Source organism: Gossypium arboreum, chromosome 5, assembly GCF_025698485.1.
Source record: "Gossypium arboreum isolate Shixiya-1 chromosome 5, ASM2569848v2, whole genome shotgun sequence".
Classification (NCBI taxonomy): domain Eukaryota; kingdom Viridiplantae; phylum Streptophyta; class Magnoliopsida; order Malvales; family Malvaceae; genus Gossypium; species Gossypium arboreum.
The window spans coordinates 92,078,418-92,140,955 of NC_069074.1; the positions used below are offsets into that span (position 1 = coordinate 92,078,418).

The following is a 62,538-nucleotide window of genomic DNA, read 5'->3' on the forward strand; positions in this document are numbered from 1 at the left end:
AAAAATTAAGGAAATATTCCGCATTTGGAGATTTGAGAAGTCGTGCCCTAACTTACGGGGTTCGACTTTCTCTTTGAACCTAGATAACCGAACATCCCTTTTAATACATGAGATTTAATTAAATAATCGAATAATGAGCAAGCTTATTTTTGAGGATTTGAGATGTCGTGTCCTAACTTACGGGATGTGACCTTTTTGTTTACCTCGAGATAAGAAGGCCTTTTACATCTGTTTTAATTTACTTAAGTGATTTTAATTAAAAATATCATTATGCAAAAAAGGGATCATGTTTTAAACTCTCTTCAAAATTTCAATTTTTGACACTAAGATATCAAGTAATAAACTAGGTATCAACTTTGGGTGTCATAAGAGTGCTAATTCTTCCTCGTGCGTAACTGACTCCCGAACCCATTTTATGAATTTTGTAGACAAAAAATCGTTGTTTTAGTAAATTAAACATTTTATTAAAATGATTAAATTACGAGGTGATCCGATTACACCTCATAAAAAGGATTGGTGGCGACTTCATTTTTGTTTTTTTTAAATAAAAAGTCAATTTAAAAAAAAAAGGTTTCGACACTCAACAATGGTGAATCCATGATTTTGAGTTGGAATCCAAGTTTTAATGGATGTCTAAGTTCAAAATATGTTTATTAAGAGGTTTTTAATAATAAAATAAGAGATCAAACTCATTTAATTGATCAATTATGATAAATTCATTTTTAATTAAGAAATAAAATTATCACCAGTTTTTTTGAATTTGACTCTACTCATTGCTATCTACAAACTTATATTTTGAGTAGGAATTTATTTTTGGCGATCTCGACAGCCATACATAGATCTTCCAGTGAGTGTTGAAGCATTTGGTTAATCATCTTTCTCACTCAACGCTTATGTTTTTTCATACACTTTTTAAACTCCATTCATATTTTATCTTTGAATTGAGCTACACTTGTTAGTTGATGCCTCTAAACGTTCAAATTCTTGTTGGAGATACCCAACTTCCATTTGCAACCATGTAAAAATCTCATCCCTTATTTCCCAAAATAAAGCTCTGATACCACAATGACATCACTTGAATTTGTGGATGATAATTCTAAAAAAATACGATAAATGTGAAAATAGGAGAATAATTAACAAAGCATTGATAGGGTAGAAAAGAAAGAGAAATTAGAGAGATAATTGTTGCAACCATCTCCTCACCGGAAAGAAAACATGTCATGTATATTACCAGACCATCACTTAGTACAACATCATACAGGTCTTATTTAATTTTAATATTTTTGTCTATGGAACTAATATTCTCATTGTGAAGGGCATCGTTCTTTTCATAACCATTCTAAGGCGCCTTTTTGTTGAATTGTTTAACTTATTAAAATAATCGAACTATCTACTTTGTTTATAAAACTATAACAGAAACCTTTGCCTGTTTATTTTTTGACTAATACAGTAATTAAAAATGATTTTTTTTAAATATTTTTTTCAAAAAACTAAGTCAACAAAGCAAAATAAACTAAATATTTTAGATAAATTGTGTTGAGAATGTATATTTTAGCATTCCTAATAGAGTTTAAACATAAAATATTTGTTTAAAAATATCTCAAAAGTAATCTACATAAAAAACTGGAAACATGATAGTTTGATAATAGCGAGAAAATGTGCAGGTGTCACCCTGGTATTCTAACTAAATCTAACATGTTTTTCACTTGGCCTAGATGATTGTTGAAATGCCGCCACTTTCTATAGCAGAAGTGAAAGGGCTATCCGGCAGATTAAGTCCTTCGCTGCAGATACATGAAGTTTTCATTTGGAATAGATCATTAAAACATCAAATATGAAAAGAAAAAACTTTTATACCTTTCTTGGTCATTGTTGTTCTTCTCTACATGTTTGATTTTTCCATCAGATGTGGTGTTGATGTTGAGAGCTTCCAACAAATAATTGAACTCTGCCGACGGGAAGTCGAGTTGATCTGCTTGGTGGAAAAGAAAGCGTTGTAAGGGTGGCCAAGGTAACGAATATACATAAAATGGGAAAGTTCAATACCTCCCGTGACCTTTAACTCATCCATGAAGTAACCAAAGGATTGATGAGTTAGAGGCTTTTGTGACAAATGCATCTCTGACGAGTTCCTTCTTTGAAATTTAAAGATTTGATTTTGATCTTCGGTAAATTGCTTACGGAACAACCTCGACGTCGCATATCCTTTTGGAACTGAGAAAATCATACATTAGATACTCGACAGTAAAAATTGCCTAATGCTTAAAACTATACAATATGAATTAACATCGTATTCAACAGAGCTAAATCGAGTAATAGCCCCAAAAATGGTGAGTGTTTATGTAGCTATGGACCATAATTTGGATAAGCGATGAAATGGAGGTGCTTACTTGAGTGAAGCTCAGGTTCCATATAATATGAAGAATAATACATGGGAGACTCGATTCTCTCGGGGTACTTCCTACACAAAAATCAAATGTAGCCTAATGATATAGAAACCAAAAAAATATTAAAAAAAAGAAAAGAGAAATGATTATCATACCATGCATTCAATTCATGAAATTGGTGTAAAAATGAGAAACACTTATATTTACTTGTAACACCCTAAAATTTTCGATGTAGTAGTTGGTACTATTCTAGAAATGCATATAGTAGATTTATGAAGAAAATGAGTTGAGATTTATTTGAATAAAGTATATGGGAGATGAATTAGATATTAGAAGAGAAAGAACGAATGGTGAAATTTTAGTAAGGATTAAATTGAGAATTCATAAAAGTATAAGGACCTAAAGTGCAAATACACCATAAGATGAAAATGGGTGGTGCAAATAAACATTTTTTTTAAATATGACGTCGAAAAATATATTGATATGTGGAGTTGGAAAATCGAGGTATATATTAAATTGAGTAAAGTGGAAAAGTTTAAAGACTAAAGTATAATTTTACTATTTTGTATCAGGGGACCAATTAGCAATTTTTACCATAATTGGTTGATATTTCAAGACATAATGATGAAAATTTGATGGGATGTGATAGGTTGGTGGAATAAGTGGATTAAAATGAAAGAAAAGAAAAATGTAGAGTTGTAATGCTTCGATTTTTGCTGAAGTCATAGAATTGATTTTAAGTCGATTTATTAAATCGACCCATCCAAAAAGTTAAATTGCTAGGTTTTCGAGAATAGGCTTGGAGACGAATCAGACGAATTCAAATTTATTTAGATGTGTCAATTTTTTAGAATTGAGAATTTAAAATTTAAGGCTTATGGACTAAATTGCAAGAATAATAAAATTGTTGGGGTCGAAAGCTAAGAAATATATTAGGGGATGTGAGAGAATTACAAAATAGGATTTTGCAGAGGTAAGGTCCTTAATTGGTAATTGTTCCAACCCCATTTTAGCAAATATTCCAGAATTGACCAAAAATATTCCAGGAGAGTTTTGATTTGAATTAATGTTTTAAAATTTTAAAATGAATTTATTTATTTGAGTAAAAATATTTGAAAATTTGAAAATTTGTGAGTAATTCTAACAATAGTTAAATTCTTTTTTAAAATTTTACTCGATAGTTTTTCAAAGTTGTTCATAATTTTATTTCATTTAATACAAGTAGTCCCACTATAAAAAAACTTAAATATCAAAATTAATTTTATTTAATTCAAATATAATTTAAAATTTTATTTTATTAACAATATTTATAATTTTTTTACAAATCTAATGATATTCATGTTGAATATTTTTATATTATTTATTTCTAATATATTTATTTTTCTTTTATAATTATTTTTGAATTTTTAAAATTCTATTAACCTAAATTTTCCTAAAACAATTATTTATCAAAAAAAATCTCTAAAATTTAAAAATTCTTCATCCGAATACACTCTTAAAAGATTTTAGATTGGTGAGTTTATTTATTTTTATTAAATCCTTTTATAAAACAAGATTTTGATTAAAATTAGATTAAAGTTTGGAGCTTATTCTTGTAAGATGCCATTGTTAAAGCTAGAGAGAGAAAGTGAGTTTAGCTAGATTCTTGAGTTTTAAGAGTTAGAAAAGTTGGTGATTAAGTTGGAAACCAGCAAAGGAAACTTTAGATCACAAGTTTTGATAGTTTAGAATAAGAATAAGATAAGTGATCTTAAGGTAGTGTAAGGAAGATAACTTGAGCATCTCATCATTAGATTTAGTAGGTTTTAATGTTTAACTATGTTTTCTTTCTAACCTTAGTTCATTTTTTCATTAGGGATTGTAGCAAAGGAAGTGGTCAAATCATCTAAGGCCAAAGGAAAGAAGAAGATCGAGGAGGTTTAACGGTTTTTGGTTTGTGCTTGTTTAATTCAGTTTCGTGGTGTAAACTTGATTGAGTAATTTAGCTTAAGAAATCTTGTTGATTTTATATTGTCGGTGATATGTTTTGGCAAAGACTTGATTTTTTCATATATGAAACCTATGCTTGATATGTTAATTGCGATGAAACAATGTAAATGAATATTACTGTCTCAAGTAAGATTTGTTGTGAAGAATGTGGAATTGATTCTTGAGATACATGATGATGTTTAGGGACCATGATTTTATATGTTTTTGACTTGTTTTGGCATTTCAAATATGTTTTCTATTGTTTGGTTGCATGTTGCTTATGTTTAGGGACCTTTAGAGACACAATTGTATGGCTTGTATTGCCTGTTTTATGCTTTTTGGGCATGCGCCTCAAGATCACAAGAACATTTTCATGTGATTTATGCCTTTTCAAGTGCAGGCCTTGATACATAGACAACTTTATATATGGTTGCATTACCTTGAGACATAAAACATTGAAGCTAAAATACAAAAAAATCAGTCCAAAGTCTTGAGACATTGTGCATTGTCTCAAGACAAAAAACTTCAAAGTTAAGATCTGAAAATAAGAGAAGTATGTCTCAAGACATAGAGTCTTGCATTTTTCTTGTTTGACTTACGATTCGTAACCTAGCTCCATGTTTAACTTTCTTTGGCCTTGGTTTATCGTATGTGGGTCTACTTGAGTATGTTTAACACTTTATATCTTCTTTTAATTGTTCATGCCATGCTTCAGTTGTTTTAGTTGAATTTTTTAGCTTCAATAATCGTTTTAATATTTTTTTTAGTTGCTTCGATAACGAATGTGATATATTGCATCTGATCGTCTTCTAAATCTTGTGTAGGGTGTTATATTAGTTGGTATTAGAATGGGTTTGGGTTTAGCTGGTTCTAGGCCCAAAATGCATAATTTTTCCTGATTTTGTCTAGGGTACATGCCATTAGGTGAACCAACCAAGTTTTATTGATAGTTAAGACTTGTATGTCGAATTTTTCTCTAGTTGTTATATGTTTGTATAAATTCAATATGTTTGTTGAATCTCATAATGCATTAGATGAGGAGGTCGAGTTAGTACCCCTCAAATTCTCCCCTTACCTTAAGCTACTCAAGCTGATGTGGGAGCCAAGAATTATCCTAAGGCACTTGATGTTGGTGCACAAACTATAGTTGGTGATCGAAATGCTAAAAATGATGATGCTCTATTGTGTACTATGGCAGATGCACTCCGTAGATTTTAGGGGGACAACACCACAAGTTTGAATTGTTATGAGAGTTTGTAGGGTTGCTACTAGGAAGCTAAAAAAATACGAAATAGTGGACTTCAAGGGGTTGAAAGGTGTTGATCCTTTCGCAGCAGAATCTGAGCCTGCAATGAATCAACTAGAGTGTGTTCAAGTTGAGTGAGTTCAGTGCATAATTCCCTTGTTAAAGGAAGAAGCTTATCAATGGTGGTTAACAATGAGTCAGTCTATTCCAATTGAAAGTATAAATTGGGTTTTTCCAAGCGAAGTTCAAAAAGACGTATGCCGGAAAGTTGTATTTGGAGGATTAGAAATAAGAGTTTATTATGCTAATAAGGCAACTTGTTTGTGGCGAACTAGAAGCAAGAGTTTCTCTGATTTAGTTGGTATGCTCCTAAGATGGTACCAATGAAAGTTGAGAGTTGCATCTAATTTCTTAGAGGATTGTGGGATGAGATATATGTACAACTAGTGGCCACCGAGTGAGAGTTTTCTGACAAAATTAAGAGAGCCAAGATGGTTGAGCAAGTTTTGGGGTTAGACAAGAAACCCGATGATAACCAAACTCAAGGGAAGAGAGTTGGTGGTTCTAGTTCGTAGCCTGTTCCGAAGTGAGCTAGAGATTTCAGAGGTTCTAAGTGATTTGTGCCTTCTAGGTTCCATTTTGAGGGAAGACGATCGCAGCAATATTTTGTTTCTATTGCTAGTTCAGGTGGATCTGTTTTGGTCTCTAGTACTTCGAAGTGTGACTACTATGGCCATAGACATGTGTGGGGAGTTTTGAAAGAAGATTGGTGCATGTGCCTTGTTGTTGTGGTACGACTACAGGGGGAGAGAGTGTTGTTTGGTGAGGTTAGAGGAGGACTATAGATATTACTGCTACTATTAGATTTGAGGCTAGAGCTTTGGCTTTGGCTTAAGTTGTTTGTGCTCGTTATGATGTGGACGCTATTGTTATGGTCTAAGGTATATATTTCTTTTTTTCCTATTCCAGTTGATGCATTGATTGATCCTTCTACACATTTTGATATATATAGTAGTGTGATCTGTGGGTGAAGTGTTCCTATGGAATTGCCAGATATAAGGATTTCAATGTCTAGTCTCTTAGGGTAGGGTGTGATTGTTGATAAGGTTTGCAATCATTTTCATTCGATGATTTAGGGAATTATGTTCTTAGCAGATTTAATGGTGATGTCATTTTTTGAGTTAGATGTGATTTTGGGAATGTACTGGCTATCAAGCATAATGTTATATTGGATTGTTAGAAGAGGTTTGTTATTCAATGTTTGGATGGTAGTGTGCTGGAAGTTGTTGGTATGAAGTTTGGATGCTTTGCTAAAGTGATTTCTGTGGTGAAGGTTTGGAAAATGTTGAATGAGGGTTATAAGGTTTATTTAGCGTATATATTAGACTTGACGGCTACATATCCTAAACTCGAGGAAACCCAAACTATTCAAGACTTTACGAATGTTTTTTTTTCCCCTAAAAGTTAACAAGTTTATCTCTACCTCGTGAATCGAGTTCGATATTGAACTGTTACATGAAGTATCATCAGTTTCCATTTCTCCCAATCGCATGACACCTACAGAGTTGAAAGAATTGAAGATACATTTACAAGAAATTTTGGATCAAGGTTTATATGACCTAGTATATATCACCTTTGGGAGAACCGATGTTGTTCATGAGAAAGACGACGGACAATACTTGGCAATTGTGTTCCAATTATCTTCAGTTGAACAAGTTTTAAGAAGTTTAGCTAGATTCTTGAGTATGAAAATTTTTAAAAGGTGGTGATTAAATTAGAAACAAATAAAGGAAACTTTAAATTACAAGTTTTGATCAGGGTTTATAATAAGAATGAGATAAACGAACTTAAGGCAGTGTAAGGAAGTTAAGTTGAACTCTTGCTATATCAATTTTCATGTCATCATTAATTTAGGAGGTTTTAATTCTTAATTATGTTTCCTAAGCCTATTTTATTATTTTGATTATGGTTTGTAGCAAAGGAAATGGTCGAATCATCTAAGGCTAAAGGAAAAGAGAAGATCGCAAAGGGGTAATGGTTTTTAGTTTGGGCTTGCTTAAATCAATTTCGTAGTATGAACTTGATTAAGTAATTTAGCTTAAGGAATCTTGTTGATGTTATATTTTTGAAACTTTGTGTTGGTGAATACTTGATCTTTACATATATGAAGCATATGCTTGATATGTAAATTGCAATGAAACTATGTAACTGAATATTTGATTTGTTATGAAAAATGTGGTATTGATTCTTGTGATACATGATGATAATTAATTTTGCTTGATTCTAAGACATATATATTGATACACACCCTATTAAATGATGTTGGAAATGATTCGAGTATAGTTGACATGCCATAAGATTTATTTGTGACAAAGAGAATATTTAGCACTTGTGTGCATTATTGGTATCTTAGGGGAAGTCAAAGTTTTCACACACATTGGTGCATTTTTCTCATGCATCCCTTGTGTGCAACTTTTGAGGTATGCTAAGGGTTTGATTCTTATATCCATTTATTGTTCCACAATTGGTTATTTTGGGCAAAACTTTAATTATAATTTAATATGGTAGTGATGGATATGAATTGAAAATGTTGTCGGTCGTGACACTTGGGAATATGATACGCAACGATTTGAGGCAAATGCTCAAGTATGGTTTGGATATATATCGAGCAACTTGAATTTTGTTATTGGAAATGTGTTGAACGAGGCTAATTCGATAACACATTGGATATATGAAACATGTATATTTGATACTCCCTTGATGTGTTAGCATGTTTTGATGCTTAATGGTTTTATATTATCAACTTGGTTGTGTTAGCACCATTGAGCTTCGAGAAGCTCAGCGTGTAGATTGTTAGTTCCAATTGCAAGTAGCAAAAATGCGTACAAGTTTTGATTTGGTTCTCCTAGCATCCAAGGCTTCAAATCTAAGCTCTAAGTTTTGAATTTTCATGTTTTATCAGTAGTTTTAAAACATTTGGAATATTTGGTATGTTTTGGTTCATTTTGAAACTTTTGAATACTTTTGGATTTAATTTGTGATGCAACTTTCTATGATTTATGCATGCATTATAAATGTTACAATTTAGTTACCTAATTAATTTTTTATCTATTGTGTTAATGATGATCATCTTATATGTTTTAGACTTGTTTTAGCATGTCAAAAATGTTTGCTATGGTTTGGTTTCATGTTGCCAGGGACATTTAGAGACACAATTGCATGACTTGGAATGCTTTTTTTTCTGGTTGCATTTCTAGGCATGTGTCTTGAGACATCAAGAACATGTCTCGAGACCAAAAGAACATTTTCATGTGATTTAAGCATTTCCAAGTGCGCATGTCTCGAGACATAACATACCTATCTCAAGACATAGACACCAAAGTCTCGAGATATGGTTGCATATATTGTCTTGAAATATAAAACATCAATGCCAAAATGCCAAAATGTCAAAAATTTAATCCAACGTCTCGAGATATGTTTCCATTTTAATGATAACTTAACATTTTTAACTTGGCTTCGTGTTTCTGTCTTTGACCTCGATTTATTTTATGTGATCCCAATTTAGTATGTTTAACACTTATATCATCTTTTAATTGTTCGTGCCACTCTTGATTCATTTGGCTCATTTTAGTTTAAATTTTTAGCTTTGGTTATCATTTTAATGTTCGTTTTGTGTTGCTTTAGCAACAGATGAGAAACTAAATTTGGTTTCAAGATAGTTTTTGAGATTGGCCATTTTATTCTTGATATCCATCATCTTTTTTATCGAGTTATTGAGTTGAAAAGGAGAAGGAGAAGAAGGTGACGAGAAAGCTTGTTTAGGTGTTGAGAAGTTAAAAGGAACAAGGTAAGGATTTCATGAAAGCATATTTGAATAAGTTGGAATCATGTGTCAGTTTTTTTTGAATATTTAATATTGATTATGTTTATTGTATGAATACATGAAGAGATAGAAGAAAAAGTGAAGCCAAAAAAGGACAGAGGAAAGCTTTGGGTTGAGGGAGAAAGTACACTACTCAAATGGTGAAGTTTGTAAGTGCTCTCTCGGATTCTATTATTTACCATGAAAAAAAAATAAAAAATAAACGTTTTTATGAAATAAGTTAATTAAATTAAGTATATTTGATATTTAAATCAGAAAAATAAAATAAAGAAGTTTTTAATATGAATATAAGATTAGTAAGTTGATTTATGAAAATATGAAAGTGAATTAATGGAAAAGTTAATGAGATATTAGTATGGCCGAATGAGTTTTAGTTCGATTGATGTTAGTATAGATGTTAGTGCACTGAAGTGCATTATCCTCCTATTAAAGAGTTGGGGATGGGCTATAAGTAGTTTTAGGCATTGTATAAAAAAGACAGATATGATAAGAACTTATAATGAAGTTAATGTTAAAAAAAAGTTATGAATACGAAATTTAAAATATTAGTGACTATGTAAAATTAAAATATATGGATTAATGGTGTAATTAATTAATGTTATAAAAGATAAGAAATAATTTGAAATGAATAAGTTTTAAATATGACATAATTTGAAATAAAGAATTTATGTACAAGTGTTGAAATATGTATGTGATATGAAGAATATATGTTTAGGATCTGAATGGTCATGTATATGATATGCTATGATTCAATAACTTGTTTTGTTTATGTTAATGAAAATATGATCAAGGTGAAGATATTATATGTTTAATGTTTTAAATGAAAAATGTTGATTGAGTTTTAGCTTGTTGGTATAATCATTGTTGTCAATGCATGAGAATATGGGTTCGAGTGCGCTGAAGCGCATTCTTATTTATGGGTTGGGAAGGGGTTAGTAGTAGTACTAAGCATTATGTAAAAAGAATAGATATGATTAAAACCTATATTTGAATTGGATTCTTAAAACTTAACCATTGATAGTAAAATGTAATTTCACAATTTTAATAGTGTATATCTTTATAATTTTTAAAAGATTAAATAAAAATTTATCATTTTAGAGGGTCAAAGTGTAATTTTACTATTACTAATTTAAAAAGTAAAATTTTTATTTTAGGAGGTTTGTCAAAATGGTTTAAGAATCAGTAGCTAAATTACTATAGTAAAAAGATAAGGTATCGATACATGAAATTCGAGTTTTTATGCCTTATTTTGGGCAGGACTTGAGCCATAACATGAGTTTTAAACATCGATTATGAGATTAGATAAGAGGTGTTCTAGTACCTGTCAACCAGCTTGGATTTTTCCCTATAAGGTTTGACGAGAACACGAGCCCCACAAACGTAATGCGGATTTCCTTTGGCCAAAATCATCTTCACAGTATCGGAACTAACAAAGGTTACGAACCCAAACATTCGTTTTTGTTGGCAAGGAATCCGTACATCTTCAACTTGTCCATAATTGCTACACAAGTAAGAGAACTCTTTTAAGACAATGAATATGCAAATAAGCCTATAAAATGGCTTTAAAACATCATGTAACCTGAAATAATTGGAGACATCATCTTCACTAAAACTACTCTCGGCCGGGAAGGTAAGGTATAACTGCCTCGATCCGTTAACGATCGGACCTGGATCGTTTCGATCATTTCGATTTTCCATATATTTGGGTACATCTTCAGCTAAAATGACTGCATGTTGTCCATGAGGCCTGTTATTCAATCCACATAAGATTTCATTTTCATTGGTTTTAAGTTCCAATCGAAAGGAAGAAACGTAAATGAACTAGATTCTTAATTTTCTGTACCTGTCGATCACTCGAATAGCATTTTTCAATCTTGCGAGAAGCTTAGTTAAACTATAGCCTGCTTTTCCATGTCTTTGGCTTTCAGTAAGATAACCATCTGCTTGTAGAACTTTGCCATACTTCTCGTAATATAACAACGGTAACGACGCGATCGAGACCGGATCGCCTCGTTTCGTCCTCAATAACTCGACTAATTCAACCTCTAATTTCTCTAGTGACATAACATGATCTTTATAACCAGTAGCACCATCCAAATGAACAAACATTTGAGGGAGATGATCCGAGACTTCACCATGAAAGTACCTACAATTACTCCCATGTTTGCAATACCCTTTGTTGAAATAATGACAAGTCTTAACCGGAAAATCGGGTACGTTGTTTTGATTCCGACGTAGTCCCGGTCTTACTCCGAAATTACAGTAACAATAATCATTGGAAAAACTATTATCACTTCTTAAGTTTAAAGATCCCATTTGATCATCTAAAGTGCTTGATGAGACTGGTGGTGTGAAAGAACTGAACTGTGAAGGTATTTCGGAATTGAGAGTCGTCACCGAGTTCATCGACGGTGATATCGGAGGTGACCCGGATTTAAGAGCGAGTTGTTGGAGCTCAAGTTTGATTTTATAGATTACTTCTAGAATGACCTTATCAGGGCACAGTGCTAATTGAGCAATTTCTTGCTCACCATGGTCTTGTAATAGAATGTATCCTATGATTTTCAATACATTTTCAGGCTCAAATTTCTTGATTTTGTTGAATAAAATTTGTGTATAGTCGGAAAATTCCATCAAGCATTTAGTTGATCAACTTAAATCTGCAAATGACAAAAATATTAGGTCATAAATACAAAAAAAAAACCCAGAATTTTTTTTAAAAAACAGGAACTTACCAAGGAGAAAATTTGTTGGAAATGTAAAAGCTGGTTGCTGGTAGCAGCAAGTAGAGTTGTTGTTCTATGAAGATATTAAATTCTCTTTTATGCTTCACTTTTCAACTTTTCATGTGATTTTTTATGGTTTTTTCTTCAACTATATGGATAAAAAAAAAGAATTTTTAAAGATTGGGTTTTAAAGTAAAAACAAAAACTTTGTTTACTTAGTGTTGGTAAATTTATACAGAAAAAATTCACCTTAAATAGTTTTTTAAAAAAAATTATAAATGAATAAATTTATAATTTTAGTGAGCTTAAAAAAGAAATTAAAGCTTTAAAGCTAGATATTTTATAAAAAAAGAGTTAGAGAGAATTAAGGCGATATAATTTCTTACTTTTTCTTATTACTATACTCAAAAATCCTCCCCAAAATGTTATTTATTTTTCCTATAGAAAATGAGTTATTAAAATATTATTTTTAAAAAATCCCAATGTGCTAAATTTAGATTTGATTATGAATGATAATTTAATAATTTTGTGGTTTATTTAATTTTCATTTTATAAAAAATAATAATGGGAAATTATCAAAATGATTAAATGTGAGGATAAAATGGTAATTAGAGGAAATTATTTATGAAAGTGAAGACCAATTCTACAGCTGGATAAGTGGGGTGATAGGTAAAAATAAGAATAAATTATTAGAAAAAATATATTATAATTTTGGAAAATAATAAATAAGTAATGTTAGATTAATTAAAAAGAAATAAATTTTGGAGAGCTAAAAGGGAAAAATTTTTGATTAGAGAGAATGGAGCTTTTCTGTTCTAATTATAGATATTATATGGATCTATTTCCTTATGGTTTTTGACTTTGTCATTTAGTTTTTTAAATAAAGGCTAATGTATATAAAAGAGCATTAAAATTAATTAATTTCTGTACTAAATTTGTATTTAATTTTAAGTTTTTTTCAATAATTAAAATAATTAATTAAGCTTCTTTGTTTACAATTTTCGTCATTGATCATTTATACTCTTAAAATAAATTAACACATCAATCAGACGATGTGGCAGTTTATTGTTTAATCAATATTTTTCTTACAAAAATTGTAACCCTTCCAACTCTTCCAATTCGGGAGATTAAATCAGTCATTGAGATGACCTAGTACGATCGAGGTTTATAAAACAATCAATTTCAAATATTTATTTATTTTGGAAGAACATTTAGTTTATTTTTAGAAAAGCTGACGAGTTATAAATAAACATTTTAGTTTAACTTTCCTAAGCAACGTGACTTCTTTAAAAAAAACTTAAGTTAATTTTCCATTTTTTTATTATTCACATTTTCAATTTTAATCTTGTAACACCCCCTACCCGTATTCCGAACCTAGAATAGGGTATGAGGCATTACCGAACTTAATATGATCAATCATGTAAAAATTAGCCATAAAATTTCTTCTAAATTAAAACTTTCATACATATGTTTCACGTCCCTTATTCAACCCGTAACTCTCCAAAGTGTGAAAACATACTAAGGTGGTTGAGACCAAACCTTAAACATATGAAACTTTTGCAACACTTAGAAAATTTTCACACTTTGGAAAGTCACGCTTTCGAGTTTTCATACTTAAGGACCGTAAACATATGTATGAAAGTTTTAATTTAGAAGAAATTTTATGGCTAATTTTTACATGTTTGATCATATTAAGTTCAAGATTGCTCGCACTCTATTCTAGGCTCGTAATACTGGTAGAAATGTGTTAAAATCTGTAAAGGAAAAGTGATTTTTACTTGGATTTAATAAAACTATATTTCATGCCTTCATTAAATAAAAATCATATTTTAAAATTAAGTTAAATGTTATGCATGCTAAATAAATCCTAAATACGAGTCTCATGTCACAAAATAAAACAGTACAGTTCTAAAATAACAAAAAATTATAAAAATAAGTCTAATAATACTTTCATAAAAATAAAACATTTTCGAGCCCTCCATATTTCGCGTCTGCGTTCTAATCTGGCGGGTTATCTATAAAGATAAAAGGGGGAGTGCCATCACAAGAAAACCATGCAACAATAGACAAAACATTTAGAAAATTAACTTATAGGATAAATCACAATTAATTAGAAATACAGAATATCAATAATTCAGAACAACTAATCAACATAATATTTCAATGTTCATTGCCATTTAATTGCTTATGAATGCAATGTAAGTTTGGTTTAACAGTAGAAAGGTCCTACCCCACCGTTACACACCACAATAGGAGTTCCTCAAAACTCCTCTACCTTTACATCACCTTTGTGGATAAACCACTGATCATTGCAAATGACCTGCTAATGATAAAATATATTGGTGGATGAACCATCTATTTGTGCAGATAAAAGCTGCTAATACATTGTGGATGAACCACTAGTCGAGCAGATGACTGCTGACTAAAATATGTCATGGATAAACCACTAATCAAACAGACGGCTGCTGACTAAAATATATTATGGATAAACCACTGGTCAAGCAGAAAAACTGTTGACTACTTCATTCGTTCAAAACGTCCCACCCCGTGTAATATGAAATATAACACGGTAATACATACACATTTTTCAATAACAGTTTATGTGGTACATTATCATGCTTATCAAGTAATTCGATAAAACAGTTCAGTTGTGTACTTTGCATACATTTGGTTAACGGTATCAGTGGCATGTTCACTTGCTTTTGGAATGCTTAAGATCATGCATAATCAACTTAATATTACATAATACAATTCTAATCATAGTATGTCTCATATGCACATCATAGTATACCTACCAGTCAATCACGATATAAACTAACCATAATAATGTTAGAACATATAACAGTTTTGCATATTATGATCTCGAATCAAGCATATCATCACTAAAGAGTTTACTTATCAAGTTTCATGCAAGCAAGCACAAAACACATAGACTTAGTTTAGATTCCACATATGCTCGTAGATAAGGTTCGCATGAATGTTCGCATTGAAGGTTCACATGAGTGTTCAGAATGAGGGTTCACATGAGTGTTTGCAGTACATTATACATAAGGGTTCGCATAACAGTTTTACAAAAGGGTTCACATAATAGTTAAAAGGATCACATATCAGCTTTAAAAGGAATCACATAACAATTCATTAAAAGGTTTGCCCAACATTCATTAAGGGGTTTGTTGGGATATTTACCCATGTTGTAGTAAACATGTAATTATGTTCTATGTATTTGAACAATGAATAAATTAATTTCACAATTTACTATTATATCTTTTGTATTTCTATCTTTCATATTTTGCATGCATATCAAAATTGTGACAAATAAATATTAGCTTATTAGTTGTCTAAGTTCAAACTGATGATAAGTGGCATTGTAAGAACATTTACATTTTGAGAAAGACAACTTACTTTAGTAGATAATCTAAACGGGTCTGTAATCTCATAAAAGAATCAAAGTGAGCAGTTGATTCAAATACTGAGAAGGATTATTATGTTATCTACAATTCCAATTAAGGAGATGACTAGTCTTAGCTATCGGAGCAATTGACTTCACATGTAGAGATATAGATGTATTCATTGACAAAATGATACATTGGACTGGACCCAAGATAAATTAATTCTGAATCTGTTTGTGAATTAATTAACTTGTGACATTTATGGTGTGATTTACCTAAATCCTAAGTTAGTAACTGACCATGCGTATGTAACTCATGTGCTTTGATATAAGTGGAGGCTTATGCTCTAAAGATGATCGAGTATGTTGGGTACATGACTTGTATATGGCATGACTTTACAAGTAGTAGTGGAATTCAAAGGTCAATTAAAGAGTTAACGATATCCTCTAATTGGCATTGTGTGGATTGATAAATATGGAATGTGACCATGAGTTGTTTATTCTCGAACGAGCAATTTATCACAATCATTTGTTGGCGGTGATTATATTAATCATTAAGATGACACAATGGCAACAATGAGATAAAATAGGATTGTATTGAGTGAACGGATTTAACTCAAAAGAAACAATGATATCATATGAGGGTAACATACACACATGAAGAGGTCATTGGACAAAGCAGTTGGATGAATTACTTTCGTAAATATATACAATAAGGAGTTTTCAATCATGGTACTTCTTGTGAGCTAACTTCATGATTAAGTAATTTTGAATTATCGAAATGATGCTTTTGGACATAATTTCAATTACTAGAGACTAATTATAAATGTCTGATTGGTCTCTCCGCTAACTCAACAAAAACTCGATCGGACTGCTTTTGAATTAGTAAAAAACTTTGGAAATATTTAATTGAGTCAATTTATTTGATGTGGAATTAAATTGGGCGATCATAAAAATTGTTAAACTAGAAAATTTTATTAAAGAATTTTCTTGAAAAATTAATTTGAAAAATCTAAATGATTTTTGGCAAAATTAATTTTGATCAAGTAAAATTAATTTAATCAAATTAATTAAAATTAATATGATATTTTTAGAAATTAATTTTCAAGCCAGAGAATTGGCCCAATGGGTAATTGAACTTAAAAATTGGACCTAAGATCGTAAATTGGGCCCGGGAGCCCAAAATCGAGACCAAGACCCAAAAACTGGTTGAATCGAGTATGGTATATGAAATTGGACCGACAATCCAATCGGTGGTTGGACCAGATCGATTGAGTCATCATTGACCCGGACCAAACCGGCAAAAATCGAACCAGCTTAGGGTGTCGGGAGTTATGGTTGCAGATTCCATTGGCTGGAAAATGGTCGACGACGGTGGGTCTTCGATGGTTGAGTATTGGAAAAATTACACTTCTATTGGGACTCTACTAGAGAATTTAATTTAAATACATAAATATTTTATTAAATTAATAAGATTTAATATTAAATTTAATCTAATATTTATCTTGATAATTATTATATTAATTTAATATTAAAGTGATTAAGTTTAATTATAGTTGAAATATCTAAAATCTCTCTATATAAAGAGAGCCTTGGTAATTATTTTTCACACACTTGAATTCAAGAGAAAGTTGTAGAGATCAAATTTTCTGAAATAATCAAATTTTCTGAAGAAATTATTTCAGAAAATTTCTAGAGATATTTTTCTTATTACAACTTGGCCCAAAAGTTTAGAAAATTGCGATATTACTTGATTGGTAATTTTTGTGAAAGTTTTTCTGATTCAAAGCGAGTCCACACTCGGCAAACGTGAGCTTGAGGATAGCGGAGAAGAGTACTTGATTGAAGCGTTCATCCTAAACGAATAAAAAATGTACAATTTTGATTAAGTGTTTATTACTTTAGATATCACAATCAAGTTCTTATTTTGAAAACCTTTTTCAAAACTCTGGTTGTTCTTTAAATTTATTTTTTGCTGTGTTTTTCAAACCCAATTTTCCAACAAGGTTTGCATAACATTCATCAAGGGGTTCAAATAACATTTACTAAGGGGTTCGCATAACATTCACTGAAGGGTTCACATAACATTCACTAAGATGTTCGCATAACATTCAGTAAGGGGTTCACACAACATTCATTAAGGGGTTCGCATAACATTCACTAAGGGGTTTGCATAACATTTATTAAGGGTGGTCGTGCGGTCCACATGGGTGACCTACACGCCCATGTGGTAGGCTACGTAGTCTGGGCTAGGTTCAATTTTGCCTTGATTTCCTTATAAAAGAACACATACATGACTTTCAAGGTTTCGAACGATGATCCTCACATCCAAGTTTGGCTCAGGATACCTACAACGAGTCTTACGATCGAAAAATAATTAAGAGTTAATGTCGGATGGCTCACTTTTGGCCTTACAGACTAGAGGAATGGGCGGATTGGTAAGAAAATAGAAATTTGTGTTAGATTTCGCAATCCGATTTTGTTGGGTGCAAACTGAGATGTGCAAAGCTCTGGGCCATGCAGAGGGGACATTGTAGTGCCCGAGCATCAAGGTTAGATGTGAGATGGAATGATATCGACTGGCTCACTTGTGACACCCCTAAAGTGACCCCAATCGGAAAGTGGTTTCGGGACCACAAAACCGAGTCATAAAAATAATTAACCATTATAGTTGATGCTCATTATATGTACATATGCATGTGTGAAAATTTCATGTTTGAATTTTGTTAATTGTAAGTGAATTTTATCAAATAGGACTTATGTGAGAAAATTTAGAAATGTGCTAGGCAAATGTAAAGTGGCCTAATAATGCATGTTGTGAAAAAGATGGGTTTGCATGGCAAATTACCCAAAATTAAGCATAGTGGCCGGCCATGCTATGGGTGGAAATATGTTGGAAACATGTTGTGTTAGTGTGTTATGTTAGAAAGAATAAAATAAGAGGTTAGTATTAAAGAAATAAAAAGAGAGGGGTGATGAAAAAAAAAAGTTGTCTCACCTTGCTCCTCCATTGCCGTGACTTGGGGGAGGGAGAAGAAAGTTGGGTTGCTTTAATTTTTAGCTTAGAAGATGGCAAGAAGGAGGAAAAACTATGATTTTAGCTAGTTAGGTAGCTGAAATTTCAAGTAACTCGGTAATCCATCGAAGAAGAAGAAGAGGGCTGCAACAAAAGAAAAATGGAGACAGCTTGCATGTTGAAGGAAACTAAGGATTTAGCTTGTTTAGGAGTTGTATCCTAAGTTGGTAAGTTTTCCAAGCTCTCTTCTATCTTTAACTTTGTTTTAAAGAAAATGATGATGGATTGTGGTTGGAAGGCATGAATGTGGGTTGTAGAAAAGAAAAGCTCTTAGATTAGTTGTAAAAATTACTACCGTCCAATTTTGTGCCTTCGTTATGCTGTCCAAAATTTGAACAAATTAATGGTTCTATTTTCATGCCGATTAGGGGTTGATAAATTGAGTTTAATAGCTAAAATATTATGTTAATCTTACTAAGTTTCAATTGTTAGTAGTGACGTAACCATTTGACAATTAAATGCATAAATGACTGCTGGAAATTTCAGCTTGAAAACAAATTGTTCCAGCATGTAAATGCTGATTTGAATGTGCTGTAAAATGTGGAGAAATTGGTCTGCTGCATGCTTGAAATAAAAGAAAATAATGCTTGCTGTCAGATTGAAATTTTGCTAGAAGGTTGAACAATTGTTGTTCAAATGAAATTTTGGAGTGTTTAATGGACTCCATGTTGCTAAAATTTTCATAATAGAAATTTCTAAGCTTAAATTGTAAGAAATTGAGTTGTGTGGTTTAAATTATCAAAGATGCATTTGGCAATTGATTATAATTTATTAAAGGGTGTAAAGTATTGATAGTTCTAAATGGTACATAGTTAAATGAAGATGGCTTTTATTTAGAATGGAAGTAGGAGAAGTGTGTATTCGGCCATGTTGTGATTGAGTTGAATTTGAATGGTGATTGCCAAATGTGATTGTTAAGTGAATAATATTAGTTAAGTACTTAAGCAATCTATTGTTTTACTTAAGCTTAAGAGCAAAGAGGATCAAAGTCGGATAGGGGAAAAGAGAAAGTAAACGAATAGCCGTGGACATCTAATCGTCGACCACTTCCGAGGTAAGTTTTAAGCGATTAATCGTTGAGTAAATTCAATCATAATAGGACATAATGAGTTGATTTGATAAGATATGATGTGGCCATGATATGTCTTAAACTCAAATGGCAAGTTCATAGGTGTTTGGACTTGGAAATTTAAGAGCAAATTGTAATAATTTGCTTTGGACAGCAGCAGTAATGTGATTTTAGAAAATCACTATAAATTGTTGGTGTGGAATTATAGGCTGAACAAGATATGTAATTGAAGCTTAGTTGGTCTAGTTTCTTATAAAAGAGACCGTGGAAGCAAAGAAATTTCCTATAAAGAGATATTTAAAGTGTGCGGGACAGTGTCGGAATGACTCCGGAATCCCCTGTTCTGTTTTTTGGAAAATCATTATAAATTGTACAAAAATGGTTATAAGATAAGATTTATATGCTTAGACTCCTTAATGAGTCTAGTTTCAAATGGAATCAAATAGAACACATTATGAATTCTGTACAATGAAAAATTTGATTCGTAGCGAAGAGTGGTCAGATTAGTCAAACAGTGAAACAGGGGAAACTTTAAGAAAAATCTGGTATTGATTGACCAAACTTAAAATTCTAAAAATTTTATGGGTGAAAGATAAATGAGTCTACATTTGGGGAAAATTAACAGCAATTGATTTTGAGTTTTGTAGCTCCAGTTATAAACAACTTAGTGACTGTTGGTCAGGAAAACTGCTTGTAGTGAATATGTGATTTTGTTGTAAACTTCGATGAAACTATTTGAGTTGCTTATAAGCTATTGCTGAAATTGATGTACAAGAAAAATATGAAATATGTATGATATACATATATGTGTGATAAGGCCGAATGGCCAATGTGATGAATGTGAAAGTGTATGTATATGTGATAAGGCCTAATGGCCGATGTGGTGAATGTGAAAGTGTATGTATATGTGATAAGGCCTAATGGCCGATGTGGTGAATGTGAAAGTGTATATATATGTGATAAGGCCTAATGGCTAATGTAAAATATATGTGTGATATGCATATGTGGTAAAGCCGAATGGCTAATGTGAATGTTGTAACATGTGATTAAATGTACATGAAACTTGGAATATGTTCCGGGTGAGACCCAATGACTACGTGTGGAGATTATGACCGGGTAAGACCCGATGACTACGTGTGGAGATTATGACCGGGTAAGACCCGATGACTACGTGTGAAGATTATGTCCGGGTAAGACTTCGTAATAAGAATTGCTTATAAATATACGCAATGCGAAAGGTTAAACAGGTATGTACTCCAAGGTTATATGTGAGCTTGATTTAAACTAAACCATAAGGTAGTTATGTGATGTATACGAGAGCAATCTATGAGACTATTCCTATGATTATGATGAGATGTGCATATTCGGATAAAGGGGTGGTATACCCGAAGGAAGGGTGAAATAAAAATACGAACAACTATGTTATAACTTGATTGTTATCTGTTGACACTGCTTGAAACTTACTAAGCATTGTAATGCTTACTCCGTGTACTTTGTTTCCTCTGTTTTATAGATCTCATTTGGAAGCTACAGGCTCGGGGATCGTCAGCAACTAGTCACACTATCACTATCCACTGTTTGGTACTGCTATGCTTTGGAATATCTTATGGCATGTATAGAATAGACTAGTAGTGAGAGGATATCTTGGTTAATGTATAGGACTACCCTTTTGTTGTAGGTCACGTACCCTTCGGTTTTGTGTAAATTTGGACAGCCATGCGAAAATGGCTTAGATATACTTTGATCATAGCTTTATAATCGTTTGTATGTTGTTTGTCAAGAGGTATGGAAATGTTGGTAACGGTTAGCCATGGGAATGGTCATTCATGATCACTTTTGGTATATGTATGACAAACTCTAGCTGATCCATGGAGGATCATGAAATAGGTAAAGTTTACCTTAAAATAGATGTTGGTAGCAGCAGTGATGTGAATGTGAAAATCACTAAAAATAGTAGAAAGGAATTAAATAGTGAATAAATTATGTAGTCGAACCTTGGTGAATCTATTTTCATAGGAAAGTAACGAAACGATCATATGAATAGTATGTTAAGAGATATTTAAGTTTTCGTGAGACAGGGCCAGAACGGTTTCTGGATTCCCTGTTCCGACTTTGGAAATTCATTGTAAATTAACCAGAGATAATTCAGAGTCATGCCATATATGTATAGATTCCTCTTTGAGTCTAGTTTCTATATAAACAAACGACATCAGTATTGAATCCCTGTACAGGGAGATATCCAGGTCGTAATGTATGAAGGTCAGTGTAGTCGCACCCTGTAATAGGGGAGACTTTAACTAATAAACTGTACTAATTGGCCTGACCAATAATTCTAGAAAAAAATTTGTAGATGCATATATGAGTCTAGTTTAAGGGAAAAATTACGAAACTGGTTTTCGAGTCTTGGAACTCAAGATATGATTTTTAAAGTGACAGTGACGCAGTTAGCCAACTGCCTGGAAAATTTTTTTTAAAATGGACTGTGAAAGTGAATGGTTTAAGCCGTTAACCCCTCGTGTCCGACTCTGGCAGCGGACTCGGGTACGGGGTGTTACATCACTAGAATGGAACCATGATGACAGTTATCAACTGGTTCTTCGGGACGACACTTGATGATGATTTATAGGTTCCATAGAGCAACATTGTGACGACGGTCTGCAGACTCTATGAAGCGACACCACAATGGTGGTAAGGTCTTTAAGGGTGACACCTCAAAAGCAGTTTAAAGGTGTATAACCATAACTCGACTATGGCAACCAATAGAGTCCACTGGAACAATAAAAATACGGTTGTTCACCAGGACAATAAACATGGGGTAGTCCGTCGGGACAATAAAAATGGGGTAGTCCACTAGGACAATAAACACAGGGTAGTCCGTCGGGACAATAAACATGAGGTAATCCGCTAGGACGTTAAACATAAGGTTATATGTATAAGACCATAGCTCGACTATGGCAGCATTTGCTATCCACAAATCAGTAAACCGAGAAACTCGCCAAAGTATAAAGAAGAAGTTGCATTGTGACTTGAGCAACCAGTCATCAGACATAATAGGCTTGGCGCATTTGGGGACACAGGCTAATGGAAAACTAGTAGGATTTGTCAAAGGCAATGAGGATTAGAACCTAAGAAGCGTATTAACTTAGTTATGCAAAAAAGGAGGGAAAGATTCCTTAAACAAGATGGTAAATGTAATGTTTGCCAAGGAAAGTCCGCCAAAAAAGTCACGAATTCTATAATGTTTAAGCAGATATAGGCTCAAATTAGAATCAACAAAAGGTAGCTAAATGAATAGGCACCAAGAGTATTCATGGGAGGAAATGTCAACTCAAGGCTGAATGACTAATAAAGTTTGATAGAAAATAGTAAAAAGCACTAGAAAGATCTTGAAGGTTTACCAACGGTGGAAATTATCAAAAGGTACCTGGGTAAAAGATAGTTCGTTGGGAACTACTAGTCAATTGAAGTATCTAAAAGTAATAGACTGAAAGAACAGGTACCATGGGGTTACATTGAGGTCTTGAGTCCACTAAAGAAAAGTGGGTATCAAGAAGAGACATTATTTAGGATAAAGGCTTAGGTTAAAGAACTGCGGTCAGGGCGATTATTTGTATAACCATAATTAGAGCGAGATTTAGTCCCCTAAACACGGTTGTTATATGTGCATTAGATTTTACGGAGGTCAGGGCCATTTAAGTTCACAGAATTTCCTCATGAATCCTAGGGAGTTTTACTTTACGCACAAAATCTCTTCTCTTAGAATTTAAAACAACCTTTTTAAAGTAAAATGAATAGACTCACTAGGTTCCTTTGAACTTATAGAAATTCTTACTGACATGGTAGGAAAGCTTCCCAGCTGGGCGAGCTTTCTCTAACAAAGTTACTATTTTCGGGGTCAAAAAGCTTGACGCTTCAAATAATTTGGACACTTTAAACATTTCTTCAACACGTTTAGAATATGTTTCAATACTCTTTGATGGTTTTCCTTTGCAAACAGACCCTTCCACGCGACTATAAAATGGGTCTTACATACCAAGCTTCATCATTCCTCACTCATATAATTTCTCTCTAATCCTTTCTATTTCTCTACTATAAACCATTTTTCGGTCTTAAAAATTTTGATCACTAAAAATATTTGGTTTACGTTCGAGGTATTCTTGAGTCGTCGGTGATGCGATATCGCTCAGAGCCGCACATATTTCATATATCATGCCGAGAAGGGATCATTGCCTCTGAATCCTATACTAGGGAAGTCGGTTATGGGGTGATTTTGCTTTCTACTATCAAGGGTGAAAGTCGATGTGGAGGCCTCAATCGACGACCGCTATGCGGTAATGGATCAAGATATAATTGGGGAGCAAGTTGATGGTTGTTACGCGGCCACGAGCTCAATCTTTTTGAATGCCCGAAAATGATGCCTTATTAATAACATACATAAGTTTGAGGGCATATTCATATAGAAAAACTCTGGGGCTTCCAGCTATAATCGGTGTAAATTTTTTCTCCATTTCCAAGCAACCGATACCTTTAACCTTCTTTCTTATTCGAAGGCTGGCACCTTCGTGGACGCAAGAGGACTCTTAGGTGGGGAGCAATTGTTGCAGTGTAGTAAAAGTGGCGCTCTTTTCGAAGCAATGACAGTTGTCGTTATTACACAACCCATTAATAACTATAACCGTTACCGCGCCGACTTAAGTTTGACCTCTACTGTGCCGGAACATCTGCTCTCCTCTTGAAAGCCCTTTTGTGTCCACCTTGGTGTCAGTCTTTAGACAAGAATGAAAGGTTAAAGATACCGGCTGCTTGGAAATAGAAAAAAATTATGTTGATTACATCGAAAGTCCTTAGAGTTATTTTGTATGGTTATGACCTCAATATTATGTATGGTACATATAGGGCATTGTTTGCGAGTATCTAAAAAGCTTGAACTCTTGATCGTGTAACAACCGTTACCTGGCCCCCCGATTATTCTTGAACCCATGACCGCATCACGGCCACCAATTGGGACCTTCACATTGACTTCGACCTTGATTGTATCAAGCATTATTACCCCAAAACCGACGGATTTCCCCACGATGGGTTTCTAAGGTCATGGTCCTATCTTGCCATGACATATGAAATGTATACGTACTGAGGCGTGTTATCAGATTCCCGACCCTTCAAAATTACCTAAGAACTTCTTTCATTTCAGTTGAAAACCCAAAACACTTTCAAAATACCCTAAACCCTAACCTTAAAATAAAAACTCTAACCCTAAAATAAGTCCTAACCTTATAGAGAAAAAGGGAAAATGCATCCAGTTAGGCGCACTATTTTGACACCTGTATAGAAAGCTCGTCCAACTAGACACATTTTCTATTGAAATCAATTTTTTTCCTAATTAATTTTAAAACCGACCTAAAACCCTAATTAATTAAAAAAAGGGCCTATTGACCTTATTGACAATTTGATCTAATTTCATTTGTTTCTATTAAGCTACTTATAAATTGGTCCAAATTCCAATTAGTTCCAACAATGTAACAATTTGACCCAAATTCAGTTGTAGTTGGTTCTAAATTTTACCTTTGTCTAGCCCTAATTAAATTCTAATTATTTATTTTTTAGAAAAAATGCAAAAATAGAAGAAACTCCTGCCCCAGCAGGCCAGCCAAGCCATGACAAAAAAAAAAAAAATACAAAAAAGGAAACTCCAGATCTTCCAAAACGACTACATACAAGCAAGAAAAACGAATAAAACGACGTACGTTTACGTTCCTTTTTGTTTATTTATTTATTTTTAACCTTCCTTTTCCTTTCATCGATCTGCAATTTCTTAAGCAAGTTTTCTTTTTTTCTTTCTCTCTTTAGATCTCCCTTTCCACAAATTCCTTTTACAACGCCGTCGTTTTTCTATTTGATCTACAGTTTCTTGAAAAATCATTGTGTGGATCCTTCCATGGCCTGTCACTGAAGCTGTTCGCCGCTGAATACGACACCGGTTAGTCGTTCTTTTTTAAGCTTTTGATTGTTTTGGCGAAGATAGTTTTTTGGGTTTTGAAAAAAGAATAATTTTTTTACTCAAAACTGAAGTTAAGTTAGTGTAAAGGGAAATTGAATTTTGGATTAGTGTATTGGAATTTCAGTTTTATGAATGATTTGTAAAATTTGAATCTCAACTGTTTTTGTTTGAATTTAGATTAGTATTGAATTAAAGGAACTGGATTTTAGGGAAATTAATTGGAATTGAGTTGAATTTTGATCGTTTTAGAGTGTTCTGGAAGTTTCTTTTGATTGTTAAACTGTTTATTATAGTTAAGATGCAAATATTAAGTGCTTAAAACTGAATAAATTTTTATTTAAATAAAGAAATCAAACACCTTTCGAGTTCAATTATGTTTATATGTGATCTTCAAATAATCATATTTTAACTATTTGGAAGTTAATTTATCAACTCAAGATTATGCTTTTATATAAGACTTTTGCTTAGATTCATGGATGTGGTTGATTGTGGCTGGCATGGAAGTTAGCTTTTGGGTGGGGAGGAGTTGGGGGAGTGGAGGGGAGGTTGAATCAGTAATATTTCCTTTCAGTTGTGGGATGCATGGAATTATTGAGCATGATAATTTTGAAGGAAAGGTGAAATTTTGAAATATTTAGTTTTTCTTGGTGCATTTGGTGCTGCATGATTCTTGGTGATGTCTGTGGAAAATTTTTGCCTTTTGTGGGTGATTTGGCTCTGAAATTTACTGGTGTTTCATTTATTACCTTTGTGAATGCTCACTATTGTGATATTACTTCTCCTGGCAGGGTTAGTTGCGAGAGATTGCCTATTCATAACATAGTCATCATATTGAACACCATGGGGACTGAAAATCCTGGTCGTCCGAATTTCCCCATGCGACCTTCTGCTACCCCTTTTGCTTCTGCTCCGCCAACTGTGAGACCTTTTTCATCATCTGGTCCTGTGGTGGGATCAGAAAGCGGCAATGTTAGACCTGCTCCACCAGGTGCACCCCCGACTATGACGCCTTTCTCGTCAGGTGGACCTAGACCACCTGCTCGTTTTAGTGATCCATCAGTTCCATTTCCGCCCTTAACATCTGTTCCACCTTCTGGGGGACCTTATCAGCGATTTCCAACTCCACCATTTCCTTCAGCTGTTCAAATACCCCCTGCTCGTGCACCACCTGTGGGGCAGCCTCCATTTCAACCTCCTGGGAGTCAAGTATCAGTGCCTCCACCTTCTTTCCGACCACAGACACAAGTTCCGCCAGTGCCAATGGGATCTCCACCACCACATGTAAATTTTCCTCCATCCAGTGCGAATGTTCCTCAACCTCCATCTGATTCATCGTTTTCAGGGCCCAGATCCAATTTTCAGATGGCTTCCCCCCTTCCAGATCATTCTGCTACCAAGTCCAGCTTCCAGCCACCTTTTCCTGGATATCCAGGCAAGCAGCCTGCAGTTTCACAAGCACCGTCACCTTTTCCTGCTCAGCAAGGAAGTTTTATGCCTCCTCCTGCACCGCCTTCTCCTTTTGCTAGTCAGCAAGGAAGTTATGCTCCTCCTCCACCAGTAGCACCTAACTTGGGCTACCAATCAAGGGACCAAATGCAGCATCCAGGCTCTGCACCTCCTACTGGCAGCATCCAAAGCTTGACAGAAGATTTTAGTTCACTCTCCATTTCATCTATGCCTGGATCAATTGAGCCAGGACTTGATTATAGAACACTTCCTAGGCCATTGGATGGTGATTTGGAGCCAAGTTCTTTTCTTGAGATGTATCCTATGAATTGTGATCCTAGATACCTACGGCTTACTACAAGTGCTATACCAAATTCTCAGTCTTTAGTTTCAAGATGGCATTTGCCTCTTGGAGCAGTTGTTTGTCCTCTTGCAGAGGCTCCTGAAGGGGTAAGTGCCTCAAGAATCATAATATTTCTTTTAGTTGTTTAATAACTGTATTTTCATGAAGGCTTAAGTTTTTCCTGTCAATTACTGTTGCTTCATGTTCAGGAAGAAGTGCCTGTAATTAATTTCGCTTCGACTGGTATCATTCGTTGCAGAAGATGTCGCACATATGTGAATCCCTATGTCACATTTACTGATGCTGGAAGAAAGTGGCGTTGCAACATCTGTTCTTTACTAAATGATGGTAAACTCAACCTAGGAAGCAAAGATATAATTCAATGTTGCAAGTGCAATGAGTCACATCAAGTTTTCTAGTTGTGACTGATGTTTATGGCATCATATTCGATGCCATACATTCTTTTATATTTTATCTGCATTTTTTTCTTTGGAATATCAAATATTATTGGAGGGCAATGAGCTCATTACTCACATAGACTTGCAATAAAATATAACAGTTTTCTCCAAGGTTGCTTGTCATGGGCATCTTGCCTAACTTTTAACTATCTCAATACACTGGTAAACTGCAAACTGCAAAATGTAATTTTCAATTTACTAATAGGTGCAGTATGGAGTATCACATAACATGTCAACTAACTTCTCTTTATTGGCAATGTAATTTTTTTTATTTTTCTGTTGTATCCAATTGTTTATACTGTGTGGCAGACTGGCTTTCTGTCCTGGGTAGATCTCTTTAATAGTTATTACAAAGCATATATGCTTATTTGATTCAACTTCCATGTTCAGTTCCTGGTGAGTATTTTGCGAACTTGGATGCCACTGGAAGAAGAATTGATTTGGACCAGCGGCCTGAGCTTCTAAAAGGCAGTGTGGAATTTGTTGCACCAACTGAATACATGGTGCGGCCTCCAATGCCGCCACTATATTTCTTTCTCATTGATGTTTCAATATCTGCAGTAAGAAGTGGTATGATTGAGGTAAGCACTTCCTTTAAGGCAGTTGATTATTTACTAGAGTGTGTTTAATAAAGGATCGTGTTATTCTAATAGGGATTTATAAAGGCGGAGTTTTCTAATTGTAATGTGAATTAAGAACACGTGAATTACAGTTGAGGATGCTGGCTTGGGTTATCTAGTGTTTGTCTGATGTACTATTTGAAAGTGATATATGGGCTGGCTTTGCCACAATTTGGTCTCAAATATGTTTATCAAGTAAGATTTGCGAGACTCTTTTCCCTTGCCATGGAATCTGTTGGGAGAACAGAAATATGGGTTAGCCTGGCTGCAATTATTACAGTGTTTGTTTAGCATAGTAGAATTTGTTTAGCTGATTGTTCATCCAGGTTGTTATAGGCATTGTCCGATCATACTTGATTAAACTATGGCCGTAATGTGTACCTTTATAAGTCTTGCTGCTCTTCTCTCCATTTTTTTTCTCCTTATATTGCTTATGCATGTAATAGTTTCTGCTAACTTGCAACATATTTCTTAGGTTGTTGCTCAAACTATACGTTCATGTTTGGATGAGCTGCCTGGTTTCCCCAGGACACAGATTGGTTTCATTACTTTTGATAGCACCATTCATTTTTACAATATGAAGGTAAGTGACATCTGGGATCAGTGGAAAAGTTTTCTGAGATGCCTCGGTTTTCTCCATTCCAGTGAAGTACTTAATAACTATGCGGTTTTTGTCTTTGCAGTCATCTCTTACACAGCCTCAAATGATGGTAGTTTCAGATCTGGATGATGTATTTGTGCCATTGCCTGATGATCTCCTTGTCAACTTGTCTGAATCTAGAAATGTGGTTGAGACATTCCTGGATAGTTTGCCCTCTATGTTTCAGGATAATGTGAATGTGGAATCTGCTTTTGGTCCTGCACTTAAGGCTGCATTCATGGTTATGGTATGTTATTTTCTCCACCATTTCTTCCGTGAGCCTTCATCAATGATAAGATTCCTTCTAGTTTCTTGCTGATGTTTGCGTTATATATTTGGTTGTTTGGCAACCTGTTTATTGCAGAGTCAACTTGGGGGAAAGTTGCTAATTTTCCAGAACACATTGCCTTCCCTAGGATATGGACGCTTGAAGTTGCGTGGAGATGATCTTCGTGTGTATGGAACTGATAAGGAACATACATTGAGATTGCCCGAAGATCCTTTCTACAAGCAAATGGCTGCTGATCTTACAAAGTACCAGATAGGGGTTAATATTTATGCCTTTAGTGACAAATACACTGACATAGCTTCCTTAGGTACAAAGATCAGTGCCCTTTTTTTCATGTTAAAAATGATTTAGATTTTTACAAGAGCTTTTAATGATACTTGATGTCTCTTTTATGAATTTTCAATGTAGGAACCCTGGCAAAATATACTGGGGGTCAAGTGTATTATTATCCAAGCTTCCAAACAAACATTCATGGAGAGAAGCTGAGGCGTGAGTTAGCCAGAGATCTTACTAGGGAAACAGCCTGGGAAGCAGTTATGCGCATAAGATGTGGAAAAGGTATGTAAATTCTTTTTTATTTATTGTTGTAGCTATTTGTAACTTATGCTAAGTTTGGTTAGAGAATTATTTTTTCCACATGTTTTAGTCATTGGTTAACTATAAACTAATAATCACAATTGGTAATTTTTAGCCACTCACATGACTTGTTTGTAGCAAAGAGAAGGAAATTTTTTCGCTTATTTTAAAGAAGTCTTAATTTTTACTAGAGTTTTTACTCATCTTTCTAGTTGCATGTTTAAATTTGTGTTAACTATTCTTTATTTTATATCTAACTATTTTAAAGCACGTGTTAAATATGCTTTTTACTCATGTTATTACACTGGTAACCAAGTGTTGCATTAATGCCACGTAGCCATAATTCCAATGTAGTTGGGTTAGCCAGATTTTTTCCCCTTCCATCTGTATGCTGGCATGGGGTAATGCTCATAAAATGCTATTACGCCCCATGTTTTTTTGATAACAAAGCAACTTATTCATGTTATCTGTTACTTTGCACCAGGGATTCGATTTACATCTTACCACGGCAACTTTATGCTGAGGTCCACAGATTTACTAGCACTTCCAGCTGTAGACTGTGATAAAGCATATGCAATGCAGTTATCCCTTGAGGAGACACTTCTTTCAACTCCAACAGTATATTTCCAAGTTGCTTTACTGTATCCTTCAAATGGCTTGCTTATTATATCAGTTTTAATTTATTCGATTATTCCCTTGTCAGCTGAAACTGATTGTTTTATAAGTGGAAAACGATATGGATTACTGATGTTCTTTTAACAGTTTAAAGATATACTGCATCTTGTGGAGAGAGGCGTATCAGAGTACATACCGCAGCTGCCCCTGTTGTTACAGATTTGGGGGAGATGTACCGCCAGGCTGACACTGGTGCCATTGTTTCTTTGTTTTGTAGATTAGGTGAAGTTAATCAAAAGTCCCTCTGCAAGATTGCTATTTGTTTTGGTTGATGTTATTCTTATGTTTTCTAATTGACTTATGTTTTGCAGCAATCGAGAAAACATTGACCAGTAAACTTGAAGAAGCTAGAAATTCTTTGCAACAAAGGATTGTAAAAGCGCTCAGAGAATACCGCAATCTTTATGCTGTGCAGCATCGGTTGGGAGCTAGGATGATCTATCCGGAGTCTCTAAAGTTCTTGTGTTTGTACGGATTAGCACTCTCTAAATCAGTACCTCTAAAAGGAGGATATGCAGACGCTCAGCTTGATGAACGCTGCGCAGCAGGTTTCACCATGATGGCATTACCCGTTAAAAAGTTGTTGAAGCTTTTATATCCTAGCTTGATTCGAATCGATGAATATCTTTTGAAGGTGAAATATTTGAAACCTTTAAATATATTTCAATAAAGATGTAGATTTTGCAAACTGAACATAACTTATGTTTCATATTTGCAGCCATCCGCTCAAGCCGATGATTTCAAAAACATCATGAAGAGATTGCCTTTGCTCGCAGAAAGCCTAGATTCAAGAGGCCTTTATTTGTATGATGATGGCTTACGCTTTGTTATTTGGTTCGGTAGAATGCTTTCACCCGATATAGCAAGGAATTTACTTGGACCAGAGTTTGCAGCAGAATTATCGAGGGTATGATCTCTTGTTGATGAAACTATTCTTATATGTTTAATCTGTTTTAGTGACCATTTTATGGATTAATGAAATTGATATCATTGTCGGTAAATATATAAGATTTGCTTCAAATGCTAGCCTTTATTGTTATATGAACTCGTCTTTAATAGACCGCTGGATTGTAATCTTGCTCGTATTTTTCTGCAGGATAATGTTAGTATTTTGAAGTTGAATGCCTCGTTATGAGGTTTGTACTTAACTGGTTCTTCATGTTGTCTCTTTAATATCAGGTTACGCTTACCGAGCATGATAATGAAATGTCAAGAAGGCTGATGAAGATGTTAAAGAGACTAAGAGAGAGTGACCCTTCGTATTATCAACTTCCTTATCTTGTAAGACAAGGTGAACAGCCTAGGGAAGGTTTCCTGCTGCTTGTAAATCTTCTTGAGGACCAGATGGGCGGTACTGTTGGTTACGTGGATTGGATAATGCAAATACATCGACAAGTCCAACAAAATGCATGATATACGGGTAATTGTTCAAAAGGTTGCTAAACTTTCATAGTCTTCTTGAACTTAAGAACAACTATTGTTCCTTCATTTGGGATAACTTCTAGTCTAGTTTTCGGTAGAGACAAGCAAGTTTTTCGAGTCAAGTTCTTTAGTCAGTCTTAGTCTCGGAGTTAATGGTGTTTGAGTTAGGGGCTTCTTTTTATGGAATTACATTGTAATGAATCATCATTTGCTTTTGATTCTGATTACTTCAAATTACTTCAAATTCCACAGGAGTTCATCATCTTACGTCGTAATACTCATCTGTATTGTCCGGTTTCCTCTGGAGCTTGTGTGTTGAACCGATGGAACCGATCGGTCTGAAGATTTGCAGGAAAGAATTTTTTGTTCATTACGAAATTCAATAACTAGGAAAAGAGAGAAAACAGCTGTGCTTCTAGCTATTCGTTATTGCAGTGCTTGAGAATTTAAGTTGAAAACAAATGATTGTATGTGACATTTAAATTATTGCCTTGCAATTTTTTGGGTTTAGAAAAAAGAAGGTATGAACATTTGCCAAAACGCTGTCATGTTTTAGCATGCTTTAGAAATTGGAGTCCTAAATTTTGTGTTATTTTCTCACTTCCCGAAGACATAATCACGATAAACGTCTTTGTTACTGTAATTCCTATCCCTGCCTACTAACCCATAAATACCATAAATACTAAATACTAAAGACAACTCGTGAACTCTTTACTTTAAGATATTTAAAGTTTTGAAATGTAGTCCAGCAGGCACTTCAAGTTGAACCATACTAGTTTGATGTATACTTCATAACTTTATTCATACATGAAACTGTGATGAGCCATATTTTGAAGAACACATATAAGAAGGGAGTCTTAATCATCTTAATGACATAGATTCGGATGATGATGATGAACTCGATCAAAGACAAATAGATGATGATAAGGAGTATATGTTAAATTTTAAAGAGGAATAACGCAACAAATCTAAAATACTAGAATAATTAGATAAAATCACATATGATATTTATTTTTCTTATTATTTTTATTAACATCGTATTACTTAGTTTTAATACTAAAATAATACATATGATCATTTGATTTTAATTTTTTACCTTGTTTAAATTTTTTATTACAATAATAATTTTTATAGTAAATAGTATTTTTAAAAATATAAATTATGTAACTATGTAATTACAATCTGTACTATTAAATATGGTATAGAAAATTATGATGTAATTACACTTTGTCATCAAATACGTCTATAGAATTACAATTTTTGTAACTATAAGAGAATGCAATTATTACCCTAATAATTACACTTTCATTCAATTATTTCAGTAATGTCCAACAGACCCTAAAGAATAGTTTTCATAATTATAAATTTCAACTAAAATATAATTAAAAAATCTCAAAGAAAAAAATTAATAACATTTAATTATTAAAAAGAATGGGTAAGATTACAAATTTACCTTAATATATTTATCTTTTAATTTTGAATCATGTTATTAAATGATACAAGAATTTCTTTTAAAAATTTTAAAAATAAGTAAACATAATTTAATTAATACATACAATTAATTTGTCCATCGCATGCATGGGTACGAAAATTAGCTTATTAATAAGTGACATTACATAATTAAATAATAGATAATTATTAAATATAATAATGGTGAAAATTTTAATTCCACAAATAAAATTAAGATTTGATCATGTATTTTAAAAAATAAAATATATAATAAAATCTCAACCCACTTATAAAATTAAAAATCTCCACTATTTAGACACCAAATAATTATCCATAATATTTTAGATATAAAGGAATAATAAAAAGAATGGTGCTGGAACATGCATATATTACCTTCCCATAATACTATCATAATAAGTTGACTATGGTGCTGGAACATGCATATATTACCTTCCCATAATACTATTATAATAAGTTGACTTCCTTAACCATACATATATTTTCTAAGTAAATTTCTGGATTCGATTAATCGGTAAATATAAATATAGGGAGAGTTAGGGCGAGCAAAACTCGATTCGATTCAAAAAAATTAAAAAAAATTTAAATTTCGAGTTAATCGAATTGAGTTATTCAAGTTATTTGAGTCAACTTGAATAAGTAATTCGAGTTTCGATTTCGAGTTGAGTTAAATTTTATAATTCAAATAACTCGACTAATTTGAATAATATATTGGTGTACATACCCCTTTGGTCCTTGTCAATTTTGAAAATGAGCAAATTGAACAAAAATAGAAAAATTCCAAATATTTTTCAAAAATTCAAAATATTTATAAAAATTCCAAAATTTATATTTTAAAGAATTATATTTTTTAAAAAATAATTCTAAAGAATATATAAATAAAGTTAAAATTTTAAAAATTTTCTAAAACAATAACTTTGGGCGACCTAAATAAATTAATTAATGATTCAAGTTTACCATACTAAAGTATCTTATTATTATTATTTAAATATATATGATTTCAAATATATGTATTCTAACATGAGATTAGTTATACTATAATAATATTTTAATTTAACATGTTTAATTTTTAATTTAAACAATTTCACTCAAATCAACCTTCACAAACCGCTTTTCTTGACACAATGCCTAGAATTATCAATAGCCCTCCTAATCCATAGATAGGAAGATAATGCGATTCAAACACACTTGACCTCACGTCTTCTTGTATTGACAACAATACCCATGTAATCGAGTTAAGACTCAATCGGCAATATTAATAAATTTTTTTTATTTACTATTTATATATGGGTGATTATTTGGTACATTGACAATATATTTTTTATTCTACAAACAATATTAAAAATTAACATGTGTCTTCTCACTAATTTTTTGACAAGTGTCTCTTTTTAAAATATTTATTTTAAAATATTTTATTATACCATTATAGGACACTTGTCAACCCCTTGACTGTGTTTATAGAGTCTAAAACTTCAAATGACAGTGTCTGAAATAATTTCTCTTTATATATTTTAAAATTTATCAAAATATACTTCAAGTTTTTGTATTTTTATGTTGAAATTTAGTTGTGTTTTTAATTTAATACTTTTAAATTTTTTATTAAATTCAGATTTATTATTTCTTTGTTTTGGTTACAAAATTACCAACTGAATATTTTTATTGTAAAATATTATAGCAATAAATTAAAAAATTATTAATTAAATCGGAATTTGAAAATTGAAAAGATAAAAAGAAATTAAAATATTGAAAATAAAAGTACTAAATTTGAAATATAAAACTTGGAGCGTGGTGGTGAGCTGGACAATGCATACGTGTCCATTATACCCACCTTACTATTATATTACTTTTGACTTTCTTAACGGTGAAAGTTTTTGTCGAGTTGGATTAGATACATTAATAATTTTATTATTAAATATATTAATTTAAATTTTATATTATTAATAAAATAAAATAAAATTGAAATAATGTTAATATTTACTGTTAAAAAATTGATATGGAAATATCCATATCATGGAGGAAAGGTTATCGACAGTTGGAAGTAGAATGTAATAGTGCTCTCTTAGTTGAATTGATTTTAGTTTGCGGAGCTGTAGATAGTCATTTGACTGAAATGCGTATTATCCATAATTTATTTAGTCAAAATTGGAAGGTCTTTGTTCATCATATTCCGAGGTTGCAAAATATAGCTGATCATATGGTCAAGAGTATGGTGACTAATTCCACATAAATTCATTGGTTTGAAGAACTCCGCAATCAGCTAGAAGTTTAATTGAGACGAATTATGTTATTGCTTTGAGTCACTAGTGTAATTTTTTGAGTTTTTCACTTTAAACTGTCCTTTTTTTTACTAAAAAGAAAATAAAATTGATATTGAAATTCTTTTTCACAATCTAACTTTAAATAAAATTTCATTTATAGAATTATAAAAGCTTTTAAAATATTTATTTTGATTAACCGTAAATGTTATTTTTAAGCCATAAATATTTACTCTGTTGTAATTTAAATTTATTTAAAATTTTAATAATATAAAAATAAAATTAATATATTTAATAATAGAAAAATTAATTTAATTCAATCCTTATATATATATATATATTCTTATCTCCAATTTCCACTTGCTGTGCGCTGAATTAAACTAATGAAATTAAACAAAAAAAACTAAAGATTGAATGAATCATCAATGATTCACATGCACATGCACATGCACATGCACTTCCTTATAGTCTGGAAATATTGTATACATATAGAGGAATTTCATCTCTTCAACATTATACTGAACACATAACATATATGAGTATAGACATATAAATTTTTTTGAAAAAAATTGAATTTACTCAAACCCACACAATACATAGAGACAAACCCATTGGTAACATAAAACAGAGCTAAGAATAAGGGAAAAAAACCAGGCCTATAATTGGAGTTACATTGCTAATCAACATGACCTTATTGCTGATAGTAGTGTGCTTTTAGTTTCACATAATAGTACAAGGAGCTGGAGTAGGATCAGCAACCACTCTATAATATTCAAACGGCTGTGGTTGACAGATTATAATTTGAGGAGACTTGGGCTTTGGTGGATCTTCTTTTTTGGGTTTATCTTCTGTTTTGGGTGTATCTTTCACTTCTTCAACTATTTCAATGCTTGCATGACAAAGCTTCTTCCTTAATGCCTCGGTCAAACATGCTGCATCCATCCCTTCACCTAATATCATTAGCTTGTCCTTTTCTGGTCCATGTAATGCCACCGATGTCACCCCTGCCAATCCATTACATGAACTTAGAAAAACAAATCAATGGTTTCATTAATTATGTTTTTATTTGGTTGAGTCAATAGATTCATTGTTAAAACATACCATATGCAACAGCAGCTACTTTTAAAGCTTTTTTTCGGCATTTGCTGCAATGCATTGACACTTTAAGAATTATCTTTTGCTGCACATTTGAAACACAACTTAAACATCACATTTTTGAAGACCCTAAAATGTTATTTTTCATTTGAAGAAAGTTTAATGTATATAAAAATGTTGATATAGAGGAATTGGAGAGGAGTTGGCGGAGCAAAAAGACTGTTCACCCTAAGAGGAATTGAAGAAGGGTGGTTAGGGAGATGGATAGAGAGAAAAAGTGTCCTCTCTTCCTTTCTAATGAGGCGAGAGGGTTTTTCTACGAGTGGTCTAGGATTGGTTCACATCCTTGTCTCCTAGTGGGGGCGGGGGTATAACCTCTTGGTGATGTGACAATTTAGAGTGGTTTCACTTCAGCCATGTAGTCCAAGTGATACTATGGCTGTAAGTAAGAGTGTTATAAGCCTGGTGGTTTTACTCACATGTAACTACCTTATAATCGAGTTTTGCAGGTTCACTAATTGAAGCACTTTCGACTCTATAAATTAAATTTTTCAGAAAGTATATTAACTCTCTCAACAGGAGAAATAATTTCTACCAAAAAATTAACCGACTATTCTATAGACATCACTTCGAAAATTTCTTCACATGTAATCATCTCCATCAACAAAGAACATAAATTGCTATATACTATACTATACCTTCATATTCTCGAGCACCGAAAAGAATGCAGCTTCTAGATAATTAAGCTTTTCCAATAGCTGATCACTTGAAAATTAAAGTAGCCATTGGTAGCTCTTTATATAAGGTCATGACATCTAAGGTTTAAACTCATACATAATATATTATATATATAAAATATAATTTAATGAAAGTTTAAGAATTAAGTTAGTAGATGATCCACAATTTATGGGTTCAACGCCAAGAGCTAACATATTCAAAAAAAAAAAAAATCTTTTGTAGTGTTAACTCAATCTTGAGTTAAACACATTACTTAATTAAATATGTTTACAAAAGTCAACTATTATTGTAGTGATTAGTTGTTAACAATGTGAAACGAATATTTTTAAGAGTTATAAAGGACATGATTGAAGCAATATTGGAATTCAAATTAGAAAGTCAAATAGTTTAAAAATTATTTGGAATTTAGTCCCTTTGGTTTTCAAATTTTAAAAATCTAAGTCTAATTGTTGACGTTGTTAAAAATGTTCTATTAAATTCAAGTTTATTACAATATCATTTTTTTGTTACATGACTATTAAGTGAGTATTTTTTTATTTTAAAATATCACACCATCAAATTTAACGAAAGAATTTTAATAGTATTAACAATTCGCCCTGAATTTTTAAATGTGAAAAGTAGATGAATAGAGGGACTAAGTTCCAACTGTTGGAAGAGTATAGGAACTTGTATCATATTTTAACCAAAATTTCTCAACATATAAGTAGAGGATTAAATTTTTTAAGGTTGGCTTTGACTTATTGATCTTACGTGATGGCTGATCTAATCAAAGATCCAACTTTTCCTACATCTTTGCAATCATGAAAAAGGGTTCCAAGTATCATGAATAATAATATAAACAAGTTAAATGCACATAATGCTTCCATGTTTAGGATATTTTATGCATGTTTAGGAATTTTTTAAAGTAGGATTAAGGTATTCTTAATATCATTCTACAATGAATCTGATTCATTGTGTCATAAATTAGTAATATCATGATTCAAGACCATTAAGTGTACACATGATCAGATTATCTATAATTATCCCCATAAAATTACAATCCCCAATTTGAAAAAAGGAAACATGGTGAGTTAATTTCTTTATATATATATATATATATATATATATAGTAAAAATACAGCTAGTTTTACACACTTTTGTAATTATTTATATAATTAATATTTTAATGCTTTAACTATTATATTTTATGGTTTATTTATGTAGATTATGTAAGTCAAATTTGATCTAAATTTAAAATTTTTAACCATTTGTTTTATGTAAAAATTCAACTGTTAAATATATAATATATAGAGTATTTTAGATGGAGATGATAGAGATATTAGATTGAATTTAAAATTTACATGCATGATAAGTAAAATTATATATATAAATTCAACAGTTGGATCATTAAAATATTAATCATATAAATAGTTATGAAACTATGTAAAACAATCTTTAGGTTTTACGTTTTTACACTAAGTGGATTTGATGTGAGTCTCAAATGTGATGGGCTTACACTACCTCAAGGTCCAATAATGAGGTCAAATGCCAAACAAATCAAACCAAGATTTGATCAAAGACAATATGTGAGGATGAATCTTTTCGAGGAAAGGGGGAAATGATACATGTACGAAATGAGTGAAATTTATTGAAGTTGTAACACCCCAAAACCCAGCCTAGGAGTTTGGACCGAATCTTGGAGGTTACATTGATCACCGAAGTGATCGTAGGAAAATTTTAGTTGCGTAAAAATTCTCAGTTATCAAATTCTTGTTATTGCTAAAAATTCTATCCAAATAACGCTTATGTGTGTAAAACCCAAAATTTATACCACAGTGTTTAAAACAGAACTTACAGTCCAAAACCGTTTATTAAGAATTCAAATTTATAGAAAACATCTTAATAGCCTGTTTAAAAAAAAAGTGATGCTTCCGAGACCTCCGCATGCTACGTCCAGCTATAGAAAAACGAGCGTACCTGAAAACTAAGGGGTGAGCTACACGAGCTCAGTGTGAGTCTTGTAACGCTCCAAAATTCATATTTCTGATTTTGTGAGAATGTGACAATTGTGTATCAGTGGTTAAGTGTTTTGGGTGTGTGTGAGAGGTCCCAAGTTCAAGCCTTGACTTGGGCAGATTTTGGTATCTTTATGATTAAAGCTCTATATCTTTTCAGTAGGTTTTTATTTGATTGATTGTAAAAACATACTGGAATAGGCCTACTGGTTTGATGGTTAAGTTGAGTGTGGGTGTGATGGAGGTTCTATGTTCGAATCCCTGCTTGGGCATTATTTTTGCGCGATCGTCGGGTAAGAGTTTGAGTTTTGATAAGACTTTGAGTAGTGGGTGGTTAGGATGTGGATTAGTGGGGAGTTAGCAGAATCTGGCAAAACTGTTGTTCCCATCCAGAGGGAAAGAATTTGACGTCAGTTTCTTTGTGTCTCCTCTCTGCCAAAAAAATCCTTTTTCCTTCACTTTTTTGAAAACCTGCTCCCTTCCCTTGCCGAAATCTCCTTGAATTTTTTCCTCCCCTTTGGTTTCTTCTTTTATTTCGTATTCTTTTCGGTACAAGGTTGGATTGTGCGCGCTTGGTAAGTTTTCGTTTTAGTAAACTTTAATGTTACTCTGGCTAAGTGTTTAATATGAGTTTTACTTGTAGTTTAGAAGTTAATCGAGAGGTTAGAGATCGCCCATTGACATTTTAAGGGGGTGTTTTCGATCGAAGGTAAGAGTTTGAAGGCTTGGGGTTGAATATCTCGTTATTATATCGATTGAGTTCAGTTAATATTACTGAAACTGGGTGTTGGAATGTCGATTTTTAGGTTTTGGAGTGCACGAGAGTTGTTTTAGCTTTAATTGAAACCATATGTGTACCTGAAAATATAGAAAACGAGGCTTCAGTGAAAGCTGAAAACCATTCTGTCGATGCCACATGGCCATATGGTAGGTTGTGTGGTAGGTCGTGTGCCATAACACGGGTGTGTGATCGACGAGGCCAGGCCGTGTGTACTAGACGCAGCCGTGTGAGGGCCAAGTAGGCCGTGTGTGACACACGAGTGGTCCACATGAGCATGTGGGATTCTGGGCCGAGCCGTGTGATCCACACGGCCAAGGCCAATTTGGGCCGTGTGGGCCACACGGGTGTGTGGGTCCAAACGGGCAGGTCACATGGGTGTGTAAGCTCATTTTTTCGAAAAGTTCTCTAAGGTTGCATGAGTCACCCAAGTCAACTGTGGACCTACTGTAGGGTCGGTAAGCATTACTTAGACCCTTATACGTGTAATCCGTCTGTCTGATTTTTTTACTGAGCATGAGTATTGATTTGAATGTATGGACTGTTAATTGCATAATTGCATGACATTTGTTGCATGTTGTATTGCATCGAGGTGGGTTGATGATATTTGGAGGAAATGTTCAGAAAGGCTCTTAAGCCTGTTATCTGGCAGCTCAGCTGCAATATTCTGATTATGTGCTGCATTTCGATACAGCATGGTGTCTAGGGATGGTGGGTGTTTTTAAACCCCACATGGTGTGTAGGGATGGACGAAGATGGTGTGTAGAGGCTGGTGGGTAGGATTTTGATTTCTGTTACTACATACTGTATTTGAGATGGGCCAAGGCCCTAAATTATATCTGAAACTGTATCTGATTGGGCTAAGGCCCAAGCTGAATACTCAGGCTCAGATTGTATTGGATTGTATTCTGATGTATATCTGTATGCATGTTTTCTGTGGGGATTACACATTGAGTTTGCAAAAACTCACCCTTTTTCTTCTGTTAATCTGTGCAGGTAATCCCCAGTCTTAGACGAACTGATGCAGCGGAGGACACGATGGTGACCGCCACTGTTTCATACTGCTCTGATTGAGTTTGAATTTGCATTATTTTGGTTTTTTGTTGTGTAATTTTGGGACTTCGGATTGTTTGGTTTTGAATTTTGGATTTTTAACTGCTTTACGGTTTTAGTCCGACTAGACGGTAAAAACTCAATTTTTGCTAAAAACAAATGGTTTTCCAAAAATAAACGTTTTCAAAGCTTCTGATAAAAAGATACGCTTTTAGACATAACAAAGAACACTCGTTTTACTTCGAATTAAGATAAGAGCTAATTAACTGGAACTATTTTAACTTGAACAAACTCATTTTCGAATCCCATTCCATGTGACATCGCTAGATTCGGTCATAATGTTTAGGCAAGGTTTGGGGTGTTACAAGTCTAACCGAAGAAAAAAAAAGGAATTAAAGATCCAATCTATATACGGTCAGATATATACACATGAATCATACCTCAGATAATATAGACCGCACTTACTAAATTTCAAGCACATAAAATACTTAACCACAAAAATAGAGTAATATTGCTAATACCCAACAGTACTAGAACCTCCAACAATTAGACAAACAATATGTACACAGATTCAAATGATATGTCACATGTCAGAAAACAATCCCACCCATCCAGCCAAACACCTCTTCGTCCCCGGTTCTGTAACACCCCTAACATGTCTCCGTCTCCAGATTAGGGTTACGAGGTATTACCGATTAAATCACAACACAAACCATACATTTCTCACACATAAATCCATTATCACATAAACGTCAATCAAACATAATCACATTCTCCCTTATAAGGCTCTACGAGACCTTAAAACATGTTTTAAAGAGGTTCAGGATTAAACCGATAACATTTGAAAAATTAGGGAAACTTATAAAATTTTCATGCATATAGAGATCGCATGCTCATGTGAAAAAAATTATATAGATATCAGATGGAGGTGATAGAGATATCATATTGAATCTAAAATTTACATGCATGATAAGTAAAATTATATAGATAAATTCAACAGTTAGATCATTAAAATATTAATCATATAAATAGTTATGAAAGTATGTAAAACAATCTTTAGGTTTTACGTTTTTTACACTAAGTGGATTTGATGCGAGTCTCAAGGCCTAATTTTAGGCCCATGGATGTGATGGGCTTACACTACCTCAAGGCCCAATAATAAGGTCAAATGCTAAACAAATCAAACCACGATTTGATCAAAGACAATATGTGAGGATAAATCTTTTCGAGGAAAGGGAGAAATGATACATGCACGAAATAAGCGAAATTTATTGAAGTCAATTCAACCAAATTGTCAATTTTCAAGCTAAAAAGATTAGTCAACTTGCAATGAATTTTTGGATGTGATCTAGGGGCTTAGATTTTGAATAGAGGTTCAAGAACTATCTCTTATCTTCGAAACACATTTTGAATCAGTCGATTTTGAGTTCAGGAACTCAAGTTATGATTATTTTAGTGAAGATTGCATGAACAAAATATTTGGACGAGGATATTATGGAAAGTACGAGTTTTGGACTTTTTATTCGAGTTTAAATCATATTGGGTTCGAATTTTAGGCTTAATTTTTATTATACACGAGCCCAATATTGTATTTATTTAGTTTTATTATTTATTGATTCCAAATTTTGAATAAATTTTAAGTATTTTTAGTTATTTAGGAGTTTTAATAAGAAACTTTAGTTTAGAATTACTTCTTGTTTAGGTTAAGTGAGTCTTAATAGAACAAACAGTAGTCTTGCATATATTCAAACAATCACAATAGAGCACATAGCCAACAATAACAATGTCTATATTAGATCATGGCAGTTTAGTAAAGAGTATATATGCATGGGCATGTTCGAATGTAAAATAGTAAGAGCTAAAGCTCGATGTGGATAAACCATCAGTAACAGTATGCAGTTAAACTACCAATAGTTTGCAGACAAGCTACGAGTAAGTTGAGATAAGTTGCCGGTACTTCAACAATACTCCAGGGCACAAATATAGTGCTAAACAATAATGTGGATAAACTGCCAGTACTCCATAGAACTCCTCCGTCACCCATCAAATCCTAGAATCCATGTAATGCAATATGACATCTAACAATGTAGCACATCATGCTTTATCGAACAATTTCAGTATGATGGCATTCTTTACATGCATTCAGTGAAACAGTGACAGTGGTATGCTTGCATACATCCAATAAACAGTATCGGCAACATGCTTTTGATACATCCAATGAAAATAGTAACATTTAATGGCATGCGTACATGCAGTCGATATACATTTCAGTAGACATATGTACATGTAGTCAATATCAATGACATATAGCATACTTAACGACACTAGTCACAAAACGGCATGCATTTAGCCAACCAATTTATCAAAAACACATTCAGCCTATATGTAAAGTAATTACAAAATCTGTTACCTCATTTTAAAGCCCTTTAACATTTGGCCAATTGGCAAACAATCAAACAACTTACAATAAACACCACATCAAACGAACAATAGTTAGGACCCACACTTGATTTTCGCAAATCCAGTACACTGACGTAAACCCGCAACTTCTACGACTTCAATTTAGACTACAATCAATTAGATCTAAACACAAAACACACAATCATGATTTAGAATCGGTCTTTGACACCCCTATAGGGTTGGGCCAAAATAGAGAGCGATCAGCTTTATAGATATGGAGTCTGAAGTTCAATACTTACTCTATTTTAGCTTAAGATATTGCGAACAATTTATGGTACTATTGCTGATCTGAATGATTTGGATCTGAACTTCAATCAACAAACACACATAAAAGAAAGGAACATGAGAGATTCGACCATGACACAAGCATTAATCAACCATTACAGAAAATAGAAGAGAAGAAAAATGACATAGATTTGATTAAGAAAAATTGCACTTACACTACCCAATTATATCTATAACAAAAGAAGTGCAAAACTGGAAGCAAAAAAAAAAAAAAAGGAAAGAAAAGAAGGGCGACAGAGGAGTTTCAAAGAGCAGCAATGGTGAGAAAAAAAATGGCAAACCACAAAATGAAAGGAAGAAAACAGAGGAAGTGATGGCAAGAGAGGAATGAAGAGGAAGGAATAGTAGAAACAATTTTTCTTATCAGCCCAAAGTTCACAGAAAACAAAAGAAAGAGGGAAGATTGTGACGGTTTACAGAAAAAAAAGAAAAGAAAAAAGAATGTGGAGAAAGTGGGAAACATTGGATGGCAAAAATGGGGAGTATTTTTAGGGATATTTCCCTTATTTAAAAAAAAGAAATAAAATAATATTCTAACCAAATCCCTTTAATATCCAATTTGTTATTCACTTATATGATCATTAAAAATTTGAATTTTACCCACATGCTATTGTTTTGGGCAGATAAGTTGAAGCCTTACGATTGAACCAACAAGCTCATTCTTACTACATCTGAATAGCTAATTGAAGGAACAAAAATTAACAACACTCAAGAGAAGAGAATCAAACACAAGACCTCAAGCACACAACCAAGGCACTTAACCACTAAATCAAATCAAATTTCTTGACATAGCCTACATAGAAAATTTGTAGCTATGCATGCTGCTAGAATAGGTATAACGGGTATACCGCTAGAATTGTAGTAAAACTGCTAGAGCACACTTCCTCCATCACATATCATATCCCACCCCAATGCACAAAAACATACCAACATCTCATGCTACATATGATCATAGTGAAATGGATTTATGACATGCGTGCAATAGATTTATGACATGCTTACACAAGTTTCATTAAAATAGATTATGTCACATAGCCTACATAGAGTTTTACTAATCAAAGTTATGCTTAACTAACATGCAAACGTTTAGATTACGTATTTTGCAATCTTACTAGATTACTAAATATCTACCTACTTGATTTCAAAAATCTCACTTTTAGCCCAAACGGGGCCAACAAATTGCCCAAAATGGGCCCACACACCTGTGTGGCCCACACACCTTACTTGACCAGGCTGTGTGGCCACACGATCTACCACATGGCCTACCACACGCCATGTGACCTATAATGTTTCCCACAGGGCTTACCACACGGCCGTGTGACCTACACGGTCTGCCACAAGGCTTAACACATAGTCGTGTGACCTACGCGGTCTGCCACAAGGCCTACCATACGACCGTGTGATGTACATGGTCTACCACACGATCAACCACACGACCGTGTGACGTAGTCTACCAGCCTCAAAATTTTAATGAAATTCCAAACTTTTCGTGATTGTTTTTAGTGTTTTTGGGTTAGAAAGACACACCTGAACACTTCTAATATGTTGTCTCAATAGCAACAATTTTGGAATCTACACACAAAATCCAAATTGAACCAATTAACTAATACACATACTAATACGACCTAAATAATCGATTCCTCTAAACTAAATGAAACCAACCTTTAGTTTGAACATTCAAACACTTACCCTTGGAGAAGAACAACAATCTTTAACAACACTTAACTCGCTAGAGGATCGTTGTGCGTCTTACGATATTCCCTTATCAATACATGAATATTTAAACTTAGCATTAAAACCAATTAAAAGTCCACTTAACTCCATGTGAACTGAAGAAGAAAACTACGTTACTATAACAGAATAATGACTAACACTTGCCAAGAGACGACCTAAAGGCTGACAAAGCAGAAATATGGCAAACCACAAACCAAAAGGAAGAAAACAGAAGAAGTGGTGGCAAGAGAGGAATGAAGAAGAAGGAACAGTAGAAGCAATTACAAGGGAATCAAACACAAGACCTCTAGCACACAACCAACACTTAATAAAACCAAATCAAATTTCTTGACATAATTAAAACCATAAATTAAAAAATTTTAGGCGTTACAACTCTTGATTCACTAACCCAATTTCTACTAACCCTATTTTGAGGTGTGACAGTATTTATTTCCCTAAAAGAAATTATAAGCACAAAAAAAAAAGGGAATATAAAATGAAAAGAGTCCTAATAAAATAAATACACCTCTCTGATGGCCGTGTGGATTTGGGAACTAAAGGTTTCGGCCAATTTTGGATGTCACACGGCCTGCGCACATGGCTGTGTGATTGATTTGGGAAATTAGGGCTTCCACACGGGCGTGTGTTACGGGACACACGGCTGTGACTGATGGCCACACGGACACGTGACACCTTTACACGGCTGTGTCTGCCCTGTACCTAATATAAGTGAAATGGAATAGTGAGTTACACGGCCAGCTCACACGGCCATATCTCTACTTCACACGGGTGTGTGCCTCCGTCACACGACCGTGTGCTACCCTATTCACGAGCGTTTGGACCCCCACACGGCCTGGAGTGTCCCACACGGCTGGAGCACACGGTCGTGTGTCCCTATCTCACCAAAAATTATTTTTAGGTCAAAGTTACTTGTAATTGCTGCTCTGTATGATCTAACCCTTGTTTAAGCTCTAGTGAGGGCATTTACGACTCTGATATGAGTTTGAATAATATGTAATTTGTGATTGGGTATGTGACATGTTTGATTCTAAACCAGATTAACTGTGTAGCACCCCAAACCCAGCCCAGACGTTATGGCCGGATCCGACATGCCACATCGAAGCGTTAAAAACATTTTATATTGTTGATCCAGAAAAACCTACTTAATGTTTTAAAAGATAATTTCATTATAGGTTAAAGTGAATGGAAGTCATGCACCGGTAGGAAACAGGAAAAGAGGAGGTGAGTCTATCGGACTACTTAAGTACCAAGCTCCTTCGGATCCAATCCTAGACATGCACACCGCCATTGCCACACCTTAACGTCATGTATATTTCTAGGAAACCGATTTGATTAAGTCATTTTAGGAAAAGTGATTAATTTTGGAAAATACTTTCATTCGGAAGCTTTGCTTGTTGTCGTGTTATTTTGAAATCAATTGTTGTTTTTTTTTTGAAACGCGCCTAAAGCTATCCAATTTCAACAGTTAAAATAAGTAATACCTATCTTAGTAATACATATTAAAACCATCAAAAATAATTAAGCGGCCTTATTACATTTAAAACCCAAACCTCAACGTAAATAATAGGATGTCCAGTTCACGAAGAAAACCAAACTTTCGAGCGGGTGGCCACTCGAATTCCCTCACGACTCCACGCCCACTATGGTTGGGGATTTCTGCGTGGATGAAAATAAAAGGGTGAGTTTGGGAAACTCAATGTAAGGAAAACCCATTCAAAGCCCAAGTCACTCAAGCCTATTGGGCCTAAGCCCATTCAGTAACAATAATCTTGGACGAGCCCTTTTCAGATTACAATAAACCGGGCCTTAGCCCTTATTCAGATAACAAGATGGCCCATAGGCCAATTTCAAAATACATGCAACATCAATAACATATGCAAGCCCATTCGGGGAGACTACTCAACCCACCAACCACTACACTTCACCCGTACAGCCCTACACTCTATGTGGGAATAGCTCAACCCACCCATTAACACTCCACGATTGCGGCCTTCTTTGCTCGATTAACGATAAATTGAGGCAAAGCCTCCAAGACGTGGACAAGCCACTTTCAGTACTTCCTCCGTCAATATCCTAATCCCATGCATCGATAATAACATGGCATGCGATAAATAACAACGATCAAGCATGCATTTAGGTCAATTTAACCTAGGGGTATTTCGATAATTTATCTACTAGGGTAAAGCGTAAATTTTCCACTTTTAAAGGTGTTTCGTAATTTATCTATTTTAGGGTTTTTCATGCATATTCCTACTTTTCACGTACTAACAGAATCACTACCGAGGGTTCTTACCGAATTGGGCCCGTTGGCCCATCATTCCAATTTTGGCCAATTAAGCCCAAAAATATCGAGGGCACATAAATCATACACTTTGCAGTCCAAACATTGCAGCTTACCAAAAACATTAATCGATTTACCTCACGAGCATTCGCACACTCACAAATCTACAAAATACTGGTTTTTGGCATTTCGGCATTTCGGCTTTTACCGATCTAGACTAAGAAAGAGGGTGTTAGTTACACACCTGTTTGCGACGATATGCTGACGAGATCCACACACGAACCGCCTACAATTGGATTACTAACACGTTAATCTAACTATTCAAATACAAACTACATATTAACCCCTTACAATATTTGGCCAACCATACCTACAGATCATAGTAAGCTTATAAGAAATCAATAAGCAACTCATTAACAAATTTTTGTCAATGTTTACCACATAATCATAATCTCACTGCAAGCTGTCTTCCTGAACAACAGTCACTAAATCATTTATAACTGGAGCTACGAAACTCCAAATCAAGTGCCATTAATTTTACCTGAAAATAGACTCATATATCTTCTATCCATAAAATTTTCAGAATTTTTGGTTTAGCCAATCAATACCAGATTTTTCTTAAAGTTTCCCATGTTTCACTATTTGACTAATCTGACCACTCTTCATTACGAATCAAATTTCTCATTGTACAGAATTCAAAATATGTTCTCGTTTATTTCATTTGAAAATAGACTCATTAAGCTTTAATTAAATAATTTATTCAGCTTCTAACTCACCTCCCACAATTTATGGTGATTTTCCACATTCACGTTACTCCTGCTGTCCCAAGCAGATTTATTACAAAATCACTCTTTCACACATAACTTGCATGCATGTTTTTTTTAAACATGTATATCACCAATCAATCATCACATATCTATGATTTTACTTAAGTATAATCTCCATTTCATCATTTTAAAGCACAACATATTAGCCAATTTTCCCCTTAGCATCTAAGCACATGCATGCTCATTTGTTTGGCTCAACTTCACATATCTTCCATGTTTCATCAAAAGAACATGAAACAACAACCATTTCCTTCATTTTAATTCATGACCAAATGCTCACAACACAACCAAAAACCAAAATATGCTTCAAGAGTTAAGGTAGAATCAAGAAGAACTCATGAATATCAAGATAGAAGCAAACTACCATGAACTTACCTTCAATTTTCTTCCCCAAGTGACCGAACATTCAAGAGCTTTCTCCTCTCCTTTCTCTTTTCTAACTTTAGGCTATGATGAATAAAGATGGACAAAACTTTGTTCTTTTCACCCCTTTTTCTTTTAATAAAATTTCATATTTCATCCATTTAATTCTTTAATACAAAAGACATGAAATGCCCATCATGGAACATTTACCTAAACCATTATCATGGAACATTTTCCTAACCCATTATCATGAAATATTTACCTAATCCATTATCATGGAACATTTACCTAACCCATTATCAATTTGTACCATTAATTATGGATATCAAGTGCTCATATTGTCTACAACAACATGATGGCTGGCCACTTCATGTAAAATGGGAGGTTTGTCATGCAAATCCTCCTATTTTGCACTCCTATTTATTTGGCCACTTTAATTTAGCCTATAGCATTTTCAAACATTTTCACATAGGTTTTATTTCATAATTTCACCCCCTTTTTCTTATGGAACAAAAATTAACTAAAATTACCGGGTTCTATCTTAAGCTTGGGCCTTCTAGAGGCCCACTAACATAATTAAACCTATGCCAACATTCACAGAATTCCCGAAAATTGGGGCGTTACAAACTGGGTGACTGTGTGTGTGCAACTGGTTCTGTCTGATTGGTTGGATATGAATGTCTGCTTCGGATTAATTATGTGAGACTGGTATTCTGGTTGTGTACATCTAACTGCACACATACATACATATGCATAAACTATTTTGGGCGAAATTGTGAAGAGAAGGGAGTCTGATCTGATCTGGCAGCTGCTCTGCTAGTTATTACTGATAGCCCCTATTACTCAGAGGGTTATGGGCGGTCCCAATACCCTGAGGGTCGTGGACATTACTAATAATGGTACAGCGGATTACCGCCTTGCACTGTACCGCATGTCTGATCTGGCAGTTTATACTACACGTCTGTACCGCGGTTTACCACATTGCACAGTACAGCTTATACGTTAGCTTTGCCACGTAATATATCTGATCTGGCAGTTCATACTGCATGTCTGTACCATGATCTTCTGCATGGCATTGTACAGCTTACTGATAGCCCCTAATACCCAGAGGGTCGTGGGCAGTCCCAATTCCTTGAGGGTCGAGGACAATGTTGATGTCCATCGTTGCCGGGCAACCCGGGATGACATCATACGGAGTGTAGGGTTGGATGGATGGGTTGATTATATCCCCACTTGGAGTGATTGGTTGGAAGAGCTTACAGCTCTATTGAGGTGCGATGGGGGACAGAGATGGTGTGTTGGCTAGATGGGTGGGTTATTTTATAACTCATTTGCACCCAAATGCATCTGATTGTATCTGTGTGACTGAATGTGACTGTACGGCTCGATAAAGATGTCCGAATGACATGATTGACTGAACGTGATACTGTATTTAGACGTGATTGACTTATTGACTGTAAGGCACCGTGCCTAAGAGGATTCTGTAGATAAGATTGCTATTGTCCGACTGGATAGTTACTGAGAGGGACTAAGGCCCCAACTGAAAACTGATTCTTATTCTGGAAATGGGCTTATGCCCAGTTTGTGACTACTAGGAATTACCGTTATTGTGTAAAATCGATTGGTTTTGTAAAAAAATTTCCCACAATCACTTCGGTGATTAATGTAGCGTTTCAAATTCAGTCTAAACTCTTAGGTTGGGTTTCAGGGTGTCAAAAGTATCATACTAGTGGATGCAAAGTTTTTGTTTTACTTAAAGGAAACAACCTAAGGATAAGCTGAAGCCTTACCATTGAACCAAAAGACTCGTTCTTGTCAACAAGGTAACAAGAATAAAATATAACCTGTAGTCAAGAAATACGATCAGGTAACAAGTTTTTGTTCGATTGTAGTGTCTCCCTTGTGTTTTAAATTTTAGTTTTGCTTTAGCCCTTGGGTTGTAGTCAAGAAATACGATCAGGTTACATGCAAGAGAAAGGCTTGTGAATGCATAATGGCTTGATGCACCAATTCTCTCGAATTACTTTCCTCCATGCTTTCAATAAATTAGCAAAGGAAAACCTAGTCTTTGCAGGCCTTATTCCAAGAGTTATTTTGTTCCATTTTTGATGCATTCTAGCTCCTTTTTATATCACTCTGTATTGTCAAATGCTTATGTAACAACTTTTACTTTAATGAAAGTTTCTTTTCGTTTGTTAAAATTACACAATTTCCCAATCCATGTACTTAAACGAATATAAAAATATGTCAATAACTTCATTTCTCCAATCAATTATGCTCTCTTCTTTTGTCCTCATTTTTCAGTATTGTAACGCCTCGAATTTTGGGCCTAAATGTTTTGGATTTTGAGAATAGGGATAGTGAGAAGGTTGCACTTAAGTGATTAGTTGTGCAATTTAGTGTCAGAATGGGTCTGCTGGTCTGGTGGTAAATTGTATGTTAGTGTACCTTGAGGTTCTGAGTTGGAACATTCTTGTGGGCATTTTGTGGAACTGTTTTTAATTTTGTTAATTGATAATTTAGTTTAAGTTTTTAATTGATGTGAATTTATACTTTCTCATTTATTTTTATTTTGATGCTTATTCTTTATTTTTGGGTTTTTCACGATTCCTTTCTCTCCTCTTTTCTCTCCCCATTATTTTTCAACTGTTTGTTTTTTTAAAAAGTGATTCGAAAAGAATGTGTTGTCTTCGATTGCTGGAAGTACACTCCTCTGTCATCTTCTTCGTCGTCGAAAAAGGTGTGGGTTCCCAACCTTTTTCCTTTCTAGTTGTGAATCCCAATCCAACTTTGTGAATAGTCAATTGAGGATGGAATATCATTGTTTTAAGCTCGATTTGTGTGGGATTTTGTATATTTTTGATCTAATGTGATTTGGGAGGTGTTTTAGGGCTGAAAACGGTGTTTTCGAGATTGTTTCAGAGAGTAATCGTGACTTCTCTGACGGCCGTGTGGATTTGGGAACTAAAGGTTCCGGCCAATTTTGGATGTCACACGGCCTGCGCACACGGCTGTGTGATTGATTTGGGAAATTAGGGCTTCCACAAGGGCGTGTGTTGTGGGAAACACGGCTGTGACTGATGGCCACACGGGCATGTGACACCTTTACACGGCCGTGTCTGCCCTACACCTAATATAAGTGAAATGGAATAGTGAGTTACACGACCAGCTCACACGGCCATGTCTCTACTTCACACGGGTATGTGCCCTCGTCACACGGCCGTATGCTACCCTATACACGGCATGGAGTGTCCCACACGGCCGGAGCGCACGGTCGTGTGTCCCTATCTCGCCAAAAATTATTTTTAGGTCAAAGTTACTTGTAATTGCTGCTCTGTATGATCTAACCCTTGGTTAAGCTCTAGTGAGGGCATTTACGACTCTGATATGAGTTTTAATAATATGTAATTTGTGATTGGGTATGTGACATGTTTGATTTTGAACCAGATTAACTGGGTGACTGTGTGTGTGCAACTGGTTCTGTCTGATTGGTTGGATGTGAATGTCTGATTCGGATTAATTATGTGAGACTGGTATTCTGGTTGTGTACATCTAACTGCACACATACATACATATGCATAAACTATTTTGGGCAAGATTGTGAAGAGAAGGGAGTTTGATTTGATCTGGCAGCTGTTCTGCTGGTTATTACTGATAGCCCCTAGTACTCAGAGGGTTATGGGCGGTCCCAATACCCTGAGGGTCGTGGACATTACTAATAATGGTATAGCGGATTACCGCCTTGCACTGTACCGCATGTCTGATCTAGCAGTTTATACTACATGTCTGTACCGCGGTTTACCGCATTGCACAGTACAGCTTATACGCTAGCTTTGCCACGTAATATATCTGATCTAGCAGTTCATATTGCATGTCTATATCGCGATCTTCTGCATGGCACTATACAGCTTACTGATAGCCCCTAATACCCAGAGGGTCGTGGGCAGTCCCAATTCCCTGAGGGTCGAGGACAATGTTGATGTCCATCGTTGCCGGGCAACCCGGGATAACATCATACGGAGTGTAGGGTTAGATGGATGGGTTGATTATATCCCCACTTGGAGTGATTGGTTGGAAGAGCTTACAGCTCTATTGAGGTGCGATGGGGGACAGAGATGGTGTGTTGGCTAGATGGGTGGGTTATTTTATAACTCATTTGCACCCATATGCATCTGATTGTATCTGTGTGACTGAATGTGACTGTACGGCTCGATAAAGATGTCCGAATGACATGATTGACTGAACGTGATACTGTATTTAGGCGTGATTGACTTATTGACTATAAGGCACCGTGCCTAAGAGGATTCTGTAGATAAGATTGCTATTGTCCGACTGGATAGTTACTGAGAGGGACTAAGGCCCCAACTGAAAACTGATTCTTATTCTGGAAATGGGCTTATGCCCAGTTTGTGACAACTAGGAATTACCGTTATTGTGTAAAATCGATTGGTTTTGTAAAAAAATTTCCCACAATCACTTCGGTGATTAATGTAGCGTTTCAAATTCGGTCTAAACTCTTAGGTTGGGTTTCAGGGTGTCAGAAGTATCATACTAGTGGATGCAAAGTTTTTGTTTTACTTAAAGGAAACAACTTAAGGATAAGCTGAAGCCTTACCATTGAACCAACAGACTCGTTCTTGTCAACAAGGTAAAAAGAATAAAATATAACCTGTATGTGAACAACCAATTGAAGGAGCAAATATCAACAAAAGTCAAGGGAAGGGAATCAAACATAGGACCTCTAGCTCACAACCAAGACACTTAACCAGTAAACCAATTCAAATTTCTTGACATACTTAGACCCAAAAATTATAAAATTTTTGGCGTTACAACTCTCGGTTCACTAACCCAATTTCTACTAACCCGATTTTTAGGACGTGACAATATTTATTTCCCTAAAAGAAAATATAAGCACAATAAAAAAGGGAATAAAAATAGAAAAGAGTCCAAATCAAATAAATACATCTCCATATATATGTTATCTTTTCCAAAGGGAAAGCACAATAGGTACAACAAGAAACTCTCTTAACCCAACCTTTCCGTGGATAACAAAAGCATTTTCTATTAATATACGCGGGCATTGTCATTACTAAAAAAATCTTACCCTATTAAAATCAAAATTCAAAATATACTTGAAATATGAAGTTTAAAAAATGGAAAAGAAATTTACATATCATTTCATTAGTTACCTGGAATCATGTTTGTCCATGAAATTAATGAATATGTTGATGCTATATCCTATAATATATTTATATCAAGTAAACCTATAATTCATAAAGGTTATTTATCAAAAAAAAATTATTAGGCAAACTAACAAAACAAAATAATGCCCAAAAACAATGACAACTTGAAACCTATGTTTCACGGTTTCAAAATGTTAGCTATTAAAACAACATATTTACTTTAAAATAGAGAAAAACACAATATATAAGGTAGCTCTCTCCATTAATTTTAAGCATTAGAAAGTAAAGAATTCAATAAACATTTGTTACCCTTATTTCTTTAATATTAGAATAATTTCAAATGGAATTTCGGGGAGTAATCTTTATTGGTTTTCTTATTTTTCAACTTGGAGTTAAATCCAATGCCTTCCCAATGAATGATTTGATAAGCAAATTGCCAGGACAACCAGATGTTAATTTTAGGCAATTTGCTGGATATATTGATGTGGATGAAAATGTCGTTGGTCGAAGTCTTTTTTACTATTTTGTTGAAGCTGAAAAAAGTCCCCTAACTCAACCCCTCACTGTCTGGTTAACTGGAGGTGAACCTCTTTGAAATTTTTTTATTTTATTTTCTAATGTTATAAGGATTTCCTAGTAGGAATCCTATATGAGTAAGTTAGATAAAATTTACTACGTGCAAGTTAAAGCGAAGGGGAAGCTAGGGCTTCGGCCCTATTGGTTAAATGTTACCATTGCATTTTTAGCCTTTCCCAAAAATTTATAATTCAATTTAATCCCCTTTCCCCCTTCAAATGGAAGCATTATCACTTTTTTTCCCTCCTTAGAAAGTAATAATTCAATTTAGGCCATTTCCATGCAAAGATTTTAGCTTTATCTCTATCCCTAACACAAATTTTATAGCCTTGCTCTGTCTATGATTTTTTTCCTCATCTGGAAAGCCATACGTCTAAACATATACTAAATCCTTATCGAACTAGACTAATCATTACGTTAGATCGAACCATTACTCTATTTTTTTAGCTTTACTTAAGTCTAGCCGATAAGTTTGTTTGATTATTCACATATAATAAAATCTTTTGTGTAATACTATTCAGGACCAGGGTGTTCTTCCGTTGGAGATGCCTTTGGAAGTGTTGGACCTTTTATTGTTACGAAAGATGCTCATGGTCTCCAAACAAATTTATTTTCTTGGAACAAAGGTTGTCTAATTTCCTACGCTTATCTTTTATTGATATTTTTTTGTGTGTGTATATATATATATCATGTTTCATAGTTATTTTTTTCATATCGATATAAATTTATCAAAAAATATTAAATGTTTTAGAACTATAAAATGTTACAGTACATCTAGTTTTCATTGTATTTAAACGAATTGCATTGTCTTTCTTATATTTTTTTTTTGTATTTCTATATCTATATAAAATTCTGTCTAATATATGTTTCAGTATCAAATCTATTGTTTATCGACTCCCCTATTGGATCTGGATGGTCATATTCAAACACAAGTAGCGATTATAATAACGGAGATGATATCACTAGTAAGATCGTAGTATATATTCTTTATTATTAATTAAAATAGTTTGGATTTTATATGTATTGATAGTTTTCAATTGTTTGTTTCATACAGATAAAATATTGCTTACATTTATGCAAAAATGGTATGAAAAATATCCGGTCTTCAAGTCGAAAGATCTATATCTAGCTGGGTCAAGTTTTGCAGGTGAAAAATTTCTTGTCTCTTATCTGGTCATATATCAACATATTTTTAATACACCAAAATATACTTGATGAGTAACTAAACAAAATAAAATGCGATCTCTAGCATATAGTTTTTTCTCTCTATATATTGTACTTTATTGTTTACATATCAAGCTTGCAACACTATTATTTTTTAGATACAAACTCAAATAATTAGTCAAATTTCTTATTAAATTAATAATTTTGTAAAAATAATTCAAAAAATATAAATATTTTCATCATTATTATTTTTTGTAACATACTTCTTGAATCGAATATGTCAAACTAATTATTTAATAGAAATATAACAATCAAATGATCTTGTCTTAATACAAGTTATGGATAAGTCTCCATGCAACAATACAAACAATATAACATGTTCATTACTATAATTAAATTTCCGGATTTTATTTCAGGGCATTTTGTACCAAATCTTGCTAATGCTTTACTCGACGACAACAAGCAATCCAAGCAATCCAAATTTAACCTCAAAGGATTGGTTGTAAGTAAAATTGTATCAAATTAATCAAATTTAATTTCCACTTTAATATATATTTTCAGAAAAGGATTAGTTAGAAATGTTCATGCTTGAGTAACTTGCCTAATTCGAGAAGGCTTAACTTTATTATATTAAAATAAAAGAAGTTTAGTTCTATATGGATTTTACTTTTATTTTATTTTCCATCGTATTTTATTTAAATAAGAATTTGGGTCACTTAATTCTAACAATCTCCACCTTGACACAAATTCTCAATGAACAAGTTCTTCATCGCGAACTTTCAATAAACAAGTTCTTCACCTCTTCCAAAACCCCTTAAGGGTTTAACTTCAACAATGAACACCAACCAAGTCTAAGCAATGCTCAAACTTGGTTATAGGAAGTGACTTAGTCATCATATCGTAGGATTTTCATGAGTGCTAATTTTGCTCACAACAATATCACCACGAGCAATAATATCACGAACAAAATGATACCGAATATCAATGTGTTTTGTTCTCTCATGAAACATTTGATCTTTTGTAAGAAAGATGGCACTCTGATCGTCACAAAATCTTGTCTGATTTGAAGGTCTTCATTGAGTTCACTAAATAGTCCCTTCAACCAAATAGCTTCTTTACAAGCCTCGAGAATCGCCATGTACTCACTTCGTTGGTAGACAAAGCGACCGTAGTTTGCAAAGTGGCTTTCCAACTAATTGCACAACCTCCGATTGTAAAGACGTAACTCTGTGAGAGATCTTCTTCTATCAAGGTCTCCAGCAAAATCAGCATCAACATACCCTATAACTCCATCTTTAGTTCTTCCAAACTGTAAGCAAACATTAGTAGTGCCTCGTAAGTATCTTAAAATCCATCGAATCGCTTTCCGTGTTCTTTACCGAGATTCGCCATGTATCTCGCTAATCGCACCGATCGCATATGATAAATCGGACGTGAACAAACCATAGCATACATGAGAGATCCTCATGCACTAGAGTATGGAACATGTGACATGTACTCAATCTCATTATCGATTGAGGAGATAAGGCCGATGAAAGTCCGAAATGGTCGCTAAAGGAGTACTAACGAGCTTAGCACTCTGCATATTGAACCCGCAAAGAACTTTCTCAATGTACCCTTCCGACTTAGGTACAATTTACTTGCTTTTCTATCTCGAGAATCTCCATACCAAGTATCTTCTTTGCTGGTCCTAAATCTTTCATCTCAAATTCTTCACTTAGTTGGGCTTTAACCTTTCTTATCTCTCTTTTATCTTTTCTTTGCTATCAACATGTCATCAACATAAAGAAGTAGATACACAAAAGAACCATCACTTTTTTTCTTAAAGTAGACACAACTGTCAAAACTACTTCTTTTGAAATCATGAGAAGTCATAAAGGAATCAAACCTCTTGTACCATTGTCTTGGTGACTGTTTCAAACCGTAAAGGGACTTTTTCAGCAAGCAAACATAGTCCTCTTTTTCTGAGACTATAAAACCCTCCGGTTGTTGCATGTAAATATCTTCCTCAAGTTCTCCATGCAAAAATGCAGTTTTTACATCTAACTGCTCAAGCTCCAAATCATGCATGGCCACAATACCAAGCAAAGCTCGAATCGAACTATGCTTAACAACTGGAGAGAACACATCTGTGAAGTCCACTCCTGGAATTTGATCAGTAACCCTTTGCAACAAGCCTTGCTTTATATCCGGGTTCTTCAACTCACAGAGTCCCTTCTTTCTTTTAAACACCCATTTACAACGAATGCCTTTTTACCTTTAGGAAGTTTTACAAGATCCCATGTTACTGCTTTTTGTGGAGTGATTCCATCTCCTCTTGCATAGCAAACATCCACTTTTCGAGTCTTCACACTAATCGCCTCGAATAATTAAATGGCTCTTGATTCGCATCTATATCTTCACCACATTTAAAGCATAAGCAACTAGATCAACCTCGGCATACTTCTTTGGAGGTTTAATTTCTCTTCTTGTCCTGTTTTTGGCGATAGAGTATTGCGGTGAAGAAGCAACTCTATTCTCAATTTTGTCTTGGCTTGAGGAGTTGATTCGGATTAATCGATGCTCCACCGCTTTTGGTTTTCTTTATTGGAAGAGTCTTTAAGAGATAAGTTAGGTAGCATAGCGTTTCATCAAAAACAACATCTCTGCTAATCACAACTTTTCTATTTTCAGGACACCATAACTTATAGCCTTTTACACCACTTTATAACCAAGAAAACGCATTTAATGGATCTCGGTTCCAATTTTCCATTATCAACATGAGCATACGCAGGACACCCAAAAATCTTTAAATCGTAATAATTAGCGGGATTACGGACCATACCTCTTGTGGAGTCTTTTCTCAATGGCAGCGGATGGAGATCGGTTGATCAAAAACATGCGATGAGAGGTCATACGCCCAAAATGACTTGTAAGTTGGCATTTGACAACATACATCGAACCTTCTCCATGATCGTTCGTTCATTCGTTCGCAACGCCGCTTTCTTTGTGGAGTATGATTAATCGTCAAGTGTCTCATGATCCCTTCGACTTGCACAATCTATTAAACTCATCGTAGCGTAACTCTAAGCCATTGTCTGCATGGAGGTATTTTATCTATTTTCCGTCGCTTTTTCAATCATAATTTTCCAAGACTTAAATGTGGAAAACACATCGCTTTTCGCTTGGAAGAACGCCCAAACTTTTCGGAAAAATCATCAATAAAGGTTAGCATATAATTAGCTCCACCTCTCGAAGGCACTCTGGACGGCCCCCACAGATCGAATGGATATACTCCAACGTTTCCTTCGTGTTATGGATTCCTCTAGTGAATCGAACTCTCTTTGCTTCCCAAAAACACGGTGCTCACGAAATTCGGTTTGCAAATTCCTTGCCCATTAAGAAGTCCTCTTTGCTTAATTCGCCATGCCATTCTCACTCATATGCCCTAGGCGCATATGCCAAAGTTTAGTAATATCATCATCGACAAGGAAGAGAAGCGGCAATTGCATCACCGAGATGATGAGAACCTCAGAAACATATAACTTGGCAATCTTTCTTTGCCCTTTCATCACAACAAGGGACCCTTTGAAATCTTTAAAACCCCACTTTCATTGTGTATCTGCCCTTTTGAATCAAGAGTACTCAACGAAATTAAATTTCTTTTCAATTCGGAACATGCCGCACGTCACTAAGTGTTCGACAACTCCATCAAACATCTTAACTTTAATTGTTCCAACACCGCGATTTTACATGAAACATTATTTCCCATCAAAACAACACCTTGAGACATCGTTTCATAAGTTGTAAACCAATCCCGATTGGGACTCATGTGGAAGGTGCAGACTGAATCAAGTATCCACTCCTCGCTTACTTTAGAATCATTGATGAAGCAACTAGAAGTTCACCATCGTTGTAGTCTTCTACAACATCACTTCACGGAATTTTCCGTGTTTTCCTTTTGATTCGCACCTCCTTTTAATCTTATTTTGTAGCTTATAGCACTTTCGATTTAATGTGCCCTTTCTTCTTGCGAAGTTGCAAGTTTTACCTCTGTTTGAAGATTTCGATCTACCCTTAGATTTACCACGAGGATTCCGTTCTGTGTTCTACCACGATCATCATCAACATTCCGGTCTTGTCTCCCACGAACAATGAGACCCTCTCCCGAGAGTTGGGTTTAACCACAAGATGCTTCATCTTATCATACGAGGTTAAAGAATCATAAACCTCATCAACCGTGAGAGACTCATGGCTATATAAAATCGTGTCTCTAAAGGTTGAATAAGACGGGCAACGAACAAAGTAGAATCAACCCTAGATCTTCCTTATCATCTCGAACCTCCATGGCCTCCAAGTTTGAGAGAATTTCTTTAAACACTGTTAAGTGTTCGTGTATGACGCACCTTCCTCCAAACGATGAGCATAAAGACGCCGCTTCATATGCAACTTGCTTGTTAGAGTTTTCGACATACATATTTGTTCTAGCCTCTTCCATAATGCGTGGCAGTTTTCTCTTTCATCACATCCCGCAAAATTTCGTTGGACAAATGCAGATGTAATTGTGTTAATGCCTTCGATCCTTACGCTTCTTCTCTTCATCTGTTAATGTCGAAGGCATCTTATCTATCCTAGCGGGGCATCCTCTAGATCCATCGTGCAAGAAGCGCTTGCATCTTAATTTGCCACAACGCAATCGGTGTTGTTGTCCAACAATGAATTTCATACTTCAAAGACGCCATTACCGTGATCGAGATGAATAACCGGAAGCTCGATACCAATTTGTGAAAAATAAAATAGAATAAAATAAATAAAATAAAGAACACATAAATTTTACGTGAAACCCTTTCGGAAAAAAAACCACAGGCAGAGGAGAAGAAAATTCACTATGTCGAAAAATTTTTACTCGAATACAAGAGGAATAGACTATGTCTATTTATAGGCTTGCAAAGCCATATTCTAGTAGGATTGAAACACCTTATCTAATCAATATAAAATAGATGGAGTTTAATAAGGTTTAAAACCTTATTCTAAAATAAAATAAAAGAAGTTTAGTTCTATATGGATTTTACTTTTATTTTATTTTCCATCGTATTTTATTTAAATAAGAATTTGGGTCACTTAATTCTAACAATATTGGATTAGGATATGGACTTCTACGTTTTGGATAAAAACATTATGACTTTGATTATTGTTCATTAGCATATATCATAGACAATAAATTTTGATTTAAATCAAGCATCAACACTAGCATAAAAAATTAAAATTATAATAAAATATTTTAAGAATTTTATCGGGCTTAAATAAAACAAAAATAACATGTGTTGCAGCTCAAATCTCCAGTAAACATGGTTAGGTTCAATCCAATGTTAATTTAAATATTTTATTGTGAATTTTTTTAATTGTAACTATTTTGAACAGCTGGGAAACCCAATGCTTCGTAAAAAGCTAGACGATATTGCAAAAATTGATTTCTTTTTCTCTCGGGAGATGATAAACAGCTCGTTGTATAACGAAATCAAGAAAGAATGCAATGCCATTGATGAAAATAATTACTTTTCTAGCATCAAAACTACTTGGAGTGCAAAATGCAAAAACCTTGTGTTTGAGGCCGATTTGGCTGCTTTCAAGACCGATGCTCATAATTACTCCCCACAGAAGCTATTTGATGTCTTCCGTCCTCCTTGTGCTAAAACTGAGCAAGATTTGAACTTAGGAAAACAGGTTTTCATTTATTTCTTTACATTCCTCTTACTTTACTTCAATTCGAAACTACAAATAACATAAGTCTGTATAGAATCGAATTAATTGATCAACTCAGTAGAACTAATTTGTGTTATTTTTCTTTTATTGGTCATATCAAAAGCGTAACATTTTATTTTTTGGTCCAGGTTCCTATAGTTAGCATGAAGTAGACATGTGCCATCCATTAAGGGTGCAATTTTACTTTAATCTCCCGGAAGTTCAAAAAGCTTTCCATGGGAATCAGACAAACTTGTCATATAGATGGAAGGGTTGTTTCACGTAAGTTCTCCCTTAAAATTTGAAAATAATTGATTTTTATTCTTGATATGTTGATATAATTAATTTTTAGAA

The 62,538-nt window shown here is 34.1% G+C and overlaps 4 protein-coding genes across 5 annotated transcripts; 2 read left to right on the forward strand and 2 right to left on the reverse strand.

Moving 5' to 3' along the window:
- Positions 1-1,544: 1,544 nt before the first annotated feature.
- Positions 1,545-12,118, reverse strand: LOC108451078 (zinc finger CCCH domain-containing protein 18-like). Its single transcript, XM_017748812.2, has 7 exons — positions 11,328-12,118; positions 11,064-11,231; positions 10,814-10,985; positions 2,391-2,439; positions 2,047-2,214; positions 1,858-1,972; positions 1,545-1,784 (listed from the first exon to the last, which is right to left on the reverse strand). The coding sequence occupies exons 1-7, from the start codon at positions 12,116-12,118 to the stop codon at positions 1,712-1,714; spliced, it is 1,536 nt and encodes a 511-aa protein (XP_017604301.1). The 3' UTR covers positions 1,545-1,711.
- A 13,228-nt stretch (positions 12,119-25,346) lies between these two features.
- On the forward strand, positions 25,347-32,750 carry LOC108453240 (protein transport protein Sec24-like At3g07100). Of its 2 annotated transcripts, XM_017751234.2 has the most exons (15): positions 25,347-25,483; positions 25,648-25,720; positions 26,530-27,637; positions 27,740-27,878; positions 28,379-28,569; positions 29,084-29,191; positions 29,292-29,495; positions 29,613-29,844; positions 29,946-30,095; positions 30,598-30,754; positions 30,883-31,010; positions 31,100-31,422; positions 31,507-31,695; positions 31,968-32,208; positions 32,463-32,750. In XM_017751234.2, the coding sequence occupies exons 3-14, from the start codon at positions 26,582-26,584 to the stop codon at positions 32,199-32,201; spliced, it is 3,111 nt and encodes a 1,036-aa protein (XP_017606723.1). In that variant the 5' UTR covers positions 25,347-25,483; positions 25,648-25,720; positions 26,530-26,581; the 3' UTR covers positions 32,202-32,208; positions 32,463-32,750. The 2 variants fall into 2 exon arrangements, with proteins under 2 accessions (XP_017606723.1, XP_017606724.1); XM_017751235.2 differs by lacking the exon at positions 25,347-25,483 and having other exon boundaries at positions 25,500-25,720; positions 31,968-32,223.
- A 3,679-nt stretch (positions 32,751-36,429) lies between these two features.
- Positions 36,430-37,849, reverse strand: LOC108452694 (heavy metal-associated isoprenylated plant protein 47-like). Its single transcript, XM_017750493.2, has 3 exons — positions 37,726-37,849; positions 37,034-37,112; positions 36,430-36,936 (listed from the first exon to the last, which is right to left on the reverse strand). The coding sequence occupies exons 1-3, from the start codon at positions 37,729-37,731 to the stop codon at positions 36,653-36,655; spliced, it is 369 nt and encodes a 122-aa protein (XP_017605982.1). The 5' UTR covers positions 37,732-37,849; the 3' UTR covers positions 36,430-36,652.
- A 17,090-nt stretch (positions 37,850-54,939) lies between these two features.
- Positions 54,940-56,989, forward strand: LOC128292743 (serine carboxypeptidase-like 44). Its single transcript, XM_053027667.1, has 5 exons — positions 54,940-55,304; positions 55,821-55,925; positions 56,172-56,264; positions 56,354-56,446; positions 56,880-56,989. Exons 1-5 carry the CDS (start codon positions 55,064-55,066, stop codon positions 56,987-56,989), a joined length of 642 nt encoding a protein of 213 aa, XP_052883627.1. The 5' UTR covers positions 54,940-55,063.
- The last annotated feature ends 5,549 nt before the right edge of the window (positions 56,990-62,538 follow it).

What these genes read in the sequence shown, in the direction of transcription:
- LOC108453240 (XM_017751234.2), top strand. Translation starts at nt 26,582, where the DNA reads ATGGGGACTGAAAATCCTGGTCGTCCGAATTTCCCCATGCGACCTTCT. An exon ending in AGGCTGCATTCATGGTTATG is followed by an intron (nt 29,496 to 29,612) that starts GTATGTTATTTT and finishes TGTTTATTGCAG; the next exon opens with AGTCAACTTGGGGGAAAGTT. An exon ending in GCGCATAAGATGTGGAAAAG is followed by an intron (nt 30,096 to 30,597) that starts GTATGTAAATTC and finishes ACTTTGCACCAG; the next exon opens with GGATTCGATTTACATCTTAC.
- LOC108452694 (XM_017750493.2), bottom strand. An exon ending in AGTAGCTGCTGTTGCATATG is followed by an intron (nt 36,937 to 37,033) that starts GTATGTTTTAAC and finishes ATGGATTGGCAG; the next exon opens with GGGTGACATCGGTGGCATTA.
- LOC128292743 (XM_053027667.1), top strand. Translation starts at nt 55,064, where the DNA reads ATGGAATTTCGGGGAGTAATCTTTATTGGTTTTCTTATTTTTCAACTT. An exon ending in CACTGTCTGGTTAACTGGAG is followed by an intron (nt 55,305 to 55,820) that starts GTGAACCTCTTT and finishes AATACTATTCAG; the next exon opens with GACCAGGGTGTTCTTCCGTT. An exon ending in AGCTGGGTCAAGTTTTGCAG is followed by an intron (nt 56,447 to 56,879) that starts GTGAAAAATTTC and finishes ATTTTATTTCAG; the next exon opens with GGCATTTTGTACCAAATCTT.
- LOC108451078 (XM_017748812.2), bottom strand. Translation starts at nt 12,118, where the DNA reads ATGGAATTTTCCGACTATACACAAATTTTATTCAACAAAATCAAGAAA. An exon ending in GATGTCTCCAATTATTTCAG is followed by an intron (nt 10,986 to 11,063) that starts GTTACATGATGT and finishes TTACTTGTGTAG; the next exon opens with CAATTATGGACAAGTTGAAG. An exon ending in ATAGGGAAAAATCCAAGCTG is followed by an intron (nt 2,440 to 10,813) that starts GTTGACAGGTAC and finishes GAGAGAATCGAG; the next exon opens with TCTCCCATGTATTATTCTTC.